The sequence below is a fragment of the Athene noctua genome, chromosome 2, assembly GCF_965140245.1.
Source record: "Athene noctua chromosome 2, bAthNoc1.hap1.1, whole genome shotgun sequence".
Classification (NCBI taxonomy): domain Eukaryota; kingdom Metazoa; phylum Chordata; class Aves; order Strigiformes; family Strigidae; genus Athene; species Athene noctua.
Genome location: NC_134038.1, coordinates 148,738,268 through 148,810,356, shown reverse-complemented (window position 1 = coordinate 148,810,356; position 72,089 = coordinate 148,738,268). Strand labels below are relative to the sequence as shown.

Genomic DNA, 72,089 nt, shown 5'->3' with positions numbered 1-72,089 from the left:
AGTGTCTGCTGTCAGGGAAAAGTAACCTAGAAATTCCCACCCCCCAGGAATGTGATGGTGAGCGTGCAGGCAGCTGTCTGCAGTGGGAGGTGGTGCATGCCCTGGAACCCATGCAAGAATAACCCCAGGGCCAGGGCAGCCAAAATAAACTTTCCATGCTCTGGACTGCAACAGGTGGCCCAGTCGTGGGCAGGTTTGGGTGGATTTGGCTTGGTTTAACCCATGTGAAAGGAAAGCCCACCTAGTTGGGGTTGCTTTTTTTTCCTTTGTAAACAAAGTAGCTATATTTGTGCTGGGGAAAGGGGAGATGTTCACCAAAAAGCCTCCCTGTCCCTGCCGGGATGAGCAAGCAGCTTTCCAGCAACCTAATACCATTAACACAGATGCCTCTGGCACTGTGCAGCCAAGCAGCCCACTCAGACCCTGCCCTTGGCTGCCCGTGTCCCATACACATCACAAAATCAGGCACCTTCACCGGCACTGCAGCATCATTCACAGGAACTGAAGACTTAATCCCTCAAAGCTAAGCCCCAGAAAAATACCAGATTGCAAAATACAGATGTTTCATAGTGACTGAAACACTCAGTGACCAAGAAAACCCTCACACAAGCTTTCTTTTTTAATAAAGCAAACTGCACTGCCTTGTCATGTGAATTAATATCCCTGCAGCATGGCTTTGTGTATTTATTCCTTGCTGATGTTGCTTTTGATCACTACTAGATGAAAATGAAATCTCAGATGCTTCAGGGCTGCTGTTAGGACAGATTCAATGAGATGAAAACACATTTCAGGAAATACCACTGAAGCCAGTTTTTGTTTTAATTTCCAGGGACACACAGGGCTCCAATTCCCTGGACATAGGAGGAATTACAGTCAAAGAATGGCACACTGAAAAGACACATCAAAAATCTGTCCTTCCAACCTACAAAAGCAAATGTCATTCAGAGGCGTTGCTGTTATGCCCCTCAGTCACAAGACTTTTCCTTTTGAGAGCAATATTTGGGGAATCCAAGTCCCTTTCTTCACGGGCTTTTTGAAGTGGTCTCTGAGCACAGACAAGTCCAGGACTACAGCCAGTGCTGTAGCACCATGGCTCTCTCTCTACATGCTGGTCCCACAGCCTCTGTCCAACAGAACAGACCATCAGTCTGCCCCATCCATCCTGTCTCCAGGTTACTCAAAACCTCACCTCAGTGACTGACTTTCAGCCTGGCTCGTGGCCTTGCAGGCAGGTCCCCAGCTGAAGGCATCACCCCTCGCTTGGGGAGCATGGGGAGCTTATCCCTGGCTAAGGTCCTCTTCTCACTCTAATATGGGATAACCTTCTTTCTCTTCTTGTGTTTATATCCCCATGTCCCCATCTGGAAGGTGTACCTGGCTGGGGAGGTGGTATCAACATCAGATAAGGCATGAGATGCTCCTGTTACTCAACACTTGTAATTACACAAACAGCCTAGGGCAAATAGTGCCAGACCACATGATTTATGCTGTGTAAATCACTGCTTTTCACAATCTGCTTGGTTCAAACCTGACATCAATCAGTTTAACCTACATCTGAAGAATAGGGTCTCTTCTTGTGATTTAAACACATGAATGGAATCCACCAAAGTTTCATAGTTAGATCTGGTCAGGAAAAAAACCTGAGTTTTCCCCATACGTTCATAGAAGGAAAAATCCATATTTGGAAATAGTTTAATTTAAAAAGTCAGACACTCTGTTACTGAACATAACCCAGATTAACAGTAACAAACTCCAGGATTTTCTCAGAGAGAAAAAAAAATTCCAAACCACTTCAATATGAAATTTTTCCTATAAAGATTAGCATTAAGTGGGGGAGAGCAAAACTTCTGCCTACACCAGCCTCTCCTCACAGCTCAGTGGCAAGGGTCTGGGTGCCCTGAGTGTCTCCTGCAAGGGCATAGGGTGGGCAGGCACAGCTCTCTCCTCCTGACACTCCTGCTGTGCCAAAGGGGGCTTAAAAGGCCAAGAAATTTGGCCCCTTTCAGATTGTCTTTCAGCATTTCTCTAGTTTTCTCCACATATGCCTCACACATAACACAGTGGGATTATGACACACAGCAGGGTTTTCTATACACTCGTACAAGTAATAATAAAAAGCCCCCACCTTCTCTGTCTGGGTGTCTCACAGAAACAGATTTTAAAGCCCTCATGGTCTACAGACAGGGACAGAGCCTACAAAGAGGCTGGAAAAATCCCACCACCACGTTGCAAGGAAGGGAGGAGCCCTCTGATACTCTGCAGCCCAAAACTGAGTCTCAGCCACCTGCACCACCGTTTTGGCTCAAGTTTTGATCTTGATGGCCATGCCTCTCCAAAGACTTCCAGATTAGAGAAGTTAACAAATTCAGTTTGATGCCATATCTGCCCAAAAACTTTGTAGCAAGGAAACAGACCTTGGACCTAAGTAATGTTCTTAACAAGACCAAATGAAGCCCTCCACCGTGTGTGAGGCTCACTGGAGCCATGTTTCTATACACAGACCAACATCAGTCATCTGCAGTATGAATACAGTAATGCAAATATACTGGTGAAGAGATTCAAGAATTAAGGAATAAAAAACCGTGTACCTTCTTCCTGTCTAAAACTTTAGGTTGGGAGAGGAGAAGATAGCTGAGAAGAGTCTCAATGCCTTTGGGAAGCAAAAAAAGTTGTGTTCATTTAAATTACCCTGTGAGGGAGCACAGCAGCCTGGGTGAGTCTCCTGCTCCTGTCCTCACCCATGGCAGGGTGTTGTTTCAGCACAGAAAAATACCAGCCCAGATAGGAGTTTCTGAAACTCTCCATCAAGTCTTTCCTCTTCCCCAGATAACCTGAGCTCTCTTATACGGCCACAACACAGTAATTTCACCTTCATTTAGAACAGAAGATACTGAAATGGAAACTCAGGGCGGGGAGGAAACCCTTCCAGATTGAAATCAAAACAAATCACTTTTTTGCATATTAATAAGGCTCCTGATTGAAAGTGTTCTAGCTGTTCACGGAGGAATATCAACAGTAGATGCTGCTAATTTAAGCCTGGCTAATTAGAAGCAAAAAGAAAAAAAACACTCCCCTAGAAACAGCCGTACGCAAGACGCACTCACCCACCGCATTTCATCAAGCTCTGCTTATTATATCTGGGTTTAGGGAAACAACCCCATGGCTTTTTTTTCTTTTACTGGGTGGGGTTTTCCCAATGCATGTTGACTCCAGCACCCTGCTCTTCTGCAGAGCCAGCAGCAGTGACCAGCAGACCCACGAGGACTTACGTGGCTGTGACTTGTTTGGGGCTTTGGCAAGGCATCACCAATGGCATGGGACATTAGAGGTGGCTGAGCTGGGACTGTCCCTGCAGCAGAGCTTGGAAGGACTGACAGCTGCCAGAGTGTCATCGGGAACTTGTCACAGGTGTGCTCTGACCCTTGTCCAGCTTAATGGTGAAAATATCAAACTATGCCAGCCCCAGAATTGACCCCCTAAGAACAAAACCACATCCCACCAGTTTAGCTACAAGGATACTTGGGATATTGTGGCAAAAACCCTGATAAAGTAGGGCAAATGGCATCCACCACCATCCTCCCCCTGGCCACCAAGGCAATCATCGCACTGCAGCAAGCAACCCGGTCAGGCATGATCCTGCTTCCCCTCCCTCCTTACTGATTACAGATCAGTAATTTCATTTGACAATGGCAGACAGAAATGATGCAAAAATTCAGGAGAAAAATTATTGCAGGAAAAGTGTAGGAGGAAAGATGGCCATATCCTTGACTGCAGAGCGCTGGCGGTGTCCAGCGGGAGTCGGGAGAGTGGGTGGCAGCAAGATGCCACTTTCCCCAAGCAGCAGTTTTGAAGCAGAGCTACTGTGGGAAAAGATGCTGATGGGCTTTCAAAATGCCACTGAGAGCTTTGTGTTAACGGCTCAGGGGTGTATGGCTTGGGCAGCACGACTGCTTCTATTCACCAGTTTGAAAGGGATGAGGGGAAGAGTTGGATCTGTGACCACCAGTTCTGTGCAGACTGAGGGTACCTGCTGTCGGGCAGTGCCCATCCACAACTGCTCTGCAAGGCAGCAGCCAGCCAGACCCATTTTCTTGCTACCCCTTCAGCAAGCATCCCTCCCAGCGCTGGGTCTGCGCTCTGCAGCCTGAGCAGGAAGGAGAAATGTCTCTGCAAGCCTGCTGTCAATCAGCAAATTCTCACTGAAATAGGAAACAGGGTTTTGTTCTCCTTCTTTTTCTTTTTTTCTTTTTTTTTTTTTTTATTTTACGGCTATTTATTTTGCCTCTTTGAATTTGCATCCCAAGGGCTTCTGTATGACAGAATGTAATAGCATTAGTCACCGTTTTACACATTAGGGAACATAATATTTAGCACTCATAACAATTTCTAGCTTCAAAGTGCCATACAAACATTAAAAATACACTGTATTTTTCTCTGTTTTTTTCAGGGATAGCTTGTTCTTGCCTGAAGCTGTACAACTTCTTTGTACTATCCCTCATGAGAAATGGGGCTTTTCTGTCACCACCTCTGTCACACCAAAGGATGCCAGTTTTTTGGCCTCTCACTCAGAGCAGCTCTGAACAAAAGGGACTTCCCTGTCTCCCCCTTTCCCCCATTCATCTGCAGCTCCCACACACCTACCATATTCCTGGCTACTGAAGTCCAAGTCCTGCATTAGACAGCACCAGCAGTGGTCAATCAATCCTTCCTTCAGCAGCTTGTCCCATTACCTGTAGGATAAAAACGACAAGATGTTAAATTCCTTTCTTCTTTGCCACTGATGCTTTGCTCATGCTGCCAATAAGCTCGTTCTCTGTACAGAACTAGAGACATGTATTGTTGTAACCCAACTCATGGCCCCATGGTTTCAGTTCTGATAATGATCCAGGTGACTTGCAACAGACACGTTTGAACAGTGGAGGTTTACAGAGCTCATGGAGGTAATGGTGAGGCAGCTCTGCATTGTTTTAGGGATCAAAAGGACCTTGTCTTGTAAATCTGTACCCTGAGAGGCGTGCTGAATATGTTTAACAGAGAAGTAATATCTATCATGTGGGAATACTCAACTTTTGATATATTCTTACAACTCTCACTTCTATATTTGTTAGACCAGAAGGAATACGATTTCTATAATCGGTGACATAACATTTTACATGCTTTGACATATTATGACTTCTTGGTCACATACAGCAGCATATGAAAACTGGTTAAGAATTTAAAATCTGTTCTCTTAACACCAATAATTCTTCCACCTGCAAGAGCTTCAGATTTCAGAGCCTGAAGTTCCTCCAAGCATCCTGCAAAAGAGGACTAAGATAAAAAAGCTTGTCTGTCATTCAGTATATTTCTGCATATATTACATTTCCAAAGGTCTCTGCACCTCTGCTGGAAAACATCTGGGATCTGCAAATCAAAAAACACCTCTTAATGTTATGTTTCAAGAAACATTTTTTGATCCTTTGCATAACAGGTCTTAATCCTGCCTTCAATTTTACTGCATTTAGACAACTGAGAAAGAAGGATTAAAAATACTGTCTCAGTTGGAGACATCACACAGGATTTGTATTCATTCCCCAACTGTGATTTGTAGCTCGATGAATTCTCAAGAAATATCTTAGCTTGGCAAGTGTATTCCCGGAAAAGAATGATTCAGGCTGGATGGGATCTCTCTTGGGCCATCTAGCCTATTGCCCAGTAGTCATGGCTATGCTATGGCATCAGTTGCATTGAAAAGTCTTCAGTAAAAGAAAAAATTAAGAAAAGTCTGTCATGGTATGTGTGTCGCACAAACAGAAAATCCCAAATCTAAGAACAATGAAGCATATAAATATGCCAATTCAGGAGTCATAACAATCCACAGTTTCCACAAATTGCACACATTTTTCTTCCACCAGCCCCAGCCTTACACGCTTCATGCATTTTAATGCACACTTGCAATGCAAATGAGTTTCGAATAACTCCTGTTTGTCAGCTGAACAAAACCCAAAAGTCTCAACCACAAAAAGTTTCTCCAGACTCAACAGATAATCAGCTGTGCTTCCAACCTCAGCCTCTGCAGAAGAGCTGGTGCCTGAGCTTTGGGGAGGAGAAGGCCGAGACACTGTTCCTCAAGCATGCTGCTTTGGGAGGGGGGAAGAACTCACGACCAGGAGTTAGTTCTCTCAAATTAAATTCCCTGCCTACGTGCAATTGCCAAGTAAAAATAATTCCATGGCCCACTTTAAAAGAGGAATAAAGTGTGCTGCCTCTCGAACCAGCACAGAAGCATCCCTAGTTTCTCCTACATGTTCAGCAGTGTTCAGCTGCAAACCTGAAGACATCTCAGCTGAACCAGAACCAGGGACCAAGTGCTCATACAAACCCACAGGGCCCTGGGCCCTCACTTCATTCCTTAGTGCAGGCAGACAGCAGCCAGGTCCTTACCACAGTATTTCAGCTGGTATCTTCTGCCACTCCCTTAATCTTATTTCACAGTGGGTGGGGAAAAAAAGTCAGGGTTTATACTTCACTGAGTGCTTCATACAATCAATCACTTGCAACAGACGTAAGCGTGGATGGATTCAGTACAACTTCTTAACCACACATCAAAAACTCCCCAGCCTGATCAGGGACACACCGAGATTCATATGTCCATGTGCACATCCCTCCTCTTTTCCTGGTCATCTGCAGGGACAGTGTGTCATTATAACTCTCCTGCATGTTCAGGGCTCAGCTACTGAGCAAAAGCTGCCTGTAACTTGCCCCAGTAAGGCTGGTACCTGCTCTCAAACTCTCTTTTCTCCTGTGAGATTTAAGCAGTGTCTTGTCAAATGAATATGTGGATTTGAAGGAGAGAATAAGGGTATAGGAAGGAAAAGACACCTCTAGGTTAGTTTTCATAGACTACCATGAAGTGCGTGTCAGTGTGCACTGGCATAACACACAGCAGCACCAGTCCAGGGTGCAAGCCAGATGTATTCTGGGCCTTCACGGGGCTCTGCTTCTAAACCTGCAAAGCTGGAAGCTCTGTTTTGCAGGATGATTGATCTTACCATCATATTAGATAAAAATAGTTTGGTGCAAATTATGCCCTGTGTTCTCCGTGTTTAAATTGTTTTTTAGCACAATTCCTACTACAGAGCTGCTCTCTAGCCTACCTAGCCAGTGATCTTTGTTCCCAGGCTGGAGGAGATGTGGCAAAGTAAAGTCTTTGTGCAATCTTTAACGTATTTATTTATTTGCAAGAGGTCAGAAGTGAAATAGGGCAGATAGATACTAAAACACAAATCTGAGACTTCTCCAATTTTGAGACAAACATTTCCTACAGACTTAATTTGGATGCCGGCACCCACTTGGTACCCAGCATTCTCCATCATTTGCAAATGATGCCTTGAAACATTCCAGTTCTTTTAGGGCAGAGAGATTTCTCTGAAAGGAAAACCAAGCCTGCTGTGATACATTGGTCTGCCTCCTCTCTTAGCAGCTCTCTGCAGAAGCTGACTGTTGCACTGATAGGCAGCTTGTGAACTGCAGGCAGAAGTAACAGTCAGTTTTTAAGTAGCTTAGGTTGCCAATTCTTGTATGCAAAAGGTGGGTGCATGGAGGCATCTAGGATTTAATATGAGGTTAAATTGGGGTCCTAACCTTGCCCAGGCTTACAGCAGAATCAAGTAATTCAAGGGTCATTGTCAAGAGGCTTTGCTCCAGGGAGGGGGATGAATCTTCTCTGGTCCTGGCTCCTCTGCATCACACAGCATCAGGGTTGTCCAGGTTTACACTGCAGCTCTTAAAGAGATGGTAGAAACAGCTCACTTTCTGTTTCTCTGCCCAGCCCACATATCTAAAATAGACTGGATAAAGCCATGGACTCGTGACCCCCTCTTGTGCAGACTAAATTAAAGCTATTGCTGAAGATGTCCTATTGGCTATACGTACTGCGTTTGGACAATGCAAAGAACTGATAAAAAGCACTGAACAGCTTTAGAACTATTAGAAGATGTCACCTCCTTCTCCACATGAAGAAGGAGGCACTCAACCAGAGCTTGTTCATTCCCTATGACCCAAAAACCAGACACAGGGCCACTAACTGAGCAAACTGAGCAGGAGAAGTAGGCAGCAAAGAGAATCTGGAGTGACTGAAGATCAGAATCGGGAGAGAGGTCATAAAATAAATAACAAGATAAGGAGCCAGACGTGAAGCAGAGACGTCACGCAGAGCATCAAAATGAGCAATTGCCAGTGGGCAGCACATCCATCACAAAGACATAGTACCTTGGAGGAATCTCACAGGTGACCAGGGGAAGTGGAAAAAAGCTCCGTGCTGCTACACGACCTGCTCCAGGCAGGGGGTTGTCGCTCCTCCAGCAGAATCTGGGAGTATAGGTGAGCACGAGCAGTCTCAGCCTTTTTCTGGGAGTCAGTTAATTTAATGCTGCTCACAGCATAACTGCAGCGAGAATGCAGAATTTCAAGTGTCAAGCAAGTAAATTTGTATTAAAGTAACTGCAATTATACACAGCCTGCACTCACTCCCATGGGAGGCTGTGGCAGGTTTGTGATGGACTTCACTGGAAGCAGAATTAGGATGATAATCGATACAAGCACAGCCATCATTTTGCATTTTCTTGTAGCTGCCAAAGCCTACGATAGTAAAAAGCAAAGGGCTTTTTAGATTACAGAGCAAAGGCCTGCAGAGATTTCAGCTACTCTCTGAATAATGGCATGTGATCAAGTCCTTTTGTGAACAAAAAAAAAGAGAATTTCCCGCTACGTGCATGTAATTCCAATGCTGTGATAAGTTATTTGTTTCAGTGCTAGTTAGATCACTGAACAGTATTCAGTGGCACAGAAGGTTTTGGTCAATCAATGCATTTTTCATCTCTCATATAAATACTGGTTTGTGCCTTAACTGTGTTAGCAGCAAATGGATCTCTGGTCTAACAAAGGCAAAACTAATTTTAGCACTGTGAATAACCCACTGTGCTCAGAGATTAACCACTTCCTTCAATTACACACACAACCAGGTAGCTGAAAAAGTCATTCAATATATTATAAGTTTGATTGCTTTTTTTGAAAAAAACCCCAACATAATAACAGAAAGAACAGCAGTTTGCCCATCCAAATGGTGGGGGGGCCAGAGGGGATTAATGGGAGGCAACCAGTGCTGCAGGTGGGTACTGAAGGTTGCTCCCTCAGTGCATCTGGAGTTGGCTGGGAAGAGAAAGGCTTGCTGAGCACCACTACCACAGAAAAGCTGAGGGCTGCGAGACTGAAGGTGTGATTACACTGATGAGCAGCCAGTGCAAAATATGATCATCCCTTCCCCGATAACTGTGGCTTATTCCACACTTCTGCTCTGAAGATTATGAGGAAAATCCTCATTTGGCTGCTGTGCCCAGCTAACCTAAAGAAATAACAAGTTCTCTAAACAGAGTTTACTTTCATCTAGGCAGATACCCTGACCCGTTTCAGGATGAGCCCAGACAATTCCCACAGACTGTGCACAAGGTGGACTCAGTCACCATCTCTTCCAAGAGCCCACCTGCCCTGGAGCAACCTGATATCCGCAAAAGAAACAGACAGGAGAAAGGGAAGTGCTAAGCACCCACTGTTCTTCCTGGGACACTAACTTTCTATTAACGAGACCTCTAGGTTTCAGAGGGTACCTACAGAAGTGTAGTGCAAATGATTTTCAAGGAGCCAGAAGCTCCCTGTTGCATCCTAAAGCAGAAACTTATAGTTTGCTTTGCTCTCATTTGGGACCAGTGATGCGACTCTCCAGAAGACTTCAGTGGTTATCACAGAAACACCCAGACAAAAGAGAGACAGGAAAAAGAGGCAGCAGTCCTGCAGAACAGCCAGACCAAAACGATGCAACTGTCACACGAGTCACTGCTTGAGGAGCTGGGGTCAAGCTTCCCTGCACTGGCCCTCGGGGTGTGCACTGCCAGCCCACCACTACCTCCCTTCTGAGCAGGCTCAGGTAGTGCTGGTGTTTGGCGGGGGGAGCAATACACAGGGCATGCTTTGGCTTTCAGGTGCTCCAGCAGGAGCTTAAAGATCTGAAAGAGCTTGAAATGGAGAAAAGGGTCTATCCACTGGCAGGACACATGGAGACCTGGCCCCAGGCAGGGTTAAAATCCATTTTACACAGGGCTGAAATTAGAAAAATACATATGCACATGCACGAAGTGCCTCTTGTAGAGATCAGCCAAGAGCAGCTGGAGACAGGGAGAGGACAGAGGAAAGATGATAGGACAGTGGAAGAGAAAAATCCTCATCCTAAACTGCCATGCAGAAACTGTTCAAAAAGAAGGAAAATAATGATGATGACATGAGACCTTACGCTGGGGAATTAGTAGATTTTTTACCTCTGCTGTATGCTGAAGCTCATGGGATCTGCCAAACTGCTCCCTGCTGCATGTTGGGCCCACAGGGGTGAGAAATCGGGCAGTAGACCTTCACGGAGGCCATTCATGGCGATAGGGAGTGGCAGACAGGAAAGGGGGATCCAGCTCCCTGGTTTCTTACTGGTCCCAAGGCAATCACCCTTCCCTCTAATAAGCAAAATCCTTTCACCAAGGGCTGGCAGGATTTATGTGGTTTTTACAATCTTTGGGTTCCCTATATGGTCTTGGGGAGATCCAGTCTTCTCTTTCATAAACTAACCTCTTCACTGCAAGTCCCCTTCTCCACTGGCTATAGAGCAAACCATGCCTCCTTCCCCTGCAGCCTGAGTTACAGGGGGTCACTGCAGCCTCAGTGCCATTCTTTTATTTCTCCTGGGAAGATGGAGATGAACAGCAAGATTTGTTTATGCTCACTTCTCTGAGCTTGTGAGGGCGCAACACTCAGAAGTAGGGCTGAGACACTTGCAACTTGTCCCAAAATTTGCTCCTCTACCAAGAAAATGCCAGGGCCTGGGAAGGTGCACTTTTCTCCCTTCCCCACCTGCTTTCACCTGCCTGCAGTCAGGAGGAAGGATATATCTGAAAAATGGTTCTACAGTTCTCTTAGTAGCTAGTCCTGCTACTATTCAGCATGATCACTAGAATCAAAACGGTTTAAATTTTCAGCACTTTCCTCTGTGCACACTCTCTTTTGACAACATGATGCCCTATTGCAGCTATTTTGCAAATCTTGTAGCTATCTGGGAGGGAGATGTGGTGGACAGATTTGGCTATTGCCCTGTACCCTCAGACAGGGCACAAGAGTAAGGAGGGTCATAGCCGATCTCTGCCTTCCCCCAGTTGTCCTGGGGTCAGCCAGATTTAATGTTTGCATTCTGTTTGATTCATTCACCACGCTATATAACCCAAGACAACATGGGTGACATTTGTTGTGAGCTGGCCCCTTTTTCATTAAGAATTGGCCCAAATCCACACACATTTAATGGTAATTGCTAGGCAGGCGGCACAGAGAAAATACCTTTTATTTCAAATCCAAGACAAGTCAGTGCTGGCTGATAGTTTGTTGGCACTTTCCTACATTAATTAAGTACCTCTCAACTAATATTACACGCAGTCTTTCTGAAAACCTCTAGTGAAAAGTCTATTTGTTAAAAGTGCCAGTTGAAGTCAAAACAACATCCAATATTGCAAATTAGGATTCCAGATTCCAGGATGAGATCTATTAGTCTTTCCCTGTTTAACTAATTAAAAACATGGAGGGACAGAATTTGTTTTGTCATTTTTCTGTCCGTAGGACTCCTTACAGTAGCTAGGAAAACAAAACAAAATTCCCTTAATTTATCTTAAGATATCGGCTGGCTTACCCATCTGTGAGCAAAGAATGTTTTTGCTTAGCTTGCTTAACTAAATGAATCTTGGTTCACTTGCTTGCAGCTGAAGACAAATTAGGCTGATTATATACGAAAGGGCATACAGTACATCTAGGAATTTAACTGTGACTGCGTATTTAGGATGAATGAAATGAATAAGCAGCAACAGCTTTGCATTGCTCTGAACAATCAGCAGTCCCCTTATCTCACAATCTTTTTAAAGTACTTTCAAAATAATCATCGGTGTTATTCTGGTGTGTAAATTGCTGGTTCGCAAGTATGGAAAAAATCCCCGTGCAAACTTTTTCCCCTTTGGTATGGGAAGCGTTACCGAGTTCAGCAGCTCGCTGCAATGTTGCCTTTCTTACTCAGCTGAGGAATTCCTGCCACATCATGCTGCCAGGCTGCTCCATGTACAAATCGCAGAGGCAAGCAAGAGCATCACATCCTCCAGCACTTTATTTCCCACATCTCTCTTACTCCATAGGACACTGCAGAACGTATATCGTAGCTGCTGCAAGTGCTTGACAGGTGGTATTTCACATTCACTGCTCTTGGTGGTATGGGGAGTAGACTGAAATACTGAGTTCTTCACGTGTCGATGGTTTTCAGTAATTAGCATATTTCAGCCCAAATCACAAACATCCTCCCTTGAAAAGAATGATAATTGGTGACAAAATCAGTGGCATGCAGTTTCATCAAATGCAAATTTGGGCCAATAAGACAGACACTAGGCTACACTAAGAGAATAAAACGCACCGTCATTTTGGTAAAAAATTAATTTTTGATAACATTTTGGGCATAATGATTTTTGAGAGGACATTTGTAAATTTCGTGTTTATATGCTAAAAGCAGGGATTTGAAATACACTGACAAAAAAGTCTTACAGGACTGTTCTTGTAGCATACCATTGACCATCCCTTGTACAACTGCTTCTCAGTATGATCATCAAAGATCAAGACATCTCAAACAAACTGGAGCTTTAGGTGTCCAGATCCTCTCTGAAACACAAGTCTTCATTTGTGCTATTCCGGGTACCTGCTGATATGCAGTAATTCCTGTTTTGTTCTCTCTCCCCTCTATGGATGCAAAAGAGAGGTGGAAGACTGCCTCTCTGGTGGTTTGAATTCAACACAGGCTTAGGTTGGTGCTAGATCCTTCGCAGTGCTGGTTTTGCAGCTTCATAACCCAAGTACGGAGTCTGGAAGATGTTTGCTCATGTGATTGATGTCAATAGGGGAAAGAAAAGCAATCCCTCTAGCAACAGAAAACATACATCTGTTGGATAGTGGGTGTTGCCCATGTACTGAAACCAGATGAAAAGTGAAAGGCAAATATTTGTGCCCAGGCAGGACAAACCTCTCTTTTGAAAGCAACAGGCAGCTTCTAAGAAAGGTGGTAGAGGCTTGAACTAGCCAGAATCCTGCCAGGGAAATTCCCAGGGAAATACCTCTAAACAGCGAACTACACTAAGGTGTTTGGAGCTTGTTGACCAAACGTTGCTACATTATGAACACCTTAAGAAGAGATGGTCTTGAGGGGCATCTTGACCTGTATTTGCAACTACATGTAACTCCTCATCCATGTGGTATCACATGCAGATACACTGCTACATCTCAGGTGCCCATGGGCAACTGAAAGACAGAAATACTTGTTTTACCCACGATGACACAGGGAGCCCAAGTCAAAGCAAACACTGAATCCAGGTCCTCAGAATCTCAGCTCACAATTTCAGCTCAAGCCATCTTTTCTTCCCGTCACTTGTTTCCAAAGTCTGATTGTTCTTTCCATCTGCACCTGCTTTCCCGCAGCTTGGTCACCCTCTCTCCCTGCTGAGCCCTGCTTGTACTCTCGTGACCACCCTCCCTAGCGAGCGGTGACTCTATTGCACTATGGGTGCAATACCTAATGCCTCCAACGCCTGCTGTGTTTTCTGCATGCCGTTTTAGCAGCATGGATAGTCATGGTAGGCTGACTCTGTGTCTTCTAATTTCAGCTGCTCTAACGCATATCCAGGCTATGGAGATGAAATAGAGTACTTTCCAGACCACAGGCTTTTTTCTCACTAAAAATACCCAAACTACTGCAGCAACTGCAGACGCAACCTCTCTCTGTTGATGAAATGTGATTCTCATCTCAGTAAGAAACCAGCACAAAAGTTTTCTTTAGAAGACTTTCTGACTGCAAAAACATGGGAAGCAAATATAACAAGTCAAACCCCCAGCCTAAGATAGCAGAGTCGATATGAAGCAGGATATGGCTTTTGGTCTGACTTGGATGCTGTCTTATTAAATGCTGATAGGTGCTTATGAATATAAGTTAGCAGTTTCCTTTTATCTAATGTTTTTGTTTTCCTTTGATATGACAGGCTCCTGTTTTAGTATATAAACTTGCTTTTGATGTATTGATGCACCAAGGATTTATCAATCATGGGGAAAACAAGACAAACGATCATAATATTGGGGATTTTGTACACAATTGTTGAGCTTTCATGAAATAAGCATCATAGGAAAATGATTAACTACATACAGGAGTGCACATCCAGCTTGCTTTTGAAAAATCGCATTCCAAACACACACACATATTTCTATAACAGCCACATAAATAGATAGTCAGTCATATCCTAACTTACAAAACATACACTACCGGCAATCGGAGAGATAAACCCTTGTCTAACACTGAACAGCTTTGTCTCTTCTCTCACTACAATTCTCTACCATGTTGAAAACAATTTTGCATCTACTGCTGAATCCAGGCTCTGAAATCTGAAGACTGTTATATCACCATGCTGTACAATCACCAAATGCCAGATTAAAATATACACAGGCACCATATTATTCCATTATCAGGAGAGTACAAATACATCTCCTTTCAGATATTATTTATGTGGATTTAAGAAACTGATTTCTTTCCAGAAAAGACTGTTTGAGAATTTCCATCTTTATAATATAGTAATGTTACAGGTATCTAAAGGAAAAAAACAAGTGCAGCAATTCGTTTTATACATATTTGGTATAGCTTAATTAGCTTCTTAAAAATGAGGACAAAGTTACACCCATCAGAGATGCAAACATTTTGTTAAATAACAGTACTTTTCTTGGTGTCACGAAGGATGAAATGTAATTAAAATTTTATATTATTGCTGAAATACATTTAATGTAACAACAAAAAAATACCCTCAGTAACCTTAATAGCTAGCTTGCTTTAACAGCCATCAATAACTGATCCTTACAATGACTTCATGTGGCACAGAAAGCCGCAGTATCCCCAGAAGTCTACATGCAGGGAAATTTTAAAAAGCAGTCACACAGCGAGAGATAAACCAGGATCAGAACAAAAGTAAACCCAGAAGCTCCACTTTTTTTGTGCCCTAGAGGCATGCCAGCCCTTCTCTCATCTGCAGCATCCACGTTTCCCCACAGAGCCATGTCAGCGAGAGCTCGGCAGCTCGGGGAGCAGACACTCCTGGGGCTGGGCGTGTGTCAGGAGATTCCTCCTCTTCTCTGCCGGCTGGGCTGCAGTTACTGCACTGGCAGTGCAGTTCAGGGAGCAGAGAGGAGGGAGATGCACTGTGGGGGCCCAGGAGGTGGGGAGCACCTGGGAATAACCCAAGCCACATTGGCCTTCTGCCTCACAGGCATTTGCAGGTTTCTGCGGAGAAAATCCAATTTACAGACAAGACAGAGAGTGTCCGTTTTCTATGACAAGCGAAATCAGGCTACATGGCATACCTGTGATATTAAACCTGCCTACACACGATGGAATTGCAGTCTCAATTCAGCTGCATCATTTTCCATTGCTGCTGTATAAGGAATAGCATTTAAAACCTGACATTAGCCCTTTTAGACATACAGGGCTTCCCCAGACAGATGACTAAACAAATGTCTAGGTAAGAGGTGTAATGAGTATTTTTGAGACTATCTTTGCCTAGAAAAGACTCCTGTGCAAAGATATAAGTTGTGGCCAGAATTTTCTAGTGATTCACAGAAGGTTAGTTGTTAATAATCCAAGATTTCTCATAACAGTGTCTTCCTCCCCACCGGAAAAAAATCTGAGGGATTTATAAATTAAATACTTTTTTAAAGGTTAAAAACTGTGGAATTGACATCACTGAGATGCACAGAGAAGCAGCAGGGAGGGACAGTGTCATTATCCAGAAAGACTGGCTGCACCAGCTGCTTTCACCATCCTGACCAGTGTGTAACTGGGAGGCTTCCCTCAGGGACTAGCTCATGGAAACACCAACAGGTTCCTGGTGCAATGCACAGAAGAACAAAGTCAGAATTTGGTCTTACTTTGACTAAAATGTACCTGCATGATGTGTGTTCAGACATCAGGAGACACCAAACCTCTCCTGAGCCCAGTGTCTGCGTGTCCCTAACACTGAGCAGACACCAGCGTTTGAGCCATGGCTAGCAGTTTGTACAAGCCCACCACAAGGAACAGCGAGCCATCCTGCAATGAGTCAGTACAAAACTTTTCCCTGGGTAAAACTGTGTTTCCTCCATTTCATCTTCCTACTTTTCCTCGGTAGTTTTTGATTTTATGTACACTGACATTTCCCAGTTCGGAGTGAAAGTGGACATAAATGCCAGCTCTTTTCCACAAAAAGCAGGAAAGCACAGATCGCTCACAACACTCCTGACCAAATTTGCAGACTCACGCCCTTCCCGAAACATCTAAAATATTTGGTTGCTAATTCCAATCTACGCATCAAACCCTCCAACCAGGACTTCTTGGAAATGACCAAGCTATTTAGGATACCCAGCAACCCCTTTTTCTGGGAGGTTCAAAAGTTAGGAAAATAAACGTGTCAAACAAGGATTTTAAAGGCATAATTAAGGTAGCAGGAAACATGAGCCAAAAATGGAGCCTGTGCCTACTATCCTCTACTATTTTCCCTTTCATATTATCAAAAGATCAAGTTGTTAAGCCTGCTGAACTCCAATGGCTGCGAAAACCTGAGCTCAAACAGAAGCTGCTAATGAGAGGCATTTCCTAAAGCTGCTTTAGCAGGTGTTTCCCGCTGAAACGGGGAGGGTCACGAATGTAAATCTCATTTGGAAAGTTTCTAACCCCGGGGATAATATTCAGTGGTGCTGCCACTCTCACTGCCATCTGCACTAGAAAGTGGTTCAGACTGAACTAGATAGCACTTGATCCCACTGAGTGAGCCCAATTGTTTGCATTCTTGCACAAATGCGTGAATGGCAGCCTTCCGGCGAAGCAAATGCTGGGTCTGCTCCCTTCAAAGGCTTTGCCAGTGATCCTTGCCCTGCTGGCTTCATCCTTAATTGGCCTACACGGTGGGGAGCAATTAAAAATAAATGGTAGCTTGCTGCGCTGCTGTAAGGGGAAGTTTTGCGACTCCAGGCATGAGCGCAGCTACCTTAGTCCACAGTGTATGCCATGCACGGGGAACGGCAAGAGGGAAAGGGGAAAGACCTGTCTATTCTGAGGAAAAATAATCACATTGTAGCCTGCAATAAATCATCATTAGCCTTACGATTAAAGGTTTGATTGTCTAGGGCAGGAGCACACTTTCCCTGGTGTTTCTGCAGTGTGGGAATGGCATTTCCTATTATGCCTGTAGTCCAGAAATGGGATTTTTCGTATCATCTTCACAAGACAGTATGACACCCCAAGTCACACAGTCTCAATAGAGAGAGCAGAATAGCTCTTATCCACATGGAAAAATAAGGTTGCTTCAAATGAAACATCCAATCCCAGAAGTTATAAAACTAGTCTTTAATGAAAGACAACTAATCTCGAAGAAAAGCAGTGTCCCATAACTGTGTCAGCAGGCTCTCTGGAACTTTAATCATAGGGGAGGAATACTCAACCACTGATTAACTCACCATAGCCATCTGTATCAAGAAATGGAGTTTCTCAGATAATTTCCTACTACTTATAAATGAAAGTCTGCTATAAGGATGAACATAAAATCCAGATCGTTTATGGAATTAAAATCTGAATGAAAAACAGACTTTTGCTACACACCAACACATATTTCCAGGACATTCAGAAGTGGATTAAAGCACAAAAAAAAAAAAAAGGAGGAGCTGAGAGTCGCTTGATTTTCCTTTGTTCCCTGAGGATATTTGACACTGAAGGTGGTCAGCTTCACCCAGGAACTAACCAGATAACTCATGTCAGCTAAAGCCATTTTAGAAACACCACGTGTATGTCATTTCCAATGACAGGGTTGCACACCATTTTTTGCATCTTGCTGCTTTGCTATAAAGCATCTCAATGATTCCTGTATCAGAAATTTGTGGTACCTCCAGGGATGTCTCTTCATTTCATCATGGAATTAAGGGGCAAAGTCTGCACTGGAAAATCTCCAGTACATCCTTTTCTCTTGTTTCTCTTTGTTGATACTAAATTCAAGCTAACAAAAGGCTTAACTCAGATAATATCCTAGACAATCTGTGAGGCAGTTTTTAAGAGCTTACCATCTCTGGAAAAAGCTACCACTCTTTTTAAGCAGATTCAGTGAGTGTAGGATAGAGCTAGTGTATGGACACAGACTTCTTGTTGCACTCATTTTTATGCTCAGCGTTCAGAATGAAGATCTAGTTATACCTCTAAAAATTATTTCTCTTGTAGCTAATGTGTGATGTTCCAGTGTCTGCAACACACATTGGAAGTGGGTCAGAAAGGTATACTGGTTATGTACCAGCCCAGTTCAACCCCTATGATTATGGAGAGCTTCCCTCCCCCAGGAAATGACCTACAAGAAACAGTAGAGAAAGATTTTTTGCATTGGATTTCATCTTCTGAGGGGAAACAGGTTACACAAATCAGATCTCTGCATAGAAATATCTTGAGCTGGCAATGTAGCAAACCATCTGAATTGCATTGACAGCATATGATTTACTCAACTGCTGAACTAGGACATTTATGTGCCAGCACATACATTTGATATATAGTTTTAGAGGCACCTCCAAAATTCACCTTCCTCCAAACCACAAAATTTCAACAGCAGTAGGATGCTGTGGGGGCTGCAGAGACACTTTTCATGTTCTCCCATAGAGGGCTGGAGAAGACAATGTAACCCACAATTCTTCAACAAAGAAATGTCACTCACCCAAGGCACTCTTCTTTTAGTCCATTAATTTGTGATACAGTTTCTAAAAACCAAAAAGTTCGAAAGGATGCAAATCTCTCTAAACCATTTCTGAGCAGAGAAACAGCAAGGGGCCAGTTGCTTAGTGATAATCACAAAGGCAAGGAGGAAAATACTGCAAACCCTGCTACATCTGCGCAGTCAACGTGATGAAAAGGCCTTGGCCTTGCAAAGGAAACAACATTGAGCTGCTTTATTGTGTTGCTTGTGAAGATTTCTTGCATGCTTATTCTAGTTTATTACACTGAATGTTGATAATCAGGTCTTTTAACTTCAGGGTTAAAAATTTCCTACTAAATAACAGTAAGGGTTCTAATATATTGTTAGTATGACCTTTGTAATAAGGTCTTTAAAAATCAGGTGGTATTTCAAAGCACAGGGTAATCCATAGCATTTTGCATATACCTTGTGTTCCTCCCACATACTTAAAATACAGCAATTAAGCACTATGAAATGTGTTTAGGTGAGGCACAAAATACGCCAATGATATGAAGGGTGCCCTAAAATGTTTGTCTGCTCAGATGACTAGACAAATTCTGTGTGAAGAATTTAATATTAAAAAGTTAATATTGCTAGGGCTGGTCTTACCAGCCATGAGGTCACTTTATGGGGTCCCTACCCCATTTCTCAGGAATGTTGGTCGCCTATTAGTCACTCCATGGGCCACAGGCATCCTCCATAAAGCAGGAGGACATCAGCATAATTGTTTCTGACTGCTACCAGTGTCTTCCTGTTCAAGAAACGCAAGCCAGAGCTTAGCAAACACTCGCATTTTTTAGTGTCAATTCCTGAGTAACAGGACTTGCAACTACAAATGCAAAAATGTGATTTTATAAAACAAATATAAAATTTGCAGTTTTGTTTACCTAACTGCTAACTGCTTTTCACATTTACAAATCACCCCAAAATAGCAGAGTACAAGGTGATTCAAATTTTTTTTTCCCTTTTTTTATCAAAAGGCTCAATAATTTTTAAAATAAGAATGGATGGGGAGCACTGCCCCAACCCATCTAAGAGGACTAATGAAAGCAGGGTGCATATTATTTCTATCCCCAGAAGTATTCTGCATAATTATACAAATTAGTCAAACTTTGAGGCAATACAATACAAAGCCAGCAGTGCATATAAACTAAAGATTAATGCAAACATAATGAAATGTCACAAGGGGAAATTCAGATTGCGCAGCACCTATGCATACGTGCAAACAGACTGCTTCCACGGTGCACAATGGCAGTTTCCAGTGTCCTCAGGACCCCTTTCCCTCACTAAACGTTTCATCTTAAATTGTGTATCACAGAGTGCTGGACAAGAGCTAGTACCGGGACTAGGAGCCGTCCTAGGCTCACCCCTTGTTCATGGCCACTTGTGCAGCACCATCTGCTGGGAACATACACTCTTTGGACAAATCTTTCCAGCGTTTGTCACCACCCATCTTCTTAGACACAAGACACCCTGAAAATTTCCACCTCTCTGGTTCTTTGCACTTCTTTCCAGCAAAGATGAAGCGATTAATCAGTGCGAATTAATCAGCTTGTTACTTGAGCAACTGGCAGCTCAGAGGACTTGGCAAAAAGCACAGTAGGCATGCAGAAAGTTTTCATTTTAAGGTGCTATCTAGGAAGTTCTTTCAATGCAGTGGCCTCTAACCTCTGCAGGATAACTTCACGGGCAGGCATTTTCAAGAGACTTGGACAGGCTAGTGATGCCAAAACAAAGCTGGGAACCTGAGGCAGGGCCCTTTGGACTGAGCAATGGTTTTGGGTGTTCGGCACTTCTGAGGAGCCTGGTTTCAGATGTTCGAAAGTGAGACAGAAAGGCAAGGGTTAATTCAGCAGAAGTTACTGCTAGGTGAGCCATCTAAGCTAGTGAGCTAGCACTGTTATTTTGCCAGCATTAAATCTGTAGAAGAATTAGTCACATTTCCACAATCAAAACTAAGCTTCATTATAAAGTAGGACACCAACATCTTTATTAGCTATGAAAAACACCATGCATCCTCCCCACATTAACAGCAGGAGCCAGCTGGAAAAATTTGGCAGGCTTTTTTTTCCTCTCAGAAATTTTTTTCTGCTCACAAAAACATCCATTGGAGGAGTCTGAACCTTTGATGGAAATCAGAAAGCTTCTACCCTGAAAATGTACTCCAGGACAGAATTTCTGCAGCCTCAGAAAGGCTGGTTAGGGGTATGGGCAACATGCTGAGACAAACATACTGCTGCTGCTGTGGGAAATGCCTTAATTTGTCCTTCCTCAGAGATCTCCTCACCTCATCCCATTGTGTGGCATAGGCAGGGCCAGAAAGACATTACCAAAAAATGTCCAAACTTTTTGCTTGCAGAAGGAAATACTCTATTCAGTGAAACTCCTGAGGGTTTTGCTGGTTTGGGGTGGGGTTTTTTTGGTAAAAGCCTTAATTTTTGGACCTCCTTTCGGAGCAAAACCAAACCTTCAGGAGCTAAGGATCCCTTAGCAAGATGTAGGTAAGAATGAGCTGAACTAAATGATATTATCTTAAGGTATAAACTTTACACTGAGTAAAAGATATAGGAAAGATGCCCAGGGACCCCTGACAGAGTTGTAGGCATTATTTGGTATCAGCTAACCAGTTGTGCATGCCATAAAGTGGTCCAAGATGACAAAATACATCTGAGATTTAGAGACCAGATGCACTTAGGAGAGCCAATTCATCTAGTTTGTTAAAGAAACTCTTTTCCACTCTTATTGGTAATCCCAGTGGACTGAGCTAGCACAGGCAAATCTGCTTGTGTGTTCAGACTTTCAGCGAGAACTAACTTTTTATTCACTGAAAACAGCATCATAGATTAACAGTCAAGAAAGGGCCATCCATTATGTTTTTCAAATAAATGCTTCCTGTTTACAGTTATTAACGTATCAAAATATTACTAGGTTTTCATCACTATCTGTCTACAGCTTTGCAAATTGCCTACACACTGCTGTGTCATTTGCCCCATGATGGTATTTGCAAACAGAGCAGCCATTCACTCCTGAAAAATCCAGTCTCTACTGCCCACAACCTATATTTCTCCTAAAACATTTTACGATTCTGGAAAACAATTTCTATCATGAGAATTTCATAAAATAGCAGGGAAAATTGAGAGTATAAATCTATATAAATACCAAACTGTAACAACCTCTGGCACTTTAATTCAACATAGTTTAGTTTCCTCCTCATAAAAATGCTTTCTTTTCACAAAAGGTACATTTTAACATAAAAATTACTGTAGTTTGAATAATCTGAATGACATTGTTGATTAATTCTTTTTTCTGATCACTTTTAGTAACAAAAAATGAACAGGAGGGAAGGTCACTGTGACCAACAGTGTTCTCCGAATCCAGCTGGAGACTGCTAGCAGTAGCTATTTACAGTTTTAGTAGACAAATCCACAAGCCCCAAATATTTTTCAAGTGCTAAATCAATTAGTCAATATTTAAAGGCCATATATGATGAAATTCTTCGTTCGGTTGCCCCTGCAAACGTTATTGCTGTTATCTCCCATGTACAGGGCACAGCAGCAACTTGCAGGATCCACTACCTGGTGCCTCACTCTGAGTCAAAGACACCCAGAACAATGGTCCTTGACCCAAAGGCCTGCAGTTTAAATGGCAAGTCTCCCCAAACGGATGACATAAATAAGGGGTTATATGAGAGGGCATAATAAAAATAGGTTGTGCATTCTAGTCGATACTATTACAGTGCATGTAATTCCTTTTCAGAACAGTATCTCTGAATCTTCACTCGACTAATGAGGTGTGCTGGTTTAGTTTGCTTTTATTTCATACAGGCCATGTACTAATTCATATCATATAGCTTGAAGCCTTCATGCATGATGGAATGGCAAGCAGAGGAGGGAAAACAAATGGCCATCTCCTCAGAGAGCATGCCAGTATTTCTCTCTCCAAGTCTGGCCATGGAGGCAGAGCACAAACTCTCCAGCTCACAGAGCCAACACATGCTGGTCAAGGAAGTGAGCTGTCACTCTGAAAGAGAACAACAGATACAAACCCCAAGGTGATGGTTCAAGCATACCAGTTCTGACATGGAGGGATCTGTTGTATGAATACTAGTTTTCATTCACCCTTGGGTATGCTCTTAGCATCTACTCACACATAAAAGAGGAAGAGGTAGGTGTCAGGTAAACTGCTGGCCCACCATTGATTTCAAAGAGCTTTCAGGACATTTTCAAATCCTTACATCACTTTATTGAGAGAAAAACATGGTCAAATGCCAGGAACGTGGGCAGTCATTCAAAATGAAGGGTCAGCTAAAACATCGGCTAAGGCTTCAAAGCCCGAGGCTAGTGCTCCACAGAAATCAGAGCAGAGCTTCCTAGTAGCCCCCAGGCTAGCACCAGAGGGCTGTGCCTGCCAGAAACGGGTGCCCGAGGGTCCTGCTTCATTTTTACATTTTAGCAACACTTGTGTTGGGTTTTGTCCTGCTAATAACATCCAGTTGAATCCAACTGAAATTACAGTCTCTGCCTAGCATTCACTGCTCAGGACTACTGGGGACAAAAGGGCACACCGGAGTGCGAGGGTGTTTTACTAAGAGATCCAGCAGCGAGTTGCATGGGACCATTTCATTGCTGTTTTTCTGGAGTTAAGCAATACCAAAAAAACCACATCGTGGAGCTCTATGCAACTCCAGGCATAGCCTCTCGGCAGTGCGGTACATCCAACAGCAACAACAAATTCCAAAGCGAACGTAAGGACTCGACACAGATTTACAATAACCTCCTTCCCATCTCACTCCACAGAAAACATTTATTTAGGCAAAGAGGAGGATGAGGGTATCAGAAAACAGGCGTCTGGAAAAGCACCATCAAAACCAAGTGCTGTACATAGTGCCTGACTTTTTTAATGAGGAAGCGATTTGTTAATTCATTTTTCTGTTTTAATAAATACAGCCTATAAAGTAAGGGAACATAGTATATTCACTCAAGTCTGTAACTACACCAAAGAAAATATGTAAATTAAAAATATCCAAACAGATCACTGATTAGAAATAATTATTTGTCTTTGGTTACATCTTTTAATTTCCTCAGTGGCCAGGAACAACAAGATAACACCCCACAGGAAGACCACAATGTAGATAACCTGAAGATGAAATGTAAATGTTATGCGATGGTAGGTACCAAGTGTATCCTGCACCACAGCATTTGCTTAGCCCCCATCACCCGAATCCCTGCAAGCATCATTCTTAGCCCACATAAAGCAACTGACTGATTTCACTTGTCTGTTTTCAGACTGCTGAGCATGCAAAATGAATACAAATTATTACCTGACTCTTTTTAAGGTTCAAAACAGAATAGAAAACTCAAACATAGGCTGCAAAGATAACTAACTATTTGCATATTTACAAGAGTAACTTACATACTTTTAATGTAAGTAGAGATATAATTTGTTTACATTTATTTATAGTTCTATTACACAACATAAACTATCTGTAAAAATGATTTTTCTGTAAATTTATGTGGACCAAGGAAGAGGTTCATTTATTGGAACACTCCTGAAAAATCATTCAGATGCATCAGGTATGGAAATATATTAATCCCCATATGGATTAATACTGCTTTGCAGCTACGAGCCTCTGTGCCTCAACTTTAGCAAACCCTCAGGAACAACATTTAGGGCCTTCTGGTCATGACACTCTGCTAGCAAGTGTAGTTCCCATGGAAGCTCTCTCCCCTCCAGCAAGTCTTCCCATAAACAAGATGTCCCCTAACAGCAAGTCCTGCCTGAAACCCTGCTCAAGGGCTTATAATCAATAGCGCTGTAAGCAGCAAGACAAGACCTCTGACATCTCTCTTTTCTGTGGCTTCTCTGATGTTTAATAGAGGGTGAGCCTTTCTTTCCATGGATGATTTCTCATCTACGTGAATGTTCATCCTCATGAAATATGCAGGAGCTTAATAGCTCTTCAGTCTCTATCCCATCACATTCAGATTTAGACAAAATTGCCCAATGTTTGATACTTAGAGGCTAGAATACTGACCTCGAGACTGACAAAAGCAGACACATAGTGAGTGCAACACCACCATTACAGCCAAGAAGGAAATAGACTGCCTTGCTGTTCTGACTTGTCAGTTGAACAGTGACAACAACAGTGTTATTAACTGAGAATCACCACTTATTGGCACCCCTATTACAGGTGAGTAAGGTGTTGAAAGAGAGACTCCCAAGGTGCAAGGAAGGTACATCTGCATACATACAGTAAGATCAGAGAAGACCTGCTCTTCTTGATTCCTGTACCCTACGCTGTGTGAATGTGTAACCTCCCTTCTCACTTGATCTTCAAAATATGATTAATGCAAAGCAGTCCAATTGTCATGTTCAGCAACGTGCCAAATACACAGTGAAACTACAGTTTTAATTATCACCATGAATGAAAGTCTTTAAACCATCCACATACAGCCTCTGTTCAGAAAGTCTTCATGAAACTAGCATTTGAGATGGCTCATTCAGGCATCCTCAGCTGACTGACCTGGGCACCAGGAATATAATCACTCATCTTAGGATTCTACCAATCTAATACTAGTAGTAATATTATGCAGAAGTCATGGCTCATAATGGGGTTTCAGAGCTGTTGTCAATATTATATAATTAAAAGAGTTTTTCTTTATTTAGTCAAAGGAATTGCTCTAGAAAGTGGCTAGGCTGAAGGGTGGTCCAGCAAATAATTCCTCCTTCAACAGTGAAACATCTAACTTCTTCAGAAATTATGTATTTCTCTGTACCTGACAGGTACAGAGACTTTGTGTCTGTGACTCCAGAAATAACACTTTCCGTAATTACTTATGTGCTCAGCCTGACCCACCGGATGACAGCCAAGTAGAATAGTGGACACTCTTGCAGTTAACACAGTATGGAACCTGGGCCATTATAAACACATCAACAATCCTCTTGATGACTGCAAAAATATTTATCTAGGTGAAGAGATGATAAAGAAATTATCCATCTCCAAATGCTGGTTAAGCAGCAGAGCATACAGGCAAGGAGCATTTAGATTTTAAATGAACCTATCTTCTCATACGCAGAATACAAATAGCTGAGATACCACTTAGAGGTTATGACCCAGCCACTCAGCTCATCAAAGTGTGAAGATATGCAAGTGAAGTCGATATTAACCGAAGAATTTATGCCAGATGCAACTCCCTGCTGAACAGGTGCCTTGCTTTGACTTAGCATCAGTGAATTTTACTCAAACCCTTACTATGGCACCTAGTATGTGCTTGGTCTATCTGAAGACCATTTTCTGTTGTTTTCAAATAGGGTAATTAATTACATATGAGGAAGTAAGCAGATGAATGCAAAAGCAGGTAAATCTTTAGTCTCCTCTCGCCTTTCGTTGCATACATGAACCGATAATGTCAACTTTCGTGTAACTCTTCCCATAGATTACCCTGGATATGCCAGTGGGAAACTGTTCAGTGGTAAAGTCAACATATGTTTTTAAATGGTTATATGCTGCTTTGGTTAGGGGAAGCTTTAAAGTCAGTCCACTGCTCAATACAGTTAGCATGGCTGAAACAGTTATGGTTCATCAACTGTAAAAGGTACTTTAATTTCTAGAGAGTAATACTGTCTAAAAAAAAAAAAAAAAAGAGGTAAGCAGCAGCCATTTCCTAACTCTGCAGCTCTAAAAAAACCTCACATTCAAGTTCTGAAAACATTCAGTAACTGCAAATACACTCCTCAGGTTCAAACTATACAAACTATATCTTGGGGGATGTGATCTGATGCTTATGGATGAATCACCTAAGGAAGATAAGACACAGCAAGTTATTTTGAGGCTCCACACTTTGTATGTCAGCCACTCTGACACTATTAAGCAGACAGAGATATAATGCCTTAATGGATGACCATAGCACAAGAAATTGAACCTAGGAGCCAGTCACTGTTCAATGACCAACAGCAAGATTAATTAGGATTCAGATTTGGACTCTAGTTTGTGATTGATCACTATCACCATCCGAAGTTCAAGGCTCTCTTTACTTTTCCTAGGAGCACTGCTGAAGATGATCCTCCACTGTTTCTTCAGTCAGATTAAACCACAGACAAGTTTTCCATTACTGCTTTGTTTTTAAGGGCAATTTTCTGAAGCAATTTGCCAATTTTTTTGTCTGATTTCTGTCTAGCACTGTTTGCCCTGTTTATCTACTGTTTTATTACATTCTGTCTATACCTTACCCCACCCATTACCCCTACCATTTCTAATCCTATGCCTTTTCTAGCTCCGATTTACTCAACTTCCATTTCCTGTTTTCCTTTCTTTTTTAATTTGCTCATTTAGAAATCATATTTCATAATCCTTTTTGGCAGCGAAATGCAGCTGTCATGTACTTGCTGGTGTGCAGATGCCTTCCTCATAAGTCCAACATCTTTTTCATCCAGTCACTAAAAGAAGTTGAATCTAAAGGCAGATTTAGTGGTAGGTACATGGTTATGTACTATCTAGTTAAAGCAAGGATATGCTTTACTTAGAGAACTTTAAAATAAATTAAGACTGAAGGTAAACTCTCCTATTGGATTAGTCAATCATCTACTGCATTTGTACTTTTTGAATCTCCAATTCCAGCTAGCTACTTAGTCTATTTCTTAAACTCCTAGCAGTGGAAGTTTTAAAAAGAGCCATAAATGAAAAGGAATAAAACAATATGAACCTAACACAGGAATTTCCCCGTGGAACCTTAAAACTGATTATTGCCACTTTCTGTAAGGTTCAGATCAGATGTGATCATCTGGAAAGTCGGTCTTCCAGAATAAATGTCAAGCAGCATGATTATCAAAATAAAGGCAAATGGTAGAGATGACTTTCAAGCTTTGCAAAGCTCATGTGAGAGGTCCATATCCCTCCTGTGACTATCCTTTGACAGAAACTGAAGGAGCACAAAATGTGCCAGAGGGAAACACTGATTCCACACAATCAATAATTTTGATTTTCATGCTGTCACAATTCAGTAGTAAATTAGGAATCAGAGGATCTACCAAGAAATGCCAGATGGTTCATTATGAAATACACCAGCTGTCCTTTTTCCTCTAACGTCTCATTTAAACTGGTGGAAAATGAAGTTACTTTAATCCACCCTGTACAGCCCTATAATAAAAACAGACACCAAAATAAAGGTTGAAATATCCAGCTACTCACTGGATTCACTGAGTCTACCATCACGATGCCATGTAGTGTAATCACTCACTACCTCACAAAACAGATCACCTATTTCCACTGCTCACAATACCATACTGGCCCTTGTCTAACAGGAGTTCACAGTGCCAGGGCAGACGGGCAGACAAACAGCTGTAAGCATAAACTGGATCAGCCACCTATACAGTTGAGCTACCAAGGACACGAGTTGAATGCGTACACTGTACCTCAAGCCTAACAAGGGCAGTTGGTACAATTCTCATTAGATGTCATGTCAAAGGTGCATTAAGTGCCTGGGAATGGAAAGCAAAAGCAGTTTTAGAGGGATATACACGAATGGCTTGAGACAAAACTCCTTAGTTCAACTGATTAGCAATACACCTATTTCCAATACACCCATGTATTTGAATGGAAGGCAGGAGGTAAAGAAGTAACTTAAAAATTATATCTGTGTTTACTATTTTTGGATGTTACCTTTGCAAAACCAATAGCTCAGAACTGTTAATAAATAAATCCTTAGGGTTATAAAAGGATATTTTCTTAGACATACTGGACTAAAGCTCTTCCCTGTTGCATTTTAGTTGTATTACTTAAGGGATTAATTTGGTGCATTTTAAGAATGTAACAGACTACGTGTATTCTTCAGAGCTTAGTCTCAGTTATTACCGCACAGCAAACTCTTTCCACTGAGGTTTGCTAGAGATAACAAATCTATCCCGCAGCCAAGCATGAAGATGTAAGCAGTGCAAAAAGAAGTGGTCCAGGGGGACATTTTTCACATTGCCTCACAAAAAACCCAATTAATTTCCAAGTTAATTCTTTTCATTTCCCTAGCTGAAAAAGAAGACTTAATTCCTGTTGCTAGGTGAGTGCATTAGCAAAGTCTAAAATACAGCCCAGTGAAAAATGTGTATGATTTGCTCATCTACGTAGCTGGTTTAAGTGATTATAAATGTCAATCCTTCAAAACTTTTGGAGGGTTACTGGAATGTATCATTGATAGATCTGCAGCAACAATTTTTCCACACTAGTAATGCGAAGTACATTAGTTGGGGGGCTAAGTGAACACGCTTACTCCTCTGAGAGAAGAAAGCAATAATAATTTCATGGGTTTTACATAAATGTAGTCACACAAGTTCCTTTTTACCTCCTGGAAACTGCCAGACATCCCTGAGTGTACTGGTTATTCTGGAAAAAAATGGTTTTAGGCACCAAGATTCCCTTTTTACTTTCAGACACTCAGTACGTCATATTTCTATTACTGTGTTTAAGTGTCCAGGATGAACAAGAAACCAGTGAAACAAAGAGATCAGCAAAAGTTGAATTAGTTCTAAAATTTGGATATGGCATTGAGATACAGGCCTTATAAAACTCAAGAGAAACAAGCATTTATCTTTATTTCCAAACAAGATATAATTTTTTAAAAAAGTTTAAACATTTCCTTCTAGTATCACTAATTCAAATGTTGTTGGAATGTGAAAATAACTCATTTTTCTCCCCTTAAGCTGTTTATGTTTTTTAAAAGTTATTTCCACTTCAGTAACCTACATTTTTAACACTTGACAGGATATATTTCAATAATATATCTATTAAAATTCTTCTTTTGAGCATTTTAAAAAAACGGTTAAATTGATCCACTTTGCAAGACAATGTTTATACTACCTCTATTGGCAGTATTGTAAATTGAATGTAATCTGTTTTTTAACATAATCCACAGCTGCTTTAGAATGTCCTGAGGTTCTAGCCCTTTTTTCAAAGACTTTCATGAAAAATGTCTCTAATATTAATTTCAAGTGCATTTTTTTATTTATTTCTTAAAAATATGGTCTGAGTAGATTTCTCATCATTTTAAATAACTAAATACTCAAATCTTAAAAATTATACTGGAGAGCAGTAAGATCATTCATACACCATTCTTGCAGATTTCCTTTACTGCTGCTTTTCAGCCTATTTTCTTCTTTCTTGTCTTGCTATCAAACTTAAAAGACTATGTTACCCACTGGAGGAGGTTATATTTGAACTGGAGAAGGTTAGATTTTGCCAGAGCTGAATGTTTTATGTAACACTAGCCTTGCAGAACACTGACAAAGGCAAATGCTGTGCAGTTAACTCCCTTTTATTGGGTCCTTTCTCTCACAAGAACCTGAAGCAGAATATGGAGCCAGGGGAGAAACTGCCTAAGAAATCTGTATTTTCTGCTTTGATTAGCTTTAGTTAGCCACTCATTGACTTTTCTGTTGTACTTCAGTACATCTGTGCAACCTAAGATGATAAGCAAAAGAAAGTTAATGGCTTCCCAACCTGCCTCTTCTTCCCTCATCTATGAAGAGCTTCTGCCGAAAATCCAGTGTTCTCTGTCTTGATTTGGACAGCGATGTATTATCTCTACCTATAGATGGAGAAACAAAGTAAATAACAGAAGCTGAAGTCACATAGTAAGCTAACATCAGACGGTAAAATGTGTCTCTACTCTTCAACTACTCTTTTACATCCACGGTACTGCACTTCTAGAAAGTAGCGACACAAAAAGCTGTATTTCTGTGCACAGGTCTCAAACTAGGACACATGAAATGTGAACACCACCAAGTACTAAGTCAGGGTGAAATTAATTTGAACAAGGCACTTCAGACCTCGGAAACCACCTGTTAACAGAAAGGAATGACTTGCAGGACACAGTCATTTACCAATCACAATGCGATTTTGCTGATCACGTTGTTGGAATTAAAGTACCATCTTACTAAGTTTAATCATTGATGATTTTCTTAGCACTTGCCATTTAGATTCACTCTTTGTACAATATTGTTTTTGTAAGGTAATTTCTGTATGTTCCCATTATTATGCAGTAGAGGTTGATGTTCTGGTGTTCTCCATTCGTGTTGAAACTATCACATTTGAAGCCCAAGCACTGACTTTTTCTGACTATATAGTCTAACTGAGCTTTTTTTATTTCCTAACTCTGGTCCTAAGAAACGGTGTTATTTCAAATAGAAAGTTTACGCAAGCTATGGTTATGGAAATAAGCATATCTCCCCTCAATTCTGGACAGCTTCTGAAGTGCTGTGGGCAAAGGAGGTACTGCTGCTTCACTGGCGTGGATCAAACACCTGAAGAAACTGGCTAGCTGGGCAGTCTGGGTTTTTTCCTGCCTGACTCTCGGCTCCGGGAGAGTAGAACATTTACCGCCATTTGTCGCTTCGCAAGGTTTGGGAGTGCCACATAAAGCCCCACTACTTCGGGCGCTCCCCGAGCCTCCCGGGGCGGCCGTTCCCTCCCTCACGCCGCCGCTCTCCCCCACCTCCGGCCCTGCGCCTGCGCCCGCGCCGCCATTACGCCCCCAACGGCGGGCGCTCGCCTGCCCCTGCGAGCGGCGCGTTGCGGGCAGGCGGCGCTGGCGAGGCTCCGACGAGGCGTCTAGGGGACGGATCGGTGGACGACAGATAGGGCGAGGGGAGAGGGACGGAGGGAGGGGGGTGGCGCGGGGGGCCTTGGGCGGCCGCTGTGCCCGCGGGAGGTGGCAGGGTGCGTGGCGTGGGCGGCGCGGCCCTTGAGGCGGGGAAGGTGTGGGGCTGCTGCCTCCTTCCCTCGCCGCCCTGAGGGGCTGCTCGGGGCGGCGGTGGTAGTGGGACTCGGTGGTGGCCTGGGCTTTCCCTCGGTCAGGCTGGGCCCCCCCGGGGTGACCCCTGAGGCGGTAACCAGGGGGAGGCTGTGTCCGTCGTGGGTGCCGGGCTAGCTGGGGCGCTGTTAGAGGCGCACTGGTGCGTGGGGTTTGTCGCTGTCTCTAGGCTCTTACGATGCCCCAGTTAAGGTCAGGGAAAGTTGAGAGAGGGGTGAAGCCACCTGACAGGATGGTCACCAGACCGAGCTGTCGGGGTGTGGGGGTAGGACGTGAGCCAGGAAAAAAGTTGGCAGTCGAGCAGAATCCTCACCTGGCACCAAAGAGAAGACCTGAGCCGCCCTCATCAGCCTGTCTGCAACCTGCCATGCACTCCAGTGTTTCCTCTGAGCAATTTGCTTCTCTTGTGCCCATGCAGAAGAAGCAAGGTGAGAGTAGCCAGAGACTCCCAGGTAAAAAAAGCAAGGGGAAACAACGCAGGAGGGCTGCCAGAAGCAACAAGGGTGTAGCTCTGCAAATTTCAGACACTGCTGTGGGTGAAGATTGGCAGGCAGGGACTGTGGCTACAGCAGCGTGCTGGGAAGAAACTGTAAGGAGAGGGACGGGACAAGGTCAACAGCTATTTTTCTCAGGAGCTACTTTACAAAATAAATTCTCAACAGGGATTGAAAGGAAAGAACATAGCTCAGAAGGACTGACTCTCTCAGGTTTCCCAGAGAGTTCAGGGAGCTCAGGAAGAAAAGGCATATATTCCTTTATGGAAATAAAATTACAAATCCCATCCTCAGAGGAGGAAATTGAGAGTGGAGAGAGACATGGCATCTCCTATTTGCAAAAACCAGAGGTGCTGCAAGCCAGAGAGGGCACATGTAGTACTGAAATGAAAAACACTGATTCCATAATGATACTGCAGATGCAAGTCCCAGATCTTAAGAAGAGTTTGGGGACTCAGGAATCCTTATCTGAACCAGAACTTCAGGAAGAGGTAGATATGCCAGAGGAGTTGGATGGATGTTCTTTCATTGGGTCAGGAAAGCTAGGGACACAGGAGAAAGGAAAGAGGTGCTTGAGCAAGAAAGACGGGACATCTCTGATGCAACCAGAACTACAAGGTGCCAGAGAGGGGCATAGATCTGATTTACTGGAAGTGAATACACAGCGTCCAGAGTCCAAGAAAGGAGCTGTGAATCGGAGGAAGAGGGATAGAAATGCACTGGTATCACAGTGCCTGAAGGGTCTAAGTGGCCAAGAACGATCAACAACCAGAGGAAATACGAACAAGCGTTGCGCGGAAGAAGAGCAGCAGAGCTCAAACCCTCAGAAAGCAGCAGACAGCCTGGGGGAAAGTAGTAAGTACTTGTGCCCCGTTGTGGAAGTACAGCTACAGAATTTGGGTTCCCAGTACAAGGAGCTGGTCCTGCAATAAGACCCCATTAAAAAGGGAAAAAACGGGAGAAAAGAGCTAGTGTCTGCTTTGCAGTACTGTGAATACCAGTATTAGAAGAAAATAGATTTTTAGAAAGAGTTTTCTTGAAGGAGAAGCGTGATTCTTTGGCTTAAAGGATAGAAGCAGTTTTTTGGCCCAAAGGAGAGGAGACTGACTGTGCTTTTGGGGGTGGGGGAGGAAGGGGTATTGGCAGCAACAGACCCCGAGTAAGGAATTTTGTAACTTTTTTTTTTTTCCCTCAAAAGCAGTCAGTTCATTTAGGAGTAGAAGATCAGGTGCAAGCAGGAAAAGAGGCAGTAGTTTCAGCAAAGCCAAAATAAAAGGTAGTCAGTTCTTCATTCATCTGTATATTATTTGATAATTTTTTAAGATGTATCATGTCTTGTTCTAGTGCTTGCCCTTACAGGATGCTGGTTTTTGTTTTCAGAACTTTTTGCTTTTTAGTTGCTATTCTCTACAAAATCCTAAAAGATGTAGAAACAAAGATTGTATTTTCCTGTTTTAAGAGAGCATTGTATCAGACTGGAACAATTTTGAAAGAGGAGTTTTAAGTCTTATTTTTTTCAGGGCAATTGCCTAGAAGACATTTTACTTTCAAAGTGGGTACATTCAAATTACAAATATTTGCTGTAATTATTAATAAAGATTTTGTCTAGAAACTGAGGTATTAAAATTGTATCTTACTTTGAAAATTAAGATGTACTAAAACCAACATTCTACTAGTACATTCTTGAGTCCATTCTCCAGATGAAATTTTCAGATGTACATTTTTTTTATGTAATCTGTATCTGCTTTGAAATAAAAAGTATTACTTTCTAAAAATCGAAGTCTTGCAGTTTTCTCTATCTTCTTGGACAGTCTGATGCATTTGGTTGGACTATATGTCTGAAACAAATTATATTCTCATGAACAAGCTTTCCTATTACAGAGAATCTACTGTCTAAACAAAAGATATTAAGGCTGAGTGTGCAAACAGCATCTTGTATTTTCTTGACAGACTTGCTCTAATTTGGTTTCCACCTATGTTTTAAATACAGAACTTCTAATGTCCTTATGCCACCTTAAGGTTCTGTTCATCTTCACATTTGTTTCTGAAGATAAAATATCATCTGTTACTGTAAATCTGCTAATAGTGGTAAATCTTTAGAGAAATGTTTTAGCCTTATATCTTTAGTAGCCTTGAATGTTTTCTGTTCTCTTAATAAAATATTAATTAGGGTAGTCTTTTTTTCCTTAGTGTATTCTTTAATGGCACTTCTTTGTTTTTTAATTAGCAAAGGGAAAAGGGAAAGCAGTTGAGGAAGACACCAGTACACCAACAGTAAAGAAGCTTAAGACAAATCAAAACATATCAGAAGATTCCAAGGAAAAGGAACCTTACTACTCTCAATCTCCTACAATTGCTACTTTAGGTGGGCCTCAAAGGAAGAGCTTTCAAGGCAATTCTGTAACAAAAAAACCTGGTGTGCAGTATAAGAAAAGGAAACCCAGAAAGGACCAAATCAGGTGCTTGCATTGTTCTAGTGTGACTACTACAGCTGAAAAAGTGAGAAATGTATCTGAAAAATGTGATGCTGAACATTGCAGAAATGCCCTAACACATAGTAACAGCTTGCTCTGTGCAGCAGAAAAGAATCCATTTGTGAGATTAGAGGCCTGTAGTTACATCAATACATTTGTGAAGTCTTCAGCTAGTGGAACTACCAACAGTTTTAAATTAAGTGGATTCTTCCATGTATCCCAGGATAAAAGAAAGCATGTTTTTCCTGATGGTACTGTAGAACAGAGTGATATGAATTGCAGCACTGGTGGAATGCAAAATGAGGGATTACCCCTAAAAGGTGACTTACTGTTTAATAAAGAAGGAACTCAAAACAGAGATGGGTGTTTCTTATGCTGTCAGAGTGAAAACAGTAAATGTTTAAGGGGAAAGAAGTGGAATATTGGTAGAAGACCTGGAAAAAATACTAAAATTACAGAGAAATCAGGAGGGAAGAATATATTCACGGACATGGCTAATGAATGTGGTGAGTGTGAGTTACAAACAGAAGCATCAGTTGCCATGTCAAGCTCCTTAACAGTTTTAGGGCTAAATCATAAAGGAGGTACTCTGTCAGCTTCATACGACCATACATCAGATCTTCACATAGGAAAAAGTACTCATGAAGCACAAAATATATCAGTCCAGAGAAAGAATAGTACCAAATTACTTGCATTTGAAAATGGCTGTAAGAATACATCTGAGCTCTCTGTAATAGCAAAAGGAGAAAATTCAAACAGTGTGGCACATGATTCTGCTGCCTCAGGTAGCCTGAGAGTGCTAGCTCCAGTCCATGATGTTTTTAATTGTCACAAAAGCAAGACAGCTGAAAAATTGAAAAAAGGTAATAAGAAATTGCAGCAGATTACCTGTCAAAGAACAGCACCTATGACTGGTAAAAATGTTTGGCCTGTTGAATCTTGTGCCAGGACTTCTGCATGGGTTGGTAAAAATCATGAGTCCATCTCAGAAGGAAAAAAACTTTTAAGGGCTGACTTTGAGGAATCCTTTGATAAAAGCAGTGTTAAAGCTGTAGGAAGCAGTGCTGTGATTGGGAATTTGGGACCGTTGGATTTGCATATGCCATCGGTAGAAATGAGAAAAGAGTCTACACATAAAATAATGGATCTAAATACCGAATGTCTGACTTCACTTAAAACACCAGAATCCTCTTCCGTGGATATTTATGAGACTTTGAGAGTGAGCAGTGAAAATGCGAAATCACCAGTTAATATGGATAGAAGTGCCATGGCTTTTAACCAGGATGATGTGAAAGAGGTTAAGGCAACCTTGAAATTTACGACAAAACAAAAAGATGAAAGTAAAGGAGCTGTAACAAAAAGAAACCTGTCTGTGACAGCCCAGAATGGTACATCTGCAGGTAACTCGAACAGGATAAACTTCAGCAATAAAGCATCGGTAGTGAACGAGACATTTTCTGACTTAAAGCCAGTGAAAACACTAGATGCTAAAAACCTGACAAAATTCAAAATTCCTTTATGCAGAAACAAAGCTGAATCCAGGAAATTGGAATCTGTCCATTCATTTGAAACAAAACCCTGTAGTCCTCTAGAGCGTCTTGACAGCACTAGTGTTTCAAGAAGTCAGAAGACTTCTGTTCAGAAGTCTGAAGAGACTTTTTTGGTAAATTCTGAGCAGCAGCCTCTTCCTGGCATGAGAGGTGCTACATCTACAGCTCTCATGAAGAAAAAAGTGAGTGAGATCAACAGTAATCAGCATGATGGCTTTGAAAACCTCTCGAAGGAGATGTCCACGCTCCCTGAACGTTCTTTATATCCACATCCTTTTCTTGACAGACAGCTAGAGTCATCGGTGCCTGATTTCTGTGGTACTGAACATGTACTAAAATCTAATTTTCCTGATCATTCTTGGAATGCCATTGACCACCCTGTTGCATTAGAAAGAAATGATGATAGCAAATCAAGAGGGAATCTTTCACAACACAAAAATCAAAATTCTGCAGATATTCTTAAAGCTTATGAAGAAGATGTTCTTATCATTGATGTGATTCAGGATGACCCTGACCTTTTTGGAACCAATAATGAAGAAGAGCAGGTTCTGAAGTCTGAGTATGCTGTTATCTCAGAAAACAGAGATTCAGTAGATGATAATTTTAGGTATGCATATCATTATTTTTATTACAATAATCCTAAGTACTTTGTTCTCATATCATTGTACTTTGGTTGTAATGGTCAGGCTTCCTTTCAGAATTTCACTAATTTCTGTGTTGATTTTAAGTGTCCAAATTTGGTTGAGGTATGACAATATTCTGAATGCAAACTAATTAATTTAATATGAGAACTAGGATAAACTCTGGATCAAAAGGAAAACGTAGTGATAAATAATTAGTTTAGACCAAGTGAAATGAAATATGAAAGTAGGAAAGCTAATTAAGAGTAGTATTCTTAATAACTAACATTTTAAAATACCAAACTTGATTTGAGATAGCAGATATGCCTTTCAGGGTAGTTTTTTAGTTTTAAAGTGGTATAATACTTAGAAATATTTTTCACTTAGAATACTTCTTTACTTTCTAGGTGTAGTATATTCTTTTGCTGGATCTGTATGAGTAAATGGTTGTCTCTACAGTAGTATTCCATTTAGCCATTCTCCTTCTCTTCTTTTCTCCTGGCCTCCAGAGGTGTAAATAGTTTTCAAATCTGTAATTTGGCTAACAAGTTATAGATGTTTATAACTGTGCATCTTCATTCAGCAAGTTCCTGGTGTAAATTACTAGGCATTAAATGCTTTTCTGGGTTTTGTGATGATAATAAAAGTCACTGAAGGGGGAAGAGAAGTTTAAAGTAGAAATAAACTTTTGTAAAAGAGGTAGCAGTCCTTTGTGGGGTAGATGAACTCATCAACTGTCTAGTCTGTTTCCTCTCTAAGCTTTGATACTTGTGTTTTATAAATGAGTTTTAAGATTAAATTTTTCATGTTACAAAGAAAAACATAAAGCTTAGATAGAAGTAGTACAAGATTTTCCTTGGAAGATTAGTTTTTTATTGGGAAGGGTGTTTTAATTTTCTTCCTCTGCTCTTTCTGGGTGGCTTTGTAATCCTCATTTTAAATAATATTTTTATTATTTTCAACTTTGTACCATCTTATAACTGCATTCATGGTTTTTTTACTCTTTGCTCTCCTTATCTTTTCCCATCAGTAAACCTGTGTGCAAAAGAGGGAAGGAATCTTTGAGGTGCTGAACAGTTTTTTAGACATGAGAATATAAAACTTTCAGATGTTAATAGAATAAAACTTTGGTCAAACAAAGCCTCTGAAGAACAGGGTGAGTCTTTAGCAGGAGCATCCAACTTCTTAAGAAGCAGCTAGGCTGTATCATAGTAAATTTATTAGAATGAGTGTTCATTTTGTGTGCAGTGCATATTATATACACTGTATAACAGAATGAGTATTCGCTGTATATTACCCCAAGGTAATAGTGGCTGCTCCGAGATGGTTTCCAACTGTCTGTCCAGACAGCTGTTGCACAGAATGAAAGACCAGAAGTTTTGACCCCTTTACACTCATGTATTGGTTATGGTAGTAAAGTTTGCTGTTTATATAAATACTAACTGAAAGTTTTATTGGATCTTGTAAGTACTTTGTAGGAAGGACAAATACTCCCTTTAATTAGTAATGACATTGAATTAGATTAACATTATCACAGCCATTAGATGAAAACCAAAGTTGTTTGAAGTCATATTTCAACTTTCTTCTTGGTACCTGCTGAATTTGCTTGCCATTAGCTAAGGAAAGTAAAAATGCATGGTTCTTATGTCTTAGAATTTCCCATTAATTTGCTAAAGAAGCAGGCAAAATTATCTGGTTTTGCTTTTTACCTTCCATAATTTGATGCAGAGATCATTAGATGGTGACTAATCATAGTTGGTTAGAGTCAGGAACATATTAATGAACTGAATATGTGAATATTAAAATAAGGCAATAGACCTTACCACAGTTTTATCAGGTAGCTTATGATATCACCAGATAATACCAGATAATGGCCAGTTCATACTGTTGGTTTTTATTTTGTTAGTATTTGCCAGATATAACTGGATCTTCAACTTTGTTTGGCCAACCAAAAAAAGTGATTATGCTGGTAGAATTATGGTCACATCATACTACATATTTTAAAACAAAATACTACTTCTGTTAAAGTTGGTGGTTTTTTTTTTTTAGAGATATTCTAGTTTTCCTCGGTTTTGCTTTGTTGCAATATTAGTTTGTAGTGCCACTTTAATCTGTCCACATAGAATAGCGAGTCAGATCTGCACTATTGTAAACCATATCTTAACATGTGTAAATATTAGTTTATATGCATGTTTTGTTTAACATTTGGTTAATGTTAGCCATTACGCCCTAGATGAATGCAGTCTAGGTGAGTGTAGGTAGAAGAGCAACGCAGGCACTTAACGGGTGCATATGGTGGTTGCTGCTGAATGTTTTCTTTCACTGTATCAGTACTTATCTTTTGTTATGATTTCCCTTCAGATTGATAATAGCAGGTAGATAATAGAAAGAATCTGGATCTTTGCTAAAACTGTTTCAGTGCATGTATGTGTGGGGATGGACTTCAGTATGTTACTTCTTGTGTACTGGTATTTTAGTCTGGCATTGGTTCAGAGCAGCAAGAACGGTATTTTTGCTAGCAGCAAGTTATTCTGAAAGTATAGCTGGGTTGTTAAAAAGCTTTTTAAGATGCTTTGAGTGTTACTTATGAGCTTAATAGAATTTAAATTGTAGTTGTAAAAGAAACAATTGTGGTGTTCTTCCAACTACAAAAATCTGAGATTGAGCAGCTTGTCAAAATGACAGTTGCTATAATGAACTAATACTTTTTATTGAAGTTTCATTGTGAAACCAAAGCACTGAAAGTGTTTGAAGAATGTACCAGGTTGATTCAGTAACTGACAAGCGTTCAGGGGCAACTATTTGCCATTGTGGACACGTAACTGTTCATATGGATCCATTTTATTTGAGCTTTGAATTTAAAAGCAAGATGTATTTAGCCAATGACACTTTTCATCTTTGACTGTGACCTTAAAAGCCAGAGAGATACTTTTAGTTATGAAAATTCAAGGATAATAATTTTTGGCTTCCAAATTTCAGACGTGTCTTTCAAAGACAGATGTGTTCTTCACCAGAACATACTGGTCACAACAGTGATTGAGGTCCAAAATTCAAATAAGGCTCATTTCTTTTACTAAGCAAACTAACAAAGCACCCAACAACCAAAGAGGCACCTAAGGTTGTTGCACATCTCTGTCTTAAAGTTTTCTAACTACTGTAATCGTGATTGTGAGTATGCAGAACGGAATTCTCTGAACAAGCAGCTTTAAGTAGGACAAGCAAGTCCTGTCTCTTAATCCAGGAAGAATCAGAAAAGGCTCTGTGATGTCCTGAGTGGTTTGATTCAGTTAGCACGCTCTGACCATGAGGATAAGTAGGATTGGTTATTCCTCTGGTAGTTGCATTTTAAGAAGAGTGGAGTGAGTGCTGGTCACTCCCAGGCAGTAGTTGCCAGTCATCAGGAAAGGATTCAGGACCTTCAGCCTGAATGGGGAAACTCAGTGAAACTCAGTTTTCTCATACTTCTGTGCCATTTTCTTTTGTTTACCCCTAAGTGACTCCCAACGATACAGGTTTTTGCATCAATCAGCTGAGGTATTTCTTACCTCTTATGTAGGGATTCTAGACATTTCACTCTTAAGTGGCATCCAGTATGCCTTTTCATCCCAACAGAATTAGTAAATTCAGCAGATCCCTTTGAAAGTGCACCAGCAGCCATTCTTAGGAGACTTCTGCATTTTTCTGTTTTCCTTTTGAATAAGTAGCCTAAACTTGAATCCATTTTTCATATGCAAAATAGCAAACTCAACACCGTGATTTGTGTAATTTGTGCTGTAAAGAGAAATTTGTTTAAACTTAGCAGCAGTGTGCAAGAGCATCCCACATTCTGACATGGTCTAGTCTGTCTCCATTTCTAGATTGCTAAAATGTGTTGACTACTTCTCGTTTTGTCACTGCTCCTACATTTGTCATGCTGGTGAGCAAATGCCAAGTACTGTAAGAAATGTAGTTTTTCCTGTCTGTTTTAGGCACCTTCTTCTTTGCAGGAACTTATAGTGCTTTAACTATTTCACACTACACAATTAGCGGAATCTAGTAAAGATTTTTAAGTGGCTTTTGACCTGCACATGAAGATTTCAGTCTCTTCATGATGTTAAGTATTTTCAGTTTTAAGCAATGTTTATGAAGATGACAGCTTTCTGGAACTGTCTGCACTGCAATTTTACAAAAAGAAGTCAATTGTTGCGAAATCTTTCAAACTTTGTGCTTCACCTAAAATGTGGGGGAGAGAGGAAATAAGCCTACAGAGAGCCTGCCTCTAGTAAAAATCCCTCTCGTCTCTGCAAACTTCCTGTAACTTATTAAACTCTGCTTCTTAATGTATCTCGTGTATATACATAGATACCTGTGCCTGAATGTGTAGTTCCAAGTTATGAATACTGGGGAACTTTTGCATTTCCACTAGGTTGTTGCAAACTTTCATTGTTCCATTTTACTAAGCAGCTTGCTGTCATTATACTTGTTGTCATTTACTGGGTACAAACTTCCAAAATCTATGATGACGGCATTGTTTTATATATTTGATATATACTATTTTAATATGTATTTTTACCTTCTGAGCTTTTCTGAGGATAAATATTTTTTTTCTCGACTTATCTTTAAAATAGGTGAAGTATCTTTCTATGAGCAAATGTTTTTGTTAATCTCTTCAATATTCATTGTTATGCAAATTGTCTTGAATATAAAATTACTATAAATCACCTTTTGTAGAAACTGATAATTGGCTCATTAGCACAGTTATTTCCATAATTTGCTATACAGAGATTTCCCGTCTCAGTATTTTAGGCAAAGGTGAAATGAGATATTGAGCTTTTACTGACAGATTGTGGGAATTGAAATGTTTTGGGATTAGTTAACCTGTTTAGTTGTATATAGGAATGTATATAAGTAAGAAAAACAAAAGAGAGAGTTAAGAACAGTCTTGCAACAGTGTGTTGTGCATAAGGATTCTGTCCATAGCTAAAATTATTACTGAAAACTTTAATTTTTCATAAGTAGTTAGATTAATTCTGCTTTTGTGCAAGATGGAAATCTTAAATGCACTTCTTGTTCAAAACAGACACGTTACCAAACAAGAATCTGAAACGTCAAATGATACTGAAAATTCCTGTGATTGTGTGCAGAAAGGTAAGAGTCTTTGGAGATTTTTTGAATGTGTAATCAAGAGAAGAAAGTAACCACGAAAGTGTTCAGTGGCAAATGCTAGGCTTTCTACTTTCCATATAAAACGAGAACTTGTCACTTCAGTAATATCTTTTTATTGTAACAGCGATTTGTTTCCTAATGCATATAAAATGGATGTCTTTTGAAATGGTACAAACCTGAGCCTTGCAGGGAACATCTCTGTAGTACTTATCTATTGGTTAGTACTGGGGTTTTTTGGGGGGCTTTGGTTGTAGGTTTTTTTGACACCTTTCTGATCCTTTGAGTAAGGAATCCTGTTAATTGATGAGGTGCTAATAAGACACTTAAGTACTGTGGCACTGCTTTGGACTTAGACTCATAATCTCATTTGGTTTTTCTCTAGTGTTCATCAGCAAACAGAATTTTATAATAGGGTTTTTTTCCAAGTTGTACTTTTGGGTTTTGTGGATGCTATGCCCATTCCTCTGACAAACTGTTTTGTTTTAAAGGATGCTTTTTTTAGAGAAGGATACTTCAGACTTAATGTTTTTTTCTTCCTATTTTAAGCAGAACAGTCCAACTAGGTAGCATCTAAATGTGATTTGTTTTATACAGCTTGCATACAGACCTACTATGCAAGGTATGTCTGATGTGGAAATTTCTCTTAGATAGGTTGAAGGAACAGAAGCCCATTACTGACACACTGGAGAAGGCACAGAGTGCTGAGACTGGTTTTGAAAGTTCTTGGTATTTCCCTTTCTGGCGTCGGTTTGTCAGCTTGCTGTTAATCTGGCACTGCCATTATGTGTTGATTTTGCTGCAGGCTTGAAAAGTGTCTGTGACAGCATCTCTTGTGCTGTTTTTTCATATTAATGTATTATGTTCATGTAGAAGGAGTGAGTGGTTTGGGCAGATGTACCTTGCTGGAGAAAAAAGGAGTGAATAGCGACTGTTTTGACAAGAGAGAATTTCAGGCTTCAGTGAATAGAAGGCAAATTAAAAGGTAATGAGAGTTTAAGAGCTCAAACAGGGAGAAATAGGCACAAGTTCCCTGAGGAGGAGTAGAGAGGAGGTACACAGTTAGGCCTCTGGTGATGTAAAGAGCCAGAGGGGCCTGTGCATCTGCAGTACTGAGGTAATTGAACCAAACCTGGAGCAAGTCCTGTACTATTTAGTGACTTCTGCATTTTCTTAGACTTTGTTATTTGACTTCATGTTCTAACAAAGTTTGAGGCTAAAAGTTTTTTTGTGGTGCTTGAAATAAAGAAAAAGGTTTAAGTAGGTCCTTCTTCCCAGATCTGAGAAACTTAACAATCACATCACACTCTTAGATTAATATGTGTACAGTAACTTATGTTTGATGCATTTCTTCTTCAAAAGACCTGTACAGAACAAAATAAAGGTTCCTGGTTTTGGTAATTACTGACATTTTGTGTATTTATTTAGAAATACGTATTACTGCTTTGGTGTGGTGTTAGATAGTGAGGCTATGACTGCTTGTCTCAGTGGCTTCACAATCTAAAAAGGGCAACACGTATTACAGTTAAGGTATTCTGGATGATATCAATGCTCTTCATCTTTGAAGTGGAAATCTTACGTACGTTGTCTTTAAGCAGATGTGTCTTGTACTGATAATCATACAGAGACTGGTGAATATAAGATAAAAGCCTTTCCAATAATAATCTGACTCTTTCTTCCTGTATTTGAAGCATGTAGTGCAGTTGAAATTCATTCACGTGATCTTATGAAAAAGTTACTTTCTTTTCTATGCAGAGCTCTTCTGTGGTACATGAACAGCTGCTTCAGAAAGGTGCAGTCAGGTGTACTGCTCATTTCTGCAAACAGTGCTGAAATTTCCTGACACTGAATTCTCATTGAGTTTACTGTATTACAGGAATTTTGAGTTTCTCAGAGCTATCTACATTTAGTTCAGGGTTGCATCATGTCATTATGATTAACTTAGCCCTTCTCCAGCAAAGGCTAAGTCTTTATTTGCTTAGCAAATTACCATACATATCTTCGGCTGTGTTTTAATAACAAAGCTTAAATGAATTTATTTCTAGAATATTTAATTCAATATTCTATAAATAAACCTGTTGTACTGTTCTACAGGGACTATTACAGAACATACAGCTTAGATAGAATTTTAATTGCAGATTCAGTTTAATATTTATTTGAAATGGTTTGTGCTTTAAAGGTGAAATAATTTTACATATAAATTTCACATTTAGGAAGTCCTAGGAGTTCCTAAATGTCATTAGAATTAAGGCTTTGTAATATTTAGGAAATAAAAGCTTTGTTGTCTTGTAGCATGGGAAACACATAAAGTAATGTGCTTATACATTTTCAGCTAAAGATATGCAGACCCACAACTCCTCCAGAGGAAGCAATCCTTTGGGAGGTGTTACTGAGTACTTTCCTGAAGATGGGCAACTGAGAGAACTAGATGAACTTTTAAGCAGTTCTGACATGAGTGAAAAGGTACTGAGAAATCATGCTTTCTGTCACTAAGTAGTTTAAGAAGTTATAGTCCATGTAATTGGATAATTTGAATGCTGTTTTATCAACAAAATTTTTTATTTCCTGTAATAAAAAGAATATTAGTGTTTCATAGATGACTGTGCTATTGACAGTGTAAGTTTTGCTTGACAGAACTTTTTTTACCTTGTCACTAATAATTCATTTTCAAATTTGAAATTAGACAAGATACCATTATATCAGTTGTTACAGTAATTCTGTATTACCAGTTCTATGAAAATTACTGTTCCAGTGAACACCTAAGCGTACTACTGTGCATATGTAGCATCATTACACAACATGCCTAGTTTTAAAAGTTGGCGTTAAATGCTTCTCACCACACAGTCTCAGAAAGATGGGGTGGTGTTAGAAAGCTGGGGAGCTGCACAGTCATCATGCATCTGAGGAGGATTGTTCTGTGGCTCATTACTTGGGCAGAAGGGCTATTACATTAACATACTGGCTTCCTGGCAGTTCAGACGGAATTAAGCCATTTTCATGCTCGCTGACTTTATCTGACCTTTCTACTCTCTCTGTCCTCCTTCCTCTAGATAATAAGTCTAGGTCTTATAAGACTTGCTGCAGTTTTATACTATTTACTTCTTTGATAATGGATTGGAATTTACATCTTACTGCCACTCAGACGTAGCTGCTGATAGCATTTACTGTTTTCCACTACTTCCGGAGTGGATAATGGTTTTAACTGGATAAGTTAAACTGTAAAATTCACATGGCTAAAAACTGGTAAGTAATTGATGAGGTAATCAAAGAGTAGGGAATCAGCTTTCCTGGCAAAATCATTATTTAAAAGCAGAACAGAAACATTTCCTTCAGCAAATCAAATTGGAGCTGCTAACATCAGATTCACAAAGTGAATGGTGCCATTTTGTTCCCTGTTCTCTTGTTCCCTTGTTCTCTTAAAGAAGGTAAAAGGATCTGTCAAATATTATAGGTTACTGGAGATGTAGTACTTGTTGCAATATTGCCAGGTTAATCCTAGCTGGGCTAATTCATAGTGTTGTGGCTTTATAAAATCAGCGTCCTAATGTATGCTTTTCTGTGCTGTGTTAGACAACAGTGAAGATGTACAACTGATCTCATCCAAACCTCAAACTTAACCAAACTTAAGCCACAAAATACATGCTACAGCACTAAACCTATTCCTGTATGTGGATGGAAAATGAGCTATGCAGACCTGGGGAGGGAGTGGAATGGCAGAACACTTGTTGCAAATATTCTACTGTTTGGGGCAATTTGGGGTTTGGTTTTTTGATGGCTTTTCCAACTAATAATGTTGTGAGAAGAACAAAAACTAGCAATGGAGAAAACCCTAAAAATATATGGCTAAATGGTAAAATGGAGTTCAGAAATCCAGTGAGAGCATGTCCATCTCTAATTCTTTAGCAATCATAAATTTGTGATACATCGTGAAGTTCAAGTTACTTGATGAATAATGGATAAAACAGAGCCAGGGTTCCATGACTTTGTTCTGTATCTGTCCTTTCAGATTCTCACCCCCAAATAGGTTAGGTACTGTCTTTTTTCTCCATATCTTTGGGAATTTTTTACTTACACGCCATGGTGCACAGCTGAGCAAAAGCCTTCAGTTTCTCCTCAATACAGCTTTAAATTTTCATTAAACTTGATGGAATGTCTTTTGTGGGTTTCTACACATCTGTCAGGCACAGTTAAAATTGGGCAGTGGGCCTAAAAATTGCTGGCATTATCGGTGGGAGCAAAGAGAAGACAGTCATGTCACTTTTTTAACAATTACAAATCACTGTTTTAAAGATCACAGAGTATAATGGCAGTGTGTCCATTTAAAAAGATGGTGTAAGAGTAACCCTACAGTCCAAATAACAGTTTTTACAGTCAAGACTATATATTACACCTTCCAACGATGACTAAGAGTTTTAAGTCTGTAGTGTAAAGTGTAACAGACTTAGTAGTTCTTTGCTGTATCTGAAAGTATGTTTTAAATATCTTCACAGTTCAGGTTTGCAGATGGTGTGCCTAATGATAAACGAGAAAAAAAGGGTGAAGCTGGAAAAAGGTATGTATACTGTGTCCTTCATGCAACCTGTGATATTCCCCAGTTACTGTACAAATAAAAGTGAATTAAAATGCTTATGGTGTTTCAATAAAAATATCAATTTTTCTGTTACTGTGTCTATGTGATGAAGAAAATAAATATGTGAAATAATATAATTTCACTGTACAAAGTACAAGACAAGTATAGTCATAGCCTGACAGGACAACAGAGGTTATTTTGTCCTCCAGCTGGTGAAAAAATATATCCACTTCATTCCAGTCTCTCACCATGGCATGAAGTGGGTATATTTATGCTATACTCAGTGTGAGTGTAGCATAAGATAGGTTTCAAACCATAATGGCACTTACCAGAATTTTTTTAAACAAACAAACAAACAAACAAAGAGAAAGCAGTGAAACTTTCAGCTTTCTTTTCTGCCTCTTGGGATTTTCTAAACTGATGAAAGAATTAAAAGATCTCATTCAAATTCAGCCTGTCAAATATCTGAACAGCAGTAGAAAAAGGCACTTAAAAACATGGCATGTGGAGTTAAGCACATGCTTTACTGTTCTGCTAGCTTCAAGCTTTGCTTTGTTTATTGTGCATACAACTTGAAGTGTCAGACTAAAAAACTTCCATTTAACATCAGCCCAAAAAGGAAGAAGAAAAAGACTTTCTATAAAAAGTACACTTAATTGATGGAATATGTAAGTAATTAGAAGAGAAATAACAGATATTTCAGAGGCATTTTCACAATAATCAAGAAACCTTAGCTGGCACATAAGAGGGTATTGCTTTTTTCCAGCACCAGTCACATTTCTGTGGTAAACTTGAAGTGTAGCAGAAGTCCATTAAATGGAGAGTATTACGTCTTTTTGTTAATCCACTAGAGCTCCATGCTCCTCCTCCTGATAAAATACCCATTTAAATTTACTTTAGTGGCATAAATAGTTCTTTATGCTATAGAATAAATAGATTATGCTGGATGAAGTATATTTGTGCAAGTGATACTGCATTACTTCTTTAGTTGAAATGCAGCACACTCTGCAGTTAGAGACATTTATTCCTTCATTTGGAGTCAAACTATTTTCTCTAGTTTTACTCAAAAATGTTACAGTTGCAAAGTTTCATCATGAAGAAAACATAGTTACTCTTCTTATTTAGCAAATCTAGTGATGCTGTTAGTTAAAAAAAAATTTATAGTAGAGCTGTATAGTTTACAGTTACTGGCAAACCCGTGTGTAATTTCATGTCTAGATTAAAATGAGAGCTGAGATTGTTAACCTGAAGGTAAACTGCTATGAAAATCCTGTTGTGTCCAATCTGAGGTTGACATCACAAGGAAGCATAAAAAAAACCTGACATGGTAACTTGAAAATTCTGAGTAACCTAGATCTGCAGATTTTGGAGACCAATACAATACTCTGACTAGAATAAAAATATTGATATTGAAGATTTTGGGTTTACTAGGTAGAATTTATGCTTCTCTTCTGTAGCATTTTTATTTCAAACTGTATTAAAAACAGCCTGCAATTTAGGAAAGATCTGAATTATCCTGGCAACGAATACTAGAATGTGCCCCTCGTAGGGGAAGGCAAGCAGGCTGAAATGTCCTTTATTCTGAACCTAGATTCTTAATTGAAGGACAGAGGGGAGGAAGATCTCATGAAAGGGATTCTTTTTTTCTGTGGCTTTATTTACAAATAATAAATTGATCACCGTCTTTTGCTAGCATATTTATATCTTATTTTGGGAAACTTCACATTTTAGTAGTTTCTGGAACATATATATTTGGGAATAGTTAAAGGCAGAACAGCCGTTAATTGGAGTTCCCTTTGAAATCACCTGAGTCTTCTGAGTAGAGTCAGTTATTAGGAAAGAAAACAGTTGGCTCTTAAAATGTAATTTCAAAAGCTTTGTGGATTACTCCTTCAATAAAAGACTACTGAAAAGTAGATGTTTTTTCAGAGGAGACAAAAATTGTCTCAGTCTTTCTGTCAGCATAGTGGAAAAAAAATAGAAGTGTTTCATGGGTGCCTTTTCTAATTATTTATTGAATTTCATAGAGTTACACTTTAGGACAGAATAATCTCAGCTAAAATCATAATCAGATTGGACCAGGCAATGAGAGTAATCAAAGTAAAGTTGTTGGGACTGCTACCTATTTAAATTTACAGCAAGTTTTTAAGTGTTGTGTGATTTGTTAAAGAAATTCTCATTTTTTATACCCTGAATCCCCCTTTCTAGGCATTCAGTGTATGGAAGAAGCACCTCTTTAATTTGGTTAAACAAACTTTTGGGTTTTTTTAATACTCAACAGTGACTGTAAATACGAAGATCTTGTGAAGTGTGAATTGCCATCAGGATTGCCATTGCATGCTCCGAAAGGAAATGTCCTCAGTGAAGCTACAGTGATGAAACCCCAGACAAATGGTATGATATGTATTGGTGAACCCTCCAGAATTTATTTTTACCTGTGTTTTATTTACCTATAAAACCTTAAAGAATTTTTTCAATCCCTGAAGGCATGAGCTGGAATTTGGTTTAGTGCATACGTAGAATCAAAAATGCAAGCTGTCATATGATAGGTTAGTGAGGTTTGTTGGCTTGGGTTTTTCAGCAGAATCCTATTTGGTAGGGTCAAATAGCAATCATTCTATCCTGTCATTTATCGTTCTCGGATACTTTAATGGTACAGCTGTGCCTGCATTCTTAGTATTTTGACACATTGTGTTTGAGACATGTTATTGGCAAGTAACTTGTTTTTCTTTATCTGTGGTCAGAGGACATAACTGCAGATTTTCTTGGTTGGTTGTTGCATGTTGGCAAAACTTGGCTAAAGGATTTGCCCATGTTGTCAAAAGTCAGAACTTTGTTGTTTATGCCTGTTCAAATGTTTATGAAGCATTCACTAGACTGGACTAAGGAAGTGATCTCAATTTAATAAGCAGCACTTTTGACCTGGTATATTTCACACCCGGGACAGGTACCTCTTAAGTGTGTCTGCTGCCAGAGAATTCATAATATAATGGAACTGTAGTCAAAGTTTCCTTCTCCTTTTCTCTGCACATAACATCTCTGACATTTAGCTTTACATAAATGCATAGTTTTATTTGTCATACAAGATGGAGAAAGACAGAAATTGATTACTTACGGATAAATACCGCTTTCTGTTTCTTTGCAACGGCTGTTTTGGGAATTAATGTTTTTAGAATTACTGGTTAATACGGATATTTATAAATGTGGATTTCCTGAATTGAGATCAGTGGCAGAGGTTCTTGCTTAGTTTCAAATTATACTGCCAGTCTGAGCTTGTAGAATAATTTTATCATCATGTCATTTAACAATATTTTAGGAAGTGCAATTAACAAAGATGCTATAAAAAGCAACTGTGAAATATATCTCTGGACTACAGTAGTTTGAAATTGCTCATGTCTTCAGCCTTAGAAGTGTATACACCTTCTGAAGAGTTACTCTAAATCTTCCTTAAAATCATTTGAAATGGTTGCCAAAGCAAGAGTTACTGTGCCAGAAGAGGGCAAACCAGGTTTTTTTTCCCCAAACCTGTGCATGCAGGATTGGATATTTTACTTTAGTGCCTGCTACCCTACAAATTTGACAAAGAGTCAGCAGGGAGAGTACAGTTGAAAGGACCTGGACAGAAGCTGTATGCTGTGGAGATGGCAAGAATCTAGAGGAAAGACTTCTGAGCATAAGTTCCCAGTGGCATTTTTCTGCAGCTAGTGGTTGACCATTTTCTCGAACTTTTTCCTGTCACCAAATTTATCCAATCCTGAATTTACCAAATTGCTCACCGTCACTGCACAAAATTATGCTGCTGTGACAGTATGTAACATTTAGATATTTAATTGCTCTACATTATATTTCTCCTTCCTATCCTGTGATAGTCCTGTCTGTTTAGAAAGACATGCAAATTAAGAACCATGTACCTAGTGCAAGTCTGCAGTAGAACATGCCTCATTATTGGATGCTCTTTGGTAACTATAGTTTGTCAGAAACAGCTACGCACCCTGCCTTTTGAATACCCAGCTCTTTCAAGAGGCCAGATGGGAACCCTAGAAAGCAAGGCATTCAGAAGCTCTTATTTCTCTTCAGATATGCAGTTGAAAATTTGAACTTTTATCTTCCATTAACATTATTCATTTTTCAGAGAGAGAAATCTGTTATCAATAATAATTTTAAGTTCTAAAACCAAGTTTCATGGTTAAGAAACCAGTAGCTTACATTGGGCTTAAGCTTGTTAGTGCACTGCTTAAAACATGGAGTATGAAAGGTTTTAAGTCAATTCTGAAAAATAGTTTAAATTTATGGCTAGTGTGTGGGAATGCAAAGATTACTGATGAAGTGTGTGTGGGGGGGTCCTTTTGAAATTAAAATTTCTGGATATTTCTATTCCATTTCTTATCTCTGTAAATTAGATTAGAAACCTTGCATAAAGTAACGAAGTTTTTGATTTAAATATGCTTACTCTTGAAGTTTCTGTGAAGTCTCAGTTTTAGGATAATTGAGAAAACTAACTCAAATTACTGGCTTTAGATTAAATTTTCATTAATCATTGCTGTGACTTGAAGGAACTATAAATATAAAGGAAAATAAGATAAATGAGAGTGGTTTCAGTATGATTCATTGTATTACATGATCCATTTATTGTCCTCATCTTTAGATGACATATTTTCAAGAAAAAGTTTTTTACTGCCATTGCAAAATGATGGAAATTTTGAGCCATTGAAGATGGGAAAAAATGCAATTGTGAGTTGTTAAATCCTTAATGATTTCTGATCCTTTGGCACTAATTTTGCTACAGGTATTCAGACAATTCCATATATCTAGTCAGAAATTATGAATGTTTATGTTTCTACTCCTCTAAAGATGTTATCACCGAGTAAATAGAATTTCTAAGGACAAAATCAGTTATGAGGGGACAGCTATTCATAGTGGAGCTTTGTTGATTTCTATTTCCATCTTAAGCAAAATCAAATGCTTTTTACTTCATTGTTTTTGTAGAACTGAAAAGCAGACAAGATTTCACCTGTTTAAGACAAACTGCATTATTCATTATGTTGGGCACTGGAAAAGGGTAAAAGAAATTGATGCCCTAGAATTCTCAGACTGTTATTCAGAGCCATGCAGGAGCTTGTCACCTTCAAGGATTTTTGTTGTGTTAGACACTAACACGACGTGACAGGGCAGTGAACTTGGTCTGCTTTGAAATGCTGCAAATACAGTATAGAGATGAGGATTGTTTTCAGGAGTTTATTTGTAGATCTTTTTTTTTTTGCTTTTGTTTATAATGTGTAGGTATTTTGAAATTCTCAAGAAGGGAGTATGTTTGCTTTGATAAAATACTCTCCTTTGGGGTTTTTCTGCTTGTTTTAATTTTGTTTTATTTTAGGCTTCTCGTTCAGTCCAGCGGATCCTTGAGATGTTTGAATTGCCTCGTAAATATTGCAGATTTTATTTCATGACTTTGCATGGGTGTGAAAGAGCAAAATGTCATTTTTTGCATGTTCCTGAACAAGGGGATGAAAAGGTAAAGAGACTTATTGAAGAAAGGAACAGATTGCATGAACACCTTTTAAATGCAAAATGACATCTCCTTCATTCATTTATGTATGGAAAGGGAGTAAATTTCAGAGATTGATGGATCAAAAAAATGTTCAGAAATTCCTCTTCTCAAGGTCTTTTACAGTTCTTTTTCTAAAAAATGATAGAATTTGGAACTAGTAGTCTTTTAAAGAGAACAAACATCAGCAAAAGAGCAAGAATTAGGCTGTGCGAATATAGAGTAGTAGAAGGGGGAGATTCTGAGGCATTTCTATCCCAAGCATTGGAGACCTGTAAGCAAACCCAGGCTTTGTATGTATTCTTAAAGTCAAAAAAGCTATTTATGGTATACTACTTTCTGCAAGTTTTGTGCAACAGCGGCATGTTTGTTAAAAGATGCTGTAATCTGCTTAAGTGGAGCAACAATTCTCCTCATTACTTGCAAGCAAAACCACTTTTCCAGTGGTGGGCAAAGTAGATGTGTTTTCAAACCATTTAACAAAGAAATTATGAATTTGATTCGTAAGAAAGTAAGTCTGTAATACTTCTAAGAACTGTGCAAAGCAAGCTAATTGTGCTGTCATGTAATAAGATTTTGGAATTGGCTGTATGAAACCAAGAATTAGGTGGTTCTGTAAGTCACTTGGAAGCAAACAACAACATTAAAACAACTAAAGACAAATGCCTAAACTTGTCCTCATTTGGTCTTAAAAGATTTATTTCTTACCTACCATCTTTCTGATATGACTACAATTTTATCTTTGGTGTCAGTAAGAAAGAAATTACAGAATCAAAATGTTAAAAATAACTTGTGAATCTGTTAGACAAATACTAAAAAAGGGCTAACATCTAATGGAGCTTATCCATTTCCCTGATACCTTAAATATACTGTGTCAGAATTCTTAAAATACATCAGTGTAATTTGGTTTTATTTTTCTTAATGTTTTTTATTTTCCTTTTTGTTTCAAAAAAGAGCTGTTTTGGTTTTTTTTCTAATGCTTTGTAACCCCTTTGAAAATTCATGACAGCTTAAAGATACCAAGATCACTTGAGAGTAATTTTGTATGGGATGTTTTCCCATTTCCTCAATTGTGAAATATCTTTGGCAGGCTGTAGTGAGTATCAGTAATTTTCAGCTAGTTTGTATGAATTATAATGGTTTGTAGTGCTTTATTATATACAGACACATTAAAAAATTAGATTACTTGCCGAAAACTATTAAAAATCCCTTCCATTTGATTTTACTTGTGGTGTAGCACTCCAGGACACCACAGTTCTGCCCACCAAACCTAGCTGAACTTTCTTGGTAGTCTGGAAGTATATCTGGGGTTTTGTTTGTGTATTTATTTATTTTCTTACAACTGTCCATTTAAAAATTATAATAGGCCAAGCACCTCATGGTGGCACCAAAGTACATAAATGGAAGACAGATAAAGCAGCAACACAGTCATCTAGTCAAATAGATCTTTAGGAACTGTTATGCAGACTGGTAGTTCACTTGCTTAGCACAGTGTTTTCAGTGATGATTGTTACCAGAATTTTTGAAGAGAACTACCTTTCCCCATAATGGATATTCCTTTCTTTTCATAAGTAACTGGTTGATGCTTTAAGCCATAACTTACAAGGATTTAATACTCTTCACAGTTGTGGTTGATCACACAACTGTGATCAATTTTTAATTGATTTAATTAATAGAAACAACATATGTTTTGAAAACCAGCATATTCTTGAGCTCAGCAAGTTCTACAAGTACCAGTTGTTGGGGTTTTTTTTAAAGATATCTTTAATTTCAAACAGTGAAATCTCTTTTGTGTTAGGCAAGCAAAACTATTAAGACTGTGGTTTAAATACTCCCCAAAGTATTTAAAGGGGGGCTATATTAACAATGTGTATAAGGAGGGAGTAAAGATGAAGCCGGACTCTTCTCAGTGGTGCCCAATGAAAGGACAATAAACAGTGGGAATAAATTGAAATTACAGGCAATTCAGTTTGGCTTGAAAGATACTTCAGACTGTAGCATAGATAATAACTGCACAGTTAAATAAGTGGTTTGAAAACATCTTTATGCAAACTGTATTTCTCTGTCTGATTTTTTTAGCTTTATGCACCTTACTCATTAACTTTTTTGGACTCGTATCCACTAAAGAAATGTTTACTTTTTGTGATTTCTTACTCTCTTTTTCCCTGATCCTATGAACCTCTAACTGAAAACCAACATGATAGGAAGATTCCTGTACCCATTAATGTTGTCTCGCAACTTCAGGGCCTTGGGTGTATGCATCTGTTGTGTGGGATTTTTTTAATCTGGCTTCCCAAAGAAATGAGACTTAAAGTTGCACTGTGCTTTTATTAGTCTCTAACTGCCTTTAAATAATTTTTGAACCTGTTGCTCACTTTCAGCCATCTTTAATACAGAGTGTGTGTCCCAAAGATGCCACAGGGTTTATAAACAGGATCCTGGTTTTGATATCACTGAGTGAAGTGTTGCAGCATGGAGTTTTCCACCTTATTAAACGTCCGAGTGGACACTGACTGAGAGATGCTGAAGGATTTCATAAATTCTGGTGCTTGTTCTTCCGATTAAGCACTTCTGTGTTACTGTAGTAGAACTATGTTTTCCTGGACAGTCAGTTGCTTGTATAAGATACACAGCCCTCTGTTATGTTTTTTATTAAATTGTCATGTTAAATGAGTTGTGGAATCAACTGAGAGGTGACAGAAAGATGGGAATTGTCTCCTTCATGTACCTTCCTTTGAAATCTGTTATTTATGTTTCACTCTAAATAGAGATTTTTACATGGTCTGTAGGTTCAGTTACACCTTTAAAATTGAAACAACTAAATCAACTGAAACCTCATTGAAGCTGCAAATGAATAACGCATTTAGGTTTTTTTTTATGAATGTAATGTAATGTGTCCCATGATTAAATATTCCTACATCTGGATTTTCCAAGCAATTTCACTAATACTTGGAACAATCAGAGCTCCAGATGCAATCTTGGCTTTTTTTGGGAGTCAGTCCAAAGAAGGAGGAAAACAGATTCCAAAAGAAAGCAAACTAATTTACATACTGTGAGCATGTGCTAAAGTTTGTTTTGGAAATGCCCTCAGCCACCTGGGATTGTAGATTTGGATTAAATGAGTTCACCCATTGCCAAGTGACACTGCATATATATTAATTAATGATCAAATATTCTACATTATTTACTGAAAGGTCTATCTTAGACTGTAGTTCAACAGCATTATGACGCTGTTTCAAAAAAACCCCAAGCTTTATTTTTATTCAACATACATGTACAGTTTTTCTGTTCTTTGACTTGATGATCTGAACAGGTTAATGTTTTTTTTAAAAAAAAAGGATGTCTTGGCCTCAAGCCAGTACCTTCTGCTTTGATGGTAATTTTTTTCTGTGTAACGAACTCTATGAGTGGATCCTGTCTAATTTTGAAGATAAAAATAAACCTGACTAAATTCTATAATAACATGACTACTAATTTAGGGCATTCTCCGTCTCTTGATTTTTCATTATTTCACAAAAAAGTATTAAATATGACCCATTTAGATTGTTGTGTGGAAAGACTGTTAAGTGTTTCAGAAGTGACAAAAGACATCTGAAAGGGTGGGTGGTTTTTTCCCTAACTTGGAATTCTAAAATTTAATCTCAGTAGTCTTTATTTCTTCATCTGCAGAGATGGAGAAAAGTGTGTGAGTATCACAAAACTGACAACTTAAGATGTTAAGACAAGAATGTTCCAATACCAAATAACATTAAAATATCTAGGTGTGCATTTTTTTTTTTAATCTAGTAGGTCTGTGGTCAAATGGTTCATTAAATCAAGTTAGTTCTGAGTTCTTTCTTCTATGTCTTTGTAAGTGATTCTTTGTGACGATGAGTGTTACCAACTGCATTTCTAGATGATGTTTCAGCTGCTTAGTTGGTAAATTCATGTAATTTTTGTTTATCATGATTTCAATTTCACCTTTTTGCTTCTCTTTCTCTGTTTGTTTACAGTCTGCCATATTTACACAAATTCCTTAGTAACTGTGTTTTCACATTCTGTTATTTGTTTGCTGTGAGTATATACACACGCATGCAGTTGTGGTCCCAGCAGCTCCTTTCCCAAACGTTTAAACTACCTATTTTTTCTACTTGATTTCCCACCCTTTTGACAGTGCCTTTGCCTACAGACCCAGTTGCCTTTTTATACAATTTTGTCAGTATGTATGGGTTAAATAGAAGCAATATAAAGCTTGTTTCCTGATTGAACTAATTTTTCTGGGTAGTTCTTTTGTTTGGAATAAGCTGAGGTAACATTTTACTATGGACTTTTTTTCTTCTTTTTCTAGATTTGCATGGCAATACTTAGGACATACATTAGTATCAAAAAATCAGTCCTTCTAAAACGTTCAGGTATGATACGGTGAATAAGAAGTTCTAGTTTCAAAGGAATACATCCAGTCCATGTGTGTTCATGTTCCAATTTCTCACTGAAGCCAGATACTTAAATACACAGTTATCTCAGGAGGTAGTTATAAATCTTACTTTCATGGAAGATGAGCTTAGCCTGAATGAAACTAGACTTGACAGCAGAAATGAGTAGCTGGGGCAGGCAGGATATTTAACAGAACCAAAATTTTGTTAAGGTACTTTTGAACATCCTGGCCAAACTTCACAAATCTAAAACCTTTAGAATTAAGCTCTTGACATGAAGTGCTGTTACAGCACTCAAACAGCTTTTTAATCCTTTCACATTACCATATACGTAAACAATTATGGTTAACACATTTTAGGGACTGTAGTTGATTCAGATCCATCTGAGCTTTTGAGTTCAGTCAGAAGGGGCTGAATTTTACTCTGGACAATTATTGCTGTTGTACCTGTCCTGAGCAGTCTTAAGTTTTTGAAAGCTTATTAGAGTGTAGCACAATGTAAACGTGGAATCCGGTTGCACCCTGTGCCTGAGTGTTCCCGTGCTGAAATACTGATCATTGTAATGCAGATAAGACTGAGTACCAGCAGGCTACAGTATGTGTCTGTCAAGGCTAGCAGTAAGACCATCCACCATGGTAACACTGCACTTTACTTCCTAGAGGTTCATGTCTGGAAAGGCCTTATTACCTTGATGCACTTACCAAATCTGTTTTGTGCAGTTTTCTTGTGCTAAACTAAATCAACTAAGCTTTCTTGAAAACTACCGGGCTTATGGTGCTCAGCTCAATATCATGAGATATTTCAGAATAGTCAGTCTGGGTCTAGTAAGGTTCACACTGTATTCAGACTAGATCCTTTCACCCATTTTTTTCATATCCCTGTCCCATAATATGCCGGATAATTAAGAATTGTTACACTGCATTTAAACTTTAAGGAAGTAACAGCCTCGGTTACCCCAAAGTGAAATTATTTTAATTGCTTTTTCAGTCCAAATATTTGTGAAATATTACAGAGAGGTTACTCCTGGTATGGATTTTGCTTCTCAAGTGCTGAATGATCTTCTCATTTCTTTGCTCAAGAACAACTTGTTGCAGGAAGTATTTCAGATACTGAATGTAACTGTACAAATCAATACACTGGTAGGTGATTGTAATTTTTTTAAAATATTGGATCTATAGTTTCTTAGTTTTTTGAGTACTATACCATTTGTAGTATTAAGTTTGTTTTTACTCTGGTACTCAAATCTCGGGGGAAAAGAAAGAGCAATTCAAAAGTTCCTATTATAAAAATTCTAAGCTTCCTAACTGAATTGAGCTGCAAAACTGATTGTGCTTTTTTGTCTAAATTAGCCAGCTGTAGATGTTCTTCTGAAAGTTTTTGAGCATGTGGCTTCTTTGAATATAGGAGACGCTGTGCCTACATTAATCAGTACCTTTTGTAAGGTATGAGTTTGACTGTAATACTGCTATTTGTTGAAGTTTGTGAAATACCTTGCCTGTTTTAAAACCCAAACATACCACTTCAATATTATTTCAGTGCTATTTTTTAAAAGTTAATCTGTGACTAGCTGGATTTGTGATACAGGTTTCCATTTATCCCTTACTTTTTAACTGAGATCCACTGTAACATGTTTTTCCCACTGTTGTTTGTCACTTGCCTCTGGAAATATGTGAATGATGACAATTTTTTGTATGTTTACTTTTCTTCCCCCTGTTTGATACTACAGCTCATTGATGCTGGTATGTTCCTCGAGTTTGAGCATTTTGACTATATTATTAAGTTCCTTCACCAATTGCAAGTTTCCCATCGGGAAATAAATACTGTTTTGAACATAAAATCCAGGTATGTCTTTAAGGAGCTATTTTATAATTATATCTTAGTACCTTTGTTGGGTTCAATTTTTATAAATTGATGTAAAAACTTTAAAAGGCAATTAGAAAATGCAAATTTAGTGTTTTGGATGAAAATACTATCATATCATGTCTAATTGTATTTTAAAGTGCTATCGATCTACTGTGCTTAAAAGGTCAAGGATTGTTAAATCAAAACTTAGATTCTGACCGCAGTAATGATCAGGTTTTCCATATTGATCATCGCTGTACATCTGTTTCCGAGTTTATATAACTGTAGTCAAATTAGAAACATCATGATTTAATATATCGTTTAGGCCTACATAAGCAAATGGTACTTCTACAATAAACAACTCTTCTAGGCAATAAGAAGATTAGTTATAATCTGAAGTAGTTTTCTACTTTTGTTTACTGTGCAATGGCATAAATGCACCAACACAACTAGGGAGGGGGCTCGGTTTTTTAAGTAATGCTGGATTATACTGGGCAAAATGTGAAATCACAGCCCAAAACTGTGTTGATGATGATCACACAAGGTTGTGATCCTTTTTTTTTATCATCTGCATCATATACATGCACCAAAATTTGAGAAACTAAATTTGTGATTCATAGAACAACCTTTGATTCTTAGAGGAAACCAAATATGCAGCATCTACTGTGTGAAAATATGTCATCACTGTTTCAGGTGAAAGCACTGTAGAAATTATTTGCTGCTTTTCATGCTTTTCCCATATTGTACCTTTCAGCCATGGATCTCAGTGTTTTACTAGTGCAACTTACTACACATGTTGGAAGTAATTTTTACCACTTTTCAGATCAGAAATCCGATTCACCGAGGAATGGCCCCTTCCAGGGTGCCTCAGTATGTGTGTGTTTTCAGCACAGTCTGTATCTATAAAGACTAAGCAGCTGTGCTACTTCAACTACATGTATTAGCTCATTCATATGTAGGTTATGTGTCTCAACATGATAGCATCGCACTGGGTAGATGTATCCATTGTTTCAATGGCAGCATCAGAATAAAGTATTATGCTCCAGGAGATTTGAAGCTGAACATCACTTTTTTTCGTGTAATTAACTTTTTTCCTTACCCTTATGTCAGAAATACATACAATACAGTTCTGCATTTACTTAATGGATTACAAGTCTTGTTCATACCTTTTCAGTTACACTTGTACTGAGACAAGGGAATATTTTCTGTGAAAACAGCTCTGCTCAGTTATTTGCTTGGTACAGGTACTGACTTCCCTTGGCATAACTGTCTGTTTTCAGTGTCAAGTTTGAATAGTGTGTAGCAAATAGGATCAAAAATCACATCAGTTTTTAGTTCATATATGAAAATTTGTTGTTCACCTTCTGCTAGTACATAGTTTAGTTCAATAGGATATGTTAAAATTAAGTAAATTTTTTTTTTCTTCTGGAAGATTTCAGGAAAGACATCTTGAAGAGAAGTGGCTTTTTAACTTCAACTTGGCAGTGGCTGAAGTTCAGGTACACTATTTGCATTTTTCAAGCCTGTTGGAATACTTAACAATAACTACTTTAAAACCTACAAGAAATAGCAATTTCTACATCATTTAAAATTAATAGGGTTTATTATTAAGTATATTGGGATTATGATAAAATATTTTTATGCAGAGCCATATTTGGGAAAGATTAACATGCAGGGGAAAACTATCTTTGGCTTTTCTGTGATGTCAGTATTTTATTTTACATAATTGTAATTTTTATCTTGGTTTTGCATCTAATTCAAAGATTTTAAAACTTTAAGCAATTATTTTCTATGCCTTGCATTTGTTGTGCTTGTAATTGGTAGTGGTACATCATTCCTCACCAAAAAAATTATTTAATGTATTATTTAGCAGATAGAATTCAAGGCATAATTGTAAAAGGCTATAATTGGCAACACTAAGAAGGTATTTTAAAGAATAAGAAAATACTATAAAAAATTCTTTAATTGCACATTTGCATCTTTCATATTCAAGGACAAATTACTTATTATGCACAGTTATCATATAATTTATATATTATCATATGCTGCACAGATCCTGAGACCAAAATTTAAGAAGGGAAGAACCAGGACTGAATTTTTACTCCTTTAAAACCAAAGTCACCAAGTGATCTGGCAAGCAAAAAACTAATTCATATAGAAAATATCCATCAATTTGGTATGCATCGTGGAAAAAAAAAATAGTAAGAACTGGATGAATGCCAGTTCTTAAATAGGATGAATAAGTTATGAACTTCCCCAATTGGGGTCATGACATAAATGCAAAAAGAATTTTAATTTCTTGAGGGACAAAAGTGATTAGCAGTCCATGCAAGTTAGGCAACATGTTACTGTGGCATATTGAACATGGACATTCTTGGCAGTAGTGTTTCATCTGCATCTTTTTTCTGCTTTAAGTCTTTCCCGGGTGTATCTCAAATTTCAATATATTTTCTGTTGGTGTTCTGGAAGCAGGTTGGCTTATATTTATCCCTTGCCTTTTTTTCAGCATTGCAAGGAAAAAAGTGATTGGAATAAGCTGGGAGCTTTGTATGTCAGTGCGAGAACTGGATGTGAACATTTTGATGATCTTCAGAAATTGTCTTTATGTATTGCTGAAATACTAATCAAAGATTCTGAGACAGACAGACAGCAAGTTCCTTTTTGTGATTTTGCTGATGCAGGTAAAATTAAGATGCATCTCTGTTCTTTGTAGAGTTTTTAAAAGAGGTAAAAAACCAAATTTGTATACTGTTTTCTGGGTATTAGTTAATTTTATATGTTACAATATTCAGAATTTCTTGAGGTACAAATACAATTGGCTAAAATGCTTAATAGAAGCCATTTTATAGTAGAAGTAAAATCCACAGTGCTTACACTTAGAAGTCAAAGAAAGTTCTGAAAGAAGAATATATGAGGTTTGTGAAATCAATAAAAGAAACCTAAATTGGTGGTCTTCTAATAAGAATGTCCTATTCTCAGGACAAATGTATTTAAATACTGTCATGTGAAGTGTCACACTCTTAAAAGCATAAATAAACTTCAGAACTGTAAATACAAATATATATATTTGTATATTTCAGAACACACTGAACATGGTTAGATCATGTATATAGTTTGGTTTTTGGTTGTTTTGGTTGATTTTTAGTAATTGCAATTTTCAGAATTATTTCATTCTCTAAAGAACCAAGAATTTCTGCAAGGGCTGGGTCCATAAAACACCTAGTTTTTTAATAGTTCTGGCAGGTTTTCTTACACCTTTCTTCCCTGTGCCCCTTCATTTACATATCTGTATCATTGTTCCTAATAAGTTTGTAGAAAACTGAGGCTCAGTGAGGTGTCAGTGGGATATTAAAACACTTTATAATGGATGACTCAGATCTCTTTCAACCTGTATTAACTACGAAGGCATGATGAATATTTATTCTAGATATGTGGCATGACCTTTCTGATCACAGACTCATATTATAAAACACCTATTACAACTTCTAGCTGTGACACGGACAGAAGATTTTGATGGGGCTTGGAACTTTGTCTTCCCTAGAGCAGTGGTCTCCAAACTGATAGGGGCCTCTATCAGTAAAAAAATTTTGAGCACTTACCTCCTATTTATTTATTTATAAATTATATACATGTACTATTGCACTGATATATTAAGTATATTATAAAACATACAGAAAAATAAAAATTAAAAGGATGAGATAAAGATGAAATAAACACTAGTTTCTAAAATATTTTATTTATTTCTTAATGGTACCAAAAAAAATATTTTCTTCCAACGTCCAAGTGGTGTGTTGTGCTCATACCACTCTGAAGACCACTGCTCTAGAATGCCAACAGTTCTTCCAAAGTGGTTGTATAATATGGTTGGAAAAACTTGTAATTACTCAGTTCTGTAATTGCCAGCTGTTCTTCATGGTGCCAGAAAATGCAAAGCCTACTTTACAAACAGTGATGTTACTAAATTATGCCATTATATGACTAAGCATCTTATGGATGAATTAGACTACTATGAAATAGTGTCTGAATGAACTACAGTTATTTACCCTACTTCAGGTGTTAAGACTTGGAAAGTTACTACTTTTAATGGCAAATATTTCAGAAAGTATATTTAATACTTTAACAATGACTGTGTTTTTCAACTGTGTACTGCATTTACATGTAAAATTTAATATTTTTTTTTCTTTCCAGTAATAAAAAATTCACAACATAATGAAGCAGATAGAATTTTCATTGGAAGGACTGGGATAAGTGTAATGTGTTCTTATCACAAAGTACTGAAGTGGAGAAAGGTATACTGGACTATAGGAACCTGACTGCAAGAAAAAGAATGAGTCATTTCTTTTCTACACGTTAAAGTGTGTTTCTCTAGTTGAATGGCTGGATGTGCTACCTGCCTTCGCACCATTTTAGTAATTCTTAATTGTCCAGATGGATCAAAGCATTTTATTGTGCCTTTCTGAGCAGTAGTCTAATATGGAGCCCTTTATAACTTTGCCTTGCAACCTAGAAACTTGATTTGTTCAGGTTCAGCTTTTGACTTTTCTGAGCTAAGGATGAATATGGATTAGGAGACGGTTCTTCCTGAGATATTGGAGCAAGGCGCTGGTGGGATTGTTTCCCAGAATGTCACTTTCTTCTGTCTGGCAATACTGCTGTATTTTGAGACTTCCCGACTCAAGCAATATTTACAGAAGTTTGAGTGGGCCCTTTCCTGCACTGATGCTTCTGAACCTGACCTCAAATGGTATGGATAAGGCCAGGAAGACAGAAGTATAGCAAGGCTGCTACTGCACTTGGTGAACTGCTCATTCCCCAGAATGCCACTAGAAGTGCTTTTCTTCCATTGAATCTAGGGTTGTAAGATCTGTGAATCTTGCAAAAACCCAGCCCTCACAAAGAAAGGACCTTTACAATCCTTTCTTTGCTATCAAGTATTACAGAGGGCCACAGTAGACTAGTCCACTAGACCTTTCTCTGGATGTTTTACATTCTTTAGGCCTCATGTAGTATTGATCATAAGTTCACTACAGCAAGATCAGTTTCAACGTTAAATTCATCTTTTTTTCCTGGAAGAAAGCAGTGTATACCAAGCTGGATCTCCTATATAATGCAACATGACCAGTGACAGCATAAGAAATAATATAAACCACCAGTGATTTTGGAGTGTATTTTGGTCAGTGATCATATTCTGAACTTACCTTTGTATCAGTTGGCCTGATCTTTACAACTAGTAATTACACTGTACAGGGATTTTCCTCATCCCATACAAGATGATTTATAGCATGTATTTTTGTGAACAAAAGCAAACACTCTCCTTGTCCCCTTTTGTCTCTTGGATTTTTTTGGTGAATTATCTTGAGGAACCCTTTCTGGTTTGCATGACTTGTCTCTAGGTGATGACCCTCAGGAATTTTGTTATGCAAAACCTGTGCACTGCTCAGTCTGCTTCCAGAGTCAACCCAGGTCCCAGGAGATATTTGATAAGAGGTGCTTAGTCTAGAAGCACTACATCCATTTTAAGGAATCATTAATTTTGCAGCATCAACTTGTTGAGCTGAATGATCTTTAGCAGGTTCCTATCAAGCTGCAGCACAATGTGGTATTGTTGAGGAGTAAAGGGAAAGAGATATGGTCTTTGCATTAGCATTTTTGTAGTACTGCACTAGACCTTTTTTAAACATTTTTGTTCCACAAAACTCAGCAGTTACAACAGTGAAGTTATTCCTGGCCATAGAATAGGTAGTCTAAATTTGTGGCATTGAGGAGTGGCCAGTGCTCACATACACATCAAAGAGCTTTGTTTGGCTTGGATTTTGTTTGTTGTCTTCAGCAGAGACAGCATGTATTCAGTGTTTGTAGGGAAATGCCTTGAGACATTGTAGCAGTTTTCGAGATCCATCTTAAGGGAGATCCTGATATTTGGGTTGCAGGACCTTTGACATTCCAAAGAGGTTTATCTTCATGTCCTGATTTCAGAGGTGCAAGGTGTCAAAAGCATGTGTAGTGTTCCTCTCGTATAACAAGGAGTTACTGAAAGTAAACAGTTCTTACGATACTATGATATTTTCATTCTAGAGCAAAAGATTATTGCTTCTTTGAGAAATATTGTGTTGGGTGTCAAACCACCTCTCAACAGACTGCTCACCAAGATCCTCACCAACAGTCTTGTACACAACCTGTGTTGACCATATGGGAGGGTGAATGAGGCTGTGCTCTGAATGATTTTTATCAGAACTGGTAGATGCCAAATTGATCTCTGCTTCAGGGATGAACTAGAACTGTCATTCCTATCGCACTCCAAACAGTTTCACTCCATTATATGTACTGGATAAGTCCCTAATACTGTGGTTATGGGCTAGTATCTGCTTGATCCTGTGTCTTGTTTCTTCCAAAAAGTGGTCCAGAAAATAAGGTAGTAATGGATTTGTTCTTCCAGCTATGCCCAAAGTAATTTTGGCTTTAGGACGTGCCTTATGCCATTTTATGAATATGTTGGACCACCTAAACCTCTAGATGTGCTTTTCAGATCACGTTCCCTTCATGAACATCACATCTCTTTATCACATGGTTTTCATGCCTTCTGGCTCTCAGGGGTAAAGTACGTATGCTTCTTGGTCGTGAAGAGAATATTCTTTGCAAGAGCTAAGGAAAGATCATAAAACAGATGTACTTTTCAAATGCAAATTTGAAACATGTGAATAGGTCTTCTATGGAGGCAGCTCTTCAACTACGTCTTCCATGGAGACAGCTCTTCAAGCAACACTAGACTGCTTTCTGGATAGCTACTTGTAGAGAATCCTGCAACATTAATGCTCCTTTGGCAATTATTTAATCCACTTCCTATTTTAACTATTTCGTATCTTGAAAGACTTTGCTGTGGCTTGTTTTTACCCAACTTATTACCTCAGAGGATTGGGTTCTTGTCCAGTTAAGGATCTCATTCCACAACTGCATTTTACTTGGGTGCCCTTCCTTTATAGATCATTTATGCTTAAAGCTGCAAGCTTTCCAGAAAGACCCACTTCTTAGTGGCCCTTCCTTCTGCTAGAAGGATGAAATAGATGCAGATCTTCCTTAATTTTGTATGTTGTCTGGTTTGCACTTAATTTTCAAATTTCTATTGTCAGAATTTCACCTGAGTCTTTCTGGTACATACTTTTTCCCTTCAACCACATAAACCTGAATGGGTTCTTTACACCTTAAATGTTAACTGCAATGATATAGTTAGTATTCTTTCATTTGTTGCTAAGATAAACTGTTGTAGATACCTGTAGGCCTTCAGAAGTCTCCAGTTTTGAGCATATGTCAGTCCACAGTAGGTATGTGCATATGCATATTTACAACAAATTAGCTTCTTAATTAGTAAGTTTAATTTTCTGTCAACTTCTCTGTTCTCCTAAACCTCCCTTTCCTTCTACCTCTGCAACTCTTGTTCTGCCACCACAATGCGGGCACACACATGACCATGATTTTTAACTTAGTATTCATTAGAAATTTTACTATACTTTCTCTTTTTTTCCTATTTCAGTTTGGATAACTAAACTGATGCCTGTAAATCTGTATCACCAGAGTAAATCCACTGTATTTTGTGTAAATATACTCTGTGTTCACTGATATAATTGCTTTCTCTGACCATCCTCCTTTCCCTTTTGTGCTAGGGAAGTATGGTTTTGGATAAATTGTATGAGCTACAGATAAATTTTACAGTCTTGAAAGGATTTACAGGTGCAGAGAGGTTAGCATCAAGATGTCAAATTGTTAATAAAGCTGCAGAAATTTTTCTTAAAACTGGAAATTTGGATGGAGCAACACGGGTATTGAGAGGTAAGCTTGTCTTATAAAAACCCTGAGATTTGACTTAAATTTGAACAGTCCCCTTCTGTAACAGATTTCAGATAAAAGGTAAAAGCTGGTCTGTGTAGTTAAATAAAGTTAATACTGGAACAAAAAAAATGTGATGCATCTTACTGGTTAGTATTCTTCTTGATAAGTATTAAGAAATATTATGACTAATACCAAATTTTTTTTGGAAAAGTTTTCACAGTAGTCTACCATCAGCACCATTCCACTCAAAAGCCTACCATAATAAGGAAAGGGTGCAACTTGGAAAGTGACTCTGCCCCATGTATATTTCCTTTGAGCCAGGTGATATTCAGTGTAAAAAAATTTTCAGGCTTGGGTCAATGTAGTGTTTCTTTACCCCTCACAGTATCCACATTTAGTAAAATAGGTTTAGAATAGTACCATATTTCTGCAATTAAATAACGCATAGTTACTGGCTTTTTGAAATTCTGATCTGCTGAAAAAAGAAACTGAAAAGTGTAAACAAGAATAGAAGGTGTTCTGTAAAGTAATACTGAGGATCTAAAATTTGCTATTCGATTTTATATATGTACATAGATATATATACATATTTATGTACATATATAAAATTGAATAGCAAATTTATATATGTACATAGATATATACATATTTATGTACATATATGTGACAGTCCATTTTACTACTGTGATATTTAATAAAAGAGGTTATTTACAACTGAGAAATAGTGGTGATAAGGAACAAATTAATAACAACTAGAACTGCATTTTCTGAGAAATTCTGAAATTTGTTTTCTGCTGCAGAATATTTGTAATGGCCAAAAGTCTCAGTGTCGATCAGTTTCAGTTCATAGAAGTAACACTGCACTGTTGTTTGCCACAGAGTCAGAGTGGACCACAAATGCACCATTGTGGCCCTGTGATGAAATGGACATCATCAATCGACAGAATCTGTTATATATACTAGTGCACAAGTACTTGAGGAAGAGTTTATACAGGCAGGCATTTGAGGTTCTGCGGAACTTACCAGGTTTTCAAAATTATTCTGGTAAGTAAAGAAAAAGGTACTGTGTTAAGAGCTAAAAATTTAATGGATGATTCTGTACTATTCTGTTTCTTTCCCAGCTAAAATTTGTTGAAGAAGTAAGATCATTTTAGACAAGCCATTTTTTTTTCCAAAGATCATAGTGTCAGTTAAAATATGTATTGTAATGTCAGTTAAAATATATATCGTACTCTGCAGATCTGGCCGCACATGCACGCACACACATGCACAGAGTTTATACACCTGTCCTCTTTTTCCAGTTGTCTCAGTTACACAGGGCAAAGGAAAGACCCACTACATTTTTAAGGATCATACACAGTCTGTACCATAAGCTAAAATAGGGATATCGTTGGAGTGATTAATTTTATCTTAAGCTCAGATGAATGCATTTGTTTTTTTCTATAAGTGAGACAGAAAACCTAGGCTTCTTTTACATATCATGTTAAAACCAAGTGCTCTTTTGGGCTCAATTTATCTGGCAGATTTTCGATGGGTACTTGATATGTAGTTACTTAGGCTGCACCCAGGAAACCTCTGCTGACTGATGTGTGTAGGTGTCAGTCCTTTGCCAGTGTGTGCTTTTAGGTAGATTAGGAGGGCTGAGTTGGAAGACACTCTACTTACAGAATCCTAAAAGGATCTAGTCCTTTGAGGCATGAGGTGGATACAAGGCTACTGAGTCCTGCCAAGAAGGGGACAGTTGAGAGGAAGTGGACAGTTCAGAGTAAGAGAAGAAGCGGAACTTGAAGTACCAAGGTGATTTTATTTGTGCAAATTTTAAGTCTGAGAGATCAGGTGAAGATTGTATTTATAGGCTTGGGCAGGTGAATGTGTGTTTATCTGATCCTGATGGTTTTGGCAGCAAATTACTGCTTGGACCTTAACACTTTCACAACGTAAATGAACTAACATTATGAAAACACTTTTGGTGAATAAAGCATTATCACAAGTTATCTCAACTTCGGTCCATTTTGCCGATAGAAGCAAGAGTCCTGATTTAGGTACTGATTGAGAAGCAGTTCTTCAATTAGATTTGCATTTGACTTAATTCAGTAGTTAATATTCTTCTTTCATTTCAGATACTGTAGCTGTTTCTCAGTACAGCTGCCTTTTTAACAAGCTGTTAAATGCCTGTTTTGAGAGCAAGAACCTTGGGGTCTCAACTTCTGTAGTAGACTTCATGCTTTCCAAAAACATAGCTATTGAATTTTTTTTGCTTAGAGGATTAATCACAGCTTTGGGAAGAAGTTGCTTGTGGTCTAAAGCTAGGACCTATTACAAAAGTAAGTTGCTTCTTAAACAATATCTTTCCCTTATGTTCTTTGAATATCATGCTTATAACAGCTCAGTATGTTGGGGAGAAATGGGTAAGAGTACTTTGTAAGATCAAAACAGTGCTTTCTGTGTCACAGTCGGGAATTTATTTGTAACCACATGTTTCTTGGGAAATAGCGACAGTTGAAAATCTGATGACTATGTACTACCTGGCATGAAATGAATGCAATTCTGATGAAATTAATTTTTTATGTTCAGTTTCAGATTTTCAAAAATGTGAACCCTGAAATGGTTTGAAAGTACATCATCTTCACTTTCTCATCTAGGCAAATTAGATTTCTTTATACTTCTGTTTAGAGCTGTGGTGGTAAAATTATTAATATTTAAGATTTCAGAGGTCTAGCTAAGAAGTTTATCCTAACTAAAAGAAAATTCCTTTCAAATAAAAGCTAACAGTCTGTGAGTGTTTTAAACTTCCCACTTTCAAGCTAAGATAACACTGGGTGTGTCGCCCTGATAGGGTCTACCAAGAGCCATCTCTCCATATTGTCACATCATTTACTGTTTGATCCGTCTTAGAATTGTGGCGGTTAATAAGCTTAAGGAGTCCACCCCTCCCATCCTGGAAATTATTGGTTTTCCTGACCTCTTTTTTTTTTTTTTTTTTTTTTTTTAATGAAATGCTGTATAGCTTGGGTCCCTGAGATCACTTGTCAAAGACAGGGGAGCAAAGGGGGAGATGCTTTTCAAATGTCCTCTCGCTGTGATCAGTTAATAGAGCTGCTGTCTGACCTGTCATAAATTGTACTTGTGTTATGATGCACTTGGAGTCCCTGGACTTCTGACAGGTTTTTAATCATTGCTGATAATATTCACTGATAAAAATAACATTTTACAACAGTGAATATTATGAGTGAGTACTGTTTGTTGTTTTCAAATCAGGCCATCTCACAGGTGAAGTAGTAAAATCCATTAAGAGTTTGGGGTTGTTTTCTTTCCACATTCTTAGCCACATACAGAAGAAAACAGATCTATGTTCAGTATTTGTAATCCTAATTCCTTACATTTCTGCATTTACTCTCAGGTGCTTTATTATGGGGTTGCTACCCACCAATGCAGGGAAATTCATATCGGAAACTTTTGATGATTCCATCTTATCTGTCTGAGGTTGAGATGCTGTTGAGAATGGAAATGTTTCTTGTTTCAAATGCCTGTGATATTCAAAGTCCAATTGCTATTCATCAGACTCTTCAAATAATACTGAAAAGGTTTGTTGTCAGATATGTACCATTTTGATTGTACTTATCTGTGTGATCATGTAATTAATGAGTGTTATAATCAGACAAAGCCAATTTTTATAAAAATATATAATTTTATTTTGGTTCATTCAATTTAGGGTGGGAAGCAATAGGCAAAGCAGCGCTGGGTGCATGGAGAGCCGCAGCTCTGCCACACGCACCCGGAGTTCCAAAAAGCAGCGGTTTTTATACTCTTGTGCCATCGTCTTTAACCAATCTCCTCCTGTCAGATAGTTGTCCTGCTCTTTTCCATTGGGTCATTTGGGTTGCTGGGGTGCATGTCCTCCTCCTATTGGGTCTTTCAAAAGTCTCGAAGCCTTGGTCTCCTGGCACGCTTTTCTCCTATTGGATCTTTTAAAAGCCTCATGATTTCATCCTTTTGGCGGGCTTTTCTTCCAACAGCAGTTACATGTCAGCTCTAGGTGGGGTTTCTGAGACAGGGTTACACTGTTCCAACCGAATGGTAGGTGGGGTTTCTGAGACACGTTTACATTGTTCCAATCCGAATGGCCCACTTTACATTTAATTGTTTAACATTTACAGATCATTCAAGTGTACCTACCTGACTTGTCCAGCCTAGCAAATTAGTTACAATAGTTTATTACAATGAGAGAACTTACTTTCCATTGGCTAGGAAAGAGAATGTTTGGTTTTAAACTTTTTTTTAATCTGGTTATAGAACAGTAAATGTTTGGGCGTTTTTTACTATTATTTTTACATGTGTATAGCAGAAAAGTAATTGTTCCAGAGGGATATTGGTCTGTGTTCCATAACTGAATGTGCCTACTGCACTAAGAGTGTACTGTATTTTCTAAACCAGGATAGTTTGATATTTTGGTGTGTAGATGCTTGTGTTGGGGTTAAGCAGTGGAGCAGAAGGGCAGAGTCAAAATGTTACTCCTTTCAAAAAGCAACTCTTAACATTTCTTGGCTGTTTTTTGAAAAGTGCATGAAGCCGTTTTACTTGATTCTCTTTATAGGGGATATCTCAGTAATAAATTTGTTAGGGGTTTTTTCCCTTTTCTTTGAGACTTAATACCTTCAGATGAAAATGTGTTTTGTTGCTTTTGCCTTTTGTCCATAAGCTACCAACCACTGTCACTAGATTATGCCTATAATTTATTTTTCAAGACGCCATTTTCTCTGAGATTGACTGGCTCAGCATCAGAATGTGAAACTTCATAGAAAAGCTACATCTGTTAAGAAGGATGAACAGGGGCATCTCAAACTTGAGTACTCTGCCTTCCTTCCCAAGGAATACATCTCTTAATTTTGTTCTTTTGATAAATGAGAAGGTTTTTATCTCATTTTCATGTGTATGCTATTGTACCTTTGCTTGTTTGCTTAAAGAGTAAGTTCTGCACTTGCAAAAATGTAGACGTGTCACTTAGACACATCCTTTTTCCAAAAGTGATTACATGCCAAAATTGAGTAATCTTTTTGGATTCAAGCATGTACCTGAATTCTTGCTACATCCAGTTCATAAAATGGTTTACATTCCTTTACTGAATTTTCCAGCCCAGAACATTTCTTCATGAAACGTGCTGTGACTATTGCAGACCTACTTTGCAGTGGCATTAAATTCCATTACTTATGATTACCATAAAATATGTTTAAAATATACTTTTTCTAAGTTCTTAATTCTTCAGAACAATTGCCTAAATTTGTCTAGAAATTAATCTAAGTGATGCAAACACAGTGCATTATTTTAATGTTTCTGTAATCTTGTTGCCAGTATAAAGCATCAAACAAGTGACACAGGGCCTGTATGGTACCTAATTTTGTATTTGTGGGAACTCACTTACAGATGTGAAGATCAGAAAGTTCAGAATAACAGTGACTATCACCCGGCAGTGGAGAGACTGAGCCTGGCTGCTCGTATATCTGATCCAAAGCTTATTCTTAAGCATATGACAATGAATATTAATATGGAAGAAGTTTACAGCTTGGAGCATACATCTGCTCTAAAATGGCTTCAGGAAAATATGAAATGGGCTGGGAAGGTCTGGCTGTTTCAGTAATCATTAAATAGTAAAGATCTTTGGGTTTTAATGGTTAAAGCAGTCATTGTTGTAATACAGATTAATAAAGGCAGTTCCCATGTGTTCAGACTGTGCATTACTGATTTACAGCAAAGCTTCAAACTCAAGTTGTGTTTCTAAATACTTATATTGATGATAATGCAGATAGTAGCACAGTAGAAACAGTAATTTTTTCCCTAACTGTATAGATTGTCACACTGACTTACACAAGTGTTTTGTAATGGCATCATTAGATAATGAGGAAGCTGCAGCCTCAGAACCTACATTCTCCTATTTTATGGAGAATCTAGCACTGTT

At 38.8% G+C, this 72,089-nt stretch overlaps 1 protein-coding gene across 1 annotated transcript; it reads left to right on the top strand.

Annotated features, from left to right (window-relative positions):
- Positions 1-31,841: 31,841 nt before the first annotated feature.
- TOPAZ1 (testis and ovary specific TOPAZ 1) lies at positions 31,842-71,771 on the top strand. Its single transcript, XM_074898105.1, has 20 exons — positions 31,842-33,024; positions 34,397-36,788; positions 41,861-41,928; positions 44,276-44,406; positions 46,434-46,495; positions 48,795-48,907; positions 51,159-51,244; positions 51,888-52,025; positions 56,386-56,449; positions 57,458-57,609; positions 57,820-57,912; positions 58,197-58,312; positions 59,745-59,811; positions 60,819-60,993; positions 62,501-62,601; positions 65,971-66,136; positions 67,016-67,180; positions 68,257-68,460; positions 69,537-69,720; positions 71,558-71,771. The coding sequence occupies exons 1-20, from the start codon at positions 31,842-31,844 to the stop codon at positions 71,769-71,771; spliced, it is 5,874 nt and encodes a 1,957-aa protein (XP_074754206.1).
- The last annotated feature ends 318 nt before the right edge of the window (positions 71,772-72,089 follow it).

Excerpts from the sequence above, each read along its gene's own strand:
- TOPAZ1 (XM_074898105.1), top strand. The coding sequence starts at position 31,842 with ATGCCCCAGTTAAGGTCAGGGAAAGTTGAGAGAGGGGTGAAGCCACCT. Across the intron at positions 33,025-34,396 it reads GGAAAGTAGTAAGTACTTGT|GGAAAGCAGTTGAGGAAGAC; the intron begins GCCCCGTTGTGG and ends CAAAGGGAAAAG. Across the intron at positions 60,994-62,500 it reads TTGTGATTTTGCTGATGCAG|TAATAAAAAATTCACAACAT; the intron begins GTAAAATTAAGA and ends TTTTCTTTCCAG.